This window comes from Cyanistes caeruleus, chromosome 3 (assembly GCF_971803275.1).
Source record: "Cyanistes caeruleus chromosome 3, bCyaCae1.hap1.1, whole genome shotgun sequence".
Lineage (NCBI taxonomy): Eukaryota > Metazoa > Chordata > Aves > Passeriformes > Paridae > Cyanistes > Cyanistes caeruleus.
In genome coordinates, this window is record NC_141703.1 from 64632296 (window position 1) to 64704384 (window position 72089).

The 72089-nt window shown below is 37.2% G+C and overlaps 1 long non-coding RNA gene across 1 annotated transcript; it reads right to left on the reverse strand.

The window, feature by feature from the left end:
* Nucleotides 1-4231: 4231 nt before the first annotated feature.
* LOC147654200 (uncharacterized) lies at nt 4232-52552 on the reverse strand. Its single transcript, XR_015284687.1, has 8 exons — nt 52444-52552; nt 36426-36546; nt 14125-14280; nt 13241-13528; nt 11462-11604; nt 10532-10720; nt 10216-10452; nt 4232-8801 (listed from the first exon to the last, which is right to left on the reverse strand). It is a non-coding gene; the product is annotated as an uncharacterized LOC147654200 (long non-coding RNA).
* Between the last annotated feature and the right edge of the window lie 19537 nt (nt 52553-72089).

The following is a 72089-nucleotide window of genomic DNA, read 5'->3' on the forward strand; positions in this document are numbered from 1 at the left end:
TATCATCACGTATTCAAGTGCCAGTGTAACATTTCCTTCTCTTTGTGTGTGAATGTGAGCTTCAGTGTGCTCTTCCACAGATGCTTTTTCAAAACAACAATGTAATCCTCTTTTAGAAATCCTCCCATTAAAAAGAGAAGGTATTCAAGGTCTGCATCACAGTCCCACAACCAGCCCTGCTCTCATGTAGAAGCTGTAAGCAGCCTTGTGGCACAGAAGCCAGTGTCCCACCTACAGAAATGTACTTCTTTCATCTCAGCACATGTTAAAAATCTAACAGTCTAAATCTTGACCAAATACAAACTAAGTGCTATGACTTCATCTGGACCATCTGTCTATAATGTCTTATAAGAAACACTTAAGCAGCACTGGGTCCCTCTGCAGAACAAAAACTCTCCTGACTTGGAACCACAGGTGTGCCAGCTGAGGACACTTGGACATTATGGGTATCTGAGCATCAGATAATCTCAGCTAAATTAAGATGGACTTTATTAATTTATTTTTGCTAAGTCATCATAAGAATTTTTCTTCCCAACAGACAGGCATGATGAGATTTTTGTTTTCAAATTATAACAAAAATTATAATATGGCTAGTTAGTGTGCTTAGTTCCATGGAGGTGCATGGCGTTTGTGCTATGAAAGCTGATTGGAAAGAGCAATGTTATGAAGATAAACAAAACCTGTTTTAACTCTGAATGAACTTGCCATGCACTCTCATTTTGTTTTTGTTTTTTTTCCCATCATTGAGGCTGCATTCCCCTATATTTTTTCTAACACTTCTGCAGTTTTCTCAAATGAACAGTGATGAAGAATAGTGGAAAAACACACATTTTAGAGAGGCTAGGTTGCTGCATTGTGGCCTGGAGCCACTCCACATCACCTGAGCTGCTCTCCAGGATCGTTCCCTGCATGGAAGATGGTAGCCAAATAGGCATGCTACTCAGTACCAAAGTACAAAGTTTGTAGCTGCCATAAATTTTCTCCATCTCAGTGTCTGCATTCCTCCTACAACCCAAATTCCACTTGGACCACACTAGATAAGCATTCTTGTGCCTTAATCCCTTTAATCCCCTACAGGTTAATCCCTCCCTTAGCACAATTGCTCGGCACCTGGTGGCTGCTTCCCCTCTGCAATCAGCACTGGATACATGCTCTGCAATATATTGGCCTTTGGCAAAAGCCAAGGGGTAATGCAAATGCTACTCCTGCTTTTGCACCAGCTGGGGCAGCAGGGATGGGAGTGAGAGATTTCTGGTATCAGAGTGAGAACAGATGTGAGCACAGCTCTGCAGGTTGGACAGTGGTGTGCCTGCCTGAGACTTGAGAGGCTCTGGCATGTTTAGTGTGGGAGCCATGAAGCAGAACTCCCCTTATACAGATTGCATTTGTGCTCATTTGTGCAGATGTTGCTGGGCTTTACTGCACCACAGCTCTCAGCAGAAGGGACATCTTCAGCTCGCATCACATAAGGCAGCTTCTCATGCAGGGTTGTGGGTCTTCTGTGATTCACACTTTGTGCACAGGGTGGCCTTCTGTTTTACAGAAAGTTGTTCTCTGCCAGAGGACAGCTATATCAAGAGATAAAGTCAAAAAATGGGGCAAAAAGTCTGCTGACGACATCCTCACCACCATAATTTTTGGTCCATGCAGCATGTTTCTGTGTCATCTCATGTTGCAGGTAACCCATCACCCTCTTTTGTCTACTACATCTGGCACAGGCACAAGCATCAATAGTGGCTGACTTTTCTATGATTAAAGGATGATTTAGATATTAAATTCAGGTAAGTACCTGTGGCTGTGAAACAAAACCTCTCATACCCGAGGCTGCAGAAATTCCCTTTGATCACAAGAAAACTTGGATTTCATCTGTACTCCTTCTCTTTGGTGTTTGCTGATGTCAAGTTTAAGTGCTTGAAGTGTCACCTGTCATGACTCTCTTCTGGTGAGATAAGCAAATGTTTTCAGGCAAAATGCTGCCATTGTGTGAAGTGAGAGTAGGGTCATTGCCTGCACAGCTTCTCCTGAGAAATGTATGTTGTTTGGAGCTACCTTTGTTCCAAGCCTGGCATACAAGTATGTTAAAATCACATTACTGTGTGAAGAAACACATGTTCTGTCCTACTGTTTTTACCTCTGCTGAGGTAGCAATATCACAGACTGACTACAGTAATAATTTAGGGTGTTTCGAAATGAATTTCCTCTCCTGTAGCAACAGCTACATTTCTCGTTAAGCAAAAAATGCATCTCTCTGTGCAGTTTTATCACAAGGAGTCAGTATATGCAGCTGAGATAAATGCATGAGGAGTTTGAACAATAGTTTTGAAAGTGCTCAGGCACACAGGCTTACTGTACCTTCGCTTAGTGGAATGCATTGTCCTTGCAGTCCAATCTTCACTCTTTAACTTCAAAGTAAATTATCTCAGTAATGGATAATCCAGTAAAGCCCAGTAATGGATACTTCACTCAGAGGGTGTCTGGCACTGGAACAGGCTCTCCAAGAATGTGATTGCAGCACCAAGCCTGACAGAGTTCAAGAAGCATTTGGTCAATGCTCTCAGGCACACGCTTTTGACTCCTGGAAATGGTGCTGTGACAGGAGATGGACTCCATGATCCATGTGGGTCCCTTCCAATGCAGCATTTTCTGTGATTCTGTGACCCACAAAATGTTATTCTATAAAAAAAAACAAACATCAAATAGCTGAAAGTGGAGAATTTATATCCAGACCTGATCTGTAACTGCAGTGTGGCAGTATGGTATTCACCAAAGCCTGGAGCAGGAGGACAGAAGTCCACAAGGGGATGCAGAATGCCAAGCCCGACACCCTTTCAGTAAGGAAGCTTAGAAACCTCAACTCACTGGTCTCTCATGTTTAGGGGGGATCATCTGCTGCATCTTCATCTTTGAGATGGCTTAGAAATTTGATAGATGTGGTTACACAAGCATGTATGAGATGAACTTGCTAAACGTGTGTGTGGTGGTAGACAGACACCCATCTCCAAGGGGACCTTGGGTAGATGTATTCTTGGCTGCAAGGTCCTTCACCAACCTTGCTCCCAACCAAAACAGGGAAATTCTCTTTCTTTACACCACCCAGGTTGAAAGCAGTGAGCCAAGAGCAACAATGGCAGAGGAACACCTCCATGCAGCCTTCACCTGTCTGCACAAGAACAAGAGACCTGTGTAGGAGTGGTGGGCAGGACTGACCAGCCTTAATATGGAATGGAGTCTCCAAGTTGCCCTTCGTGACTGCTGTCACTGATGCTGAGCTGTCCCAGGCTTCAAGGAGACCACTTCAGATAGACACTTGGGTGGGGACCAGAGCAGGGTGGAAACTTGAGTTATACAGTGGTGGATTACTTCCTGGTATGGTTCTGAGGACGGCTCCATAATCCTAAAGCTGAGCATGGATGTGCTTTTCCCTTCACTCTTTGGTCACCTCTGAACACAGCTGCAGCTGCACAGGAGCAGCACAGCCTGCCTATGGCTGTAGGCCACCAAGAATACTTCATTTGCCTTTCAAGAAATCCAGCCTTGATTAAATCTCCTGGACTATATTAGTGTTAAGACCAGGTACCAGATTTCTTCATATTATAAATGAGTATGACTATGAGGACTTTGGCTAAATTACTCTCTAAGTAGGTTTGACTCACAATTAGCAAAGGCTGTTTCAAAATGTGGGCTGAGGTTACAATAAGGAAAACGACATTGTGCTGTCACAGACTGTGCCAGCACCGCAGGTAGCCATGACAATGCATGACTGAGGAATATGTTACCAGGCGTTGGCCTGAAATCCCTGCTGCCTTTTGAGACCTGAAGAAGAAATCTTCATAGCAATTAATTTTGTTTTCTTTTTCATTATTAAGGCATAAAATTGTTCAAAGACATAGACTTCAGAGCCATTTTAATGATGTACAAAAAGTGTAATCAGCATGTAAAATAATATCTCACTCTAAATTTTCTGTGTTTGCTCTGGGAAAATGTTTTAGTAATTATGCTGTAGATGGCAAATGCCATGAAGAAAACTCATTCCTAAGATATTTGGCATATGTCTCATTATGTCCAATTTAGTTTTCTGCGTGTTGATGAGAAATGCCAGCTTTTACTTTTCTTTTTTTTCAGTGATGGGACCACATTTGTTAGCTTTTCATGCTTTGCTTCCTCCTCTTCAGTGTAATTTCTTTATCAGACAAACAAGATAATAAGACTAATTTGAGACAATAGCCTGATACTTTTAGAACCTGGAGTGAAATTTTTATTAGGAAAATTTTATGCTTTAAGGTACACCAAAATGAAATCATATTACATTTATAATGAGGCTTGAAGTAATTTAGGAAACATTATTTTGAAAGAGAGTTTCATTAAAGAAATAAATTAGAAAAAAATACCTGCACTGTAACTTGGAGCTTAGGTTCTAAGGAAGCTGTGAGGAGGCAGACCAATAATCAGAAATATTTTTATATGATTGCCTAATATGAAGGTATCAAAAAAAATATTTCATTTTGGGAATAAGCTTGACAATTATATTGATGCAGAAACAATCTGCATTTGTTGCAGCAATTGTTTGTTTTTACAGGCTTAATCCTTCAAATATGATGGAGCAGTTTTCTTAGCAATTTCAGTTCCTAAAGATATTAAAGATACCACATCAAAAATACAATTATAAAAAAAAAAAAAAGGATTGTAATCTCAGTGACGACTTGTTATCATTTGTAAGCTTATTATTAGCATATTGCTGCTTCTTTTTATCACTTATTCTTAATAATGGCATCCATTCAGTTTATAGTATTCTGTTTCTGACATCTCTTATCTTTCTAAAAGTAATGCAGCGTGATAAGGTTTAAGACATGTAGTTCAGGCCATTCATTTAAAGCTAGTTATAAAACTCCAGTAACAAGAAAAGGGTTCTCGTCTCTTCTCTGACACTTTCAGCATCCCAATAAAACTAGCAGAGTATATTTGAAAAATAATCTTAAAAATGAAGTATGGTGAGATTCCAATGGATTGCAGTGACAATTATTCTCGATAAATTTTCCTGGTATGCCCAATGAACATGGGAGGACAGATGGGATTGACTGGTAATCAACAGCCCAGAAAGTGTTGTCATTTTATGTCTCTTAACAGCCGCAAATAGCTCTTTAAACACTTCCTTTATTCTAAGACTTGTCTTGATGCCTGTGAAGGATAAAAAGTTATTGAAAGCCAAGCTGTACAGCAGAGAGGCCTTAGCAATTTTATGCTCTGAAGGAACTCGTTCACACTCAATGTGCTGATGTGTGTGGAAATTTCTAGGTCACACTCCATTGTACTTAGTAGTAGCATTAGTACCATCATAGCATAATCCATGATGACATTATATAATTCTGATTTGATTATATTTCATAAACTGGTGATCAAAAAACATACACACCAGCAAATACTCAGCAAGAGGAGACTGTAGTTTCTCATTGTAGATGAGGATAAGGAAAGATAATTCTTATACATTTTTGTAAGCAGTTCATACTGTCTTTGCTTCTGAAGTTCAGTTTGAACCTCTCCCCAAGAGAAAAATTAAATTGGTCAGAATGATGTAGAATGGTGACGCTTACAAATATGTAGACCAACTTCCTCCTTGTAGATTCAAGGTCAGGAACAGAAGCAACTAAAACCTTACTTGTAACTGCTGGGTGATACTACTGTCCCTCTAAGGGAACAGGTGCTTTTTTTCCAGTCAGGGTCATACCATGTTTCTACATTATGGCAACGATGTCACTGACGCTGTGTGTGAATCAGTTTAGTTTAAAAGAATGGCTGTAAAAGTCTCGTTTGCCCAAAGATGCTTGGTTTTAAGACAGAGATTTCAGTAAACATTGCCTTCTCCAACTTATAAGTATAAATTGCATAAATATTCAGTTTACTCTGGACCAGTTTACCAAGTGAGAATGTTCACATACAGAGAAAAGATAATATATATTATATATAATACAGATTTTAGTCTATATTTTCACTCATTTTTTCCATCTTATTTCGAGATAAACCCTGAAAATGAGCAGATTCTAGACATTATCAAGTAAATGCCAAAAGTACATACCTTCTTTCCTACTCTGTGAAAACCCTTGCCTGAGTCTCTGGGGCTCTCAGGTCTTTCTGTACTGAGCTGTGTGTGCAGGCATGCCATTCCACACAGAGCTGTTGTTAGGATGCAGCTCAGCAGCCTCTGGCATACACATTTAAAATCACATACAGCCAGATTCTGACTGGTATGCGATGGGCTGTGATAGGAAGAGACTGTTGTAAAGCAGGGCCTCAGTAGGTTCAAAGTCACTTCTGGATCACACCTGCTAAGATCTGAATCTGGAGCTAAAAGCTTCAGCTTCTTGCATGGTTCAGGTGAGGTGAATTGCCATGACACATCTCTTTGAGAGGCAAGTTTTCCCACCCTCCATTGCATTTCCATTGTCACACTGAATCTCAATGCACTGTGGGAAAACTCTCCAGAAAAAGGCAAGAATTAACATTTAAGAAGAATTCTTTCAAAGCAAAGAAATCAGTCAGAAAATGATCAGTATCCTAGTGCTGTAACACCAAATCTTTCACTAACAAAAAACTGTACTGGGATCAAAATACAGAATGTTCAGATAGCCACAGGGTTCCTAATTATAGCTATTAGGATTAAGGCTTGTGTACTAGTTTCTTGTTTATTTCATTGCTGATAATTTGCCTACAAATATGTTTTACTGTTCTTAGATTCAGCTAAACAGTATTAAGTACAAATTAATGGAATGACTCAACTTGTAAGCTGATGATTCAGATACCTCAAAATTGAGAGTTCAGGAGAGGTTTGCAATAAATAATTTTTTTAAAAACCTTATCTTAAAATACAAAGCGAAAACTCTGGGTTTAAATGCTCATTTTGTTTCACTGCATATTCTATTTGGGCCTTGGTTTGCTCCTTTCTGAAAGTCATAAATGTCCTGAATTAACTAGGGTTTTCTGTACTCTGCACTTGAACGTCACTAAAATCATATACAGCAATTCTGTAGAGAAGCTACAGGCATGAGGAATGCTGCTGCTAGACAATCATACCCTAGACCACTATCAAGCCACATTTCAGCTAAATCCAAAAGAATTAACCTATGTATATTGACTACTGAACAAAGGTATTCCACAGTCTAACAGAACTAACTGGGGAAAACAGTCTAACTGAGGAAAAAATAATTATGAGACTGAGTTTGAATTTTCTCTGGAAAATTCTGGGCATAGAGTATAACAACTCTGTGACTTTAATAGTCAATGTAAAATGCTCAACTTCAACAAGGTTGGTTTCTATCACTATGAATTGTTAGAAATCAAAATAATAATATTAAATCTGGATTAAGACCACAATTTAGGGACTTTGCATGATTTCACTGTGTTTTACGTTTTTCTAGGAGTAGTAGTGTCTTTAGTCATTACAAAAAAAGGACTTTTTGTTCATTTTAAAAGACAAAACTATTCCACAGTTGCAGCAAAGGACCCAATCTAAGCAGGTTATTACTTATGCTCCATTATACTATCACACAGCTGTATTATTGCCACATTCACCTTTCTTTCCCCATTTCTCTCAAGGTATTTATATCATTTCACATGTATTTGGGAGAGCTGATTTTTAATTATCATTCTCTGGAGGAAATTCTTTTTTTCAATATTGGCCACATGGTAACTCTTGTGATCCCTAGGCAGAGGAGAAAGCTATGCTGTACTACCTTCACTGAGTAAAAATATAATGAAGTACAGCCTTTTCCAGAAAACTCACAGTGTAAAAGGAGAAAAGCAGTAAATATGTACAAAACAACTGAGTTTTGTCTCCTCATTTAACAATTCAGAAATCAGGACAAAATCCCTGATAATCTCAGCTGAACCCTTCTTATTGCCCGAGGGAGTTCTGGGCCCCTCCAGAATTGCTCAAAGGCAGAAATCCAAGTGGGAAGAACTGCACTTAGAAGCCACTGTTTTCTTCCCAGGACTTCTAAGGGACACTGGGCTGACTGAATCTGATTAGAGAGCCAGTTTCTAGTGACTAGAATTCAACATCTTATTATTGTAACAATTATCACTAGTTTCACTGTTGCCTTCCTTTGTTCATAAACAGCTTAAACTCCAGCCACCGTCCCTCACTGTGACCTTTTGTCCTAATGCATTTGAAAAAGAAAAGTCTTTCTCTTCCTTATTACTTTATTGGCTAGCTTTAAGCGACAAATTTTTTTATCTCACTGGTGTATTATGAGAAATAATAATGTCTGTGTACTGCTTTGAAAATGAGCATCATTTCATCAAATGCTAGTTTGTGGAGAAAGATGCTTTTTGATGTTCTTATCTGTTTTGTTCAGGCTTTAATTAGCTCTGTATTCATCTTCCTCTCAGTCTTATGGTTGCAACTCTTTATTAACCTTTGATCTTTGAGTGGTTTCTCTGAAAACTCACAATTGTCACTCAATCTGCTCCATTCACGTCTTTCAGATGTGTTAGAGCCCAGGGAGAAGAAGGAGGAGATGAAGACAATTTTTAAGGTCACAGGGATGGCATGATGGTTAAGTGGAGTGAGGGGAAGCTTTTTGAAAGGTTTGTAGGGAAGCAAGATTACCCCTAAAGAAAGGAGAAGTCACCATTGTTTTTCTGTGGTTTTTTTTCCCACTCTGAAGAGTCCTTCCCTGGGATGGGATTCCTGTCTCATGTGAAGAGTAGGAAGTTCTTTTAGTTTTTTGGAATGTTTTTGATTCTGAATTTGCTTCAGCTAGATGAGAGGAAATGCAAGATGAACAACTGATCAATGGATTTATGACCTGAAGGAAAAGAAAATTATCATGACCAGCTCTCATTTGACTTAGATTCACCTTATTTCTCTGTGAAGGAGAATGTTTTCATTTGAAAATTGTGAAAATAAACTGAACAAACCTGCAGAAAAACATATGGTAATGTAGAAATATTACCAAAATAATTGTGATTTACAAAGTGTCCCAGAACTACTTGTATTTTTAGTTCTAGAACCTTGAGATTTTGTGCCTGTATAAATAATTAAATTTTCTTTTACATTTTTCTCAAAAATGCATGGTAATCTAAACCAACAAATATGAACAATCTACATCTGACAGTGATCTAATTACAGGAATTTGAGAACACTGGCTAGTTATTTTTCAAAAGCCTGACATTGTAAAAGCTGAAAAACATGCAAATGTTGTTATTTCTTAGATGACTCACAGTAAAACATAATAACATTCTGGAAACTCACACTTACATACACAAAAATGCGAACAAAGTACGTAGAAGTGAAGAAAGCAAAGAAGAGATACAGTCCTTGTAAGTCTGGAAAGATTTTCTGTGAAATATAAGAAATGCATCCAGATCCGAATACCTTTGCTCTGGACTATGTCTGTTTTTCACACTACATTTTCAAAAATTTAACCACTGCTTTAGAATGGATGGAGACTTTGTTCATATACTTGGTAATGTCAAGTGAATATTTAATCATGTAAGCTTCATTTAGTCATGAAAATAAAATGTCTCTTTTTAATACCAAAAATTCAGTCTGGCTGGAAGCAGCTTTTTATGATTACATTTTTGACCAGAGATTGCAAGCAGTGCCATGAGATTTAGCTGGCCATCTGTACAGCCTGAACACTGAGTAGTGTCTGTCAAACTTAGTACAGTGTTTATGGTAGGCTGCTTGCAAGGTATTGATAAGCCAGAAATTCATTCTCTGTCTTAATGAATTTTCAGTACTAAGTAAACTGGTAAAACTCACAACCTGTATAAGCACAAATAACACAGCAAACTAATGGATTAGATTGTAGATTCAATTTTATGCCTTTTTTATAATCCAGAATAGCTTGTTTTAAAGCAGTTTTCCCTTTTGAAATATTTCTGTATTTGCAGTCTCAAAAAATATATACATATAATTAAAACTTCTTTTAGCAGCATTATTTTCAGGCAGAGCATTTGAATTAGAGAGGAAAGCCCAGCAGATTAGGTTTTAAGTGGAGAAAAGTAGAGACATGATTATTTTTACCTTCTATTAATTACCAAAGGGACAAAATAAATTTTTTAAAGAAATAGAAATTAAAATTGTCTGCCAGTGATTTTGCTGGGTTTGCTTTTCCTAACCAGTGATTTCTTGGACTAAATCACCGGTCATGCCACGTTGACAAAAAAAGTGCCTGGGGAAAATTTCAATTTATTCACACAAAATCTTGTACTTACCTGTCTGACCTTACATAGGTGTCATAATGCTCCCTGCATCACATGCACACTAAAGTTTATCTTGACCTTTGCACAGTCTCTTGTATAATTTAGTCTTTCATTGCTTCAGCTGACTTGGCTCCTGTATTTTGTTACTGCTGTTGTTATCCATATGATCAGACTTCACCTTATAACTATGAAAATGCATCAGAAGAACTTAAAGAGGTTTGCAGGGTTTTTTCCTTTTCTGAAAATGTACTTCAATGTAATAAAGTAATATTAGTATAACAATTTTATCTTATAACTATTATCAGAGAAACAGCACAAAACATCATACCATCTCTTCGTCTCTGCTCCTTCCTGTCCCTCCAATATTTCTCCTGTTTCACTGGTTCAAGTCAATAAATTTTTTTGTTAATTTCCTTTCAAGTTCTGATAGTAACTGTGATCTGGATAAAACCGTTGGAACTATGTCAAGCCATCATAAAGTTTCTGGGATTTATGTGGGAAGTAGAGGTCTTAGATGCTGTGGAGAGAAACTTTATGAGCTCAAGGGAAAAGGGCAAAGAACACAACAGGACTGGCCTGCTAGTGAATAAACTCCACAGTGCTTACACTAGCATGGAGCTGTGTTGTTTGGGGAGCTACACAATGATCTCTAAGTCCACCAATGCTTAAAAAGAAAAAAATTATTCAAATTTAATACATCTATTGCTCATTGAATATAAATTGTATTGTGTATCATATTTATTGGTGGTAATGTTTTGTCCCAGGGTGCATCCCAGAGCAGCAGATATGAGTGAGCTGTTGAGAAACACATCTTGATGTGTCCAGGGATGCAGCAGCATTGTCTGGAGGTTCAGAACTGGTTGTCTCTGCCTTGTGCTCTCTTCTACTCATGTCTGTGGGCCCTGAGATGCAGCTGGAGGTGGGATGACAGTGCCCATGGTGCCTTGGCCATGCAGCATTTACTGCACATGTGCCAAAACAGGTATACTTTGAGAGCTGCCATCAGCAAGGGGTTCCCCAGTCTGCCTGGGTAGGACCAGAGCACAGTTTAGCATGTGCTTTTCTGTTTTCTGAAAAGCACTAGCCTTTACTTAAATGTTACAGCAAAACTAGCAAGTAGCATTGCATCATTTCCTGAGCTGGAAATAAAAGCCAAAACCCTAATCTGGAGGGAGTGCAGCCAAGTATCATCAAGTTGTAATTAGCAAAGGACTACATTTTGAAACCCGCTCTTTATGAAGTTTTAAAAATTACTCACCAAATGGAATACGTTCAAAGAGCACTAGAATGTGTTCCTCCTTTATGTTTTCAGTATGTTCTGTGACTTGCACTCTTGCTTAGAGCTGTGTAGAAGCTTATAACCTGCTTTGTTGTTTCTCCAAAATCAGCCAGACATTCCTTCTGCAGGGAAAGGACTTAAGATATTTATCATATTTAAAGCCCTTAAAAAAGATCATGAAACCACACAGCCTGAGGACACCTTTACAAAAGATACTGAACTACTATTCAAGGACATACATGCATAGTGGATTTATAGTTTAAAATTAGTTTCCTTGTAGTTCCTATCCAGTTTTACTTTTAGGCATGGGCCAAATTCTTCAGTGTCTGTAGAGCAGCTATATCTAACTTAGCAAATAATTTATCACCACGGGAGCATGCTGGTAGAGCAAAGAAAACTTTGAGCATGTTGCTCAAGGCGTTTACATCTGACCAGGTGCAGTTTGATTCCCTGAACCAAACATCCTCTGGCTGCAGGCAGTTTGAAGATACCTCAAGGCACAGTCACTGATTCAGATCCAAATATCCCTTTTGGGGCTGAGGGAATGTGGTGGAGAATTAATGCTTAGTTGCCTGTGAAATAAGTGGCATTCACTTGTGCAGAAATCTCTTCCTACAGAAGAGGCCCATACATGGGAACTGCAGGTTGTTCAGGATTTTGCTGTAAAAAGTTCAGGATCAAAACAGTGTCAAGGGCATTAACTTCAACAGTGGTTCATTGTAAATATATTTTTTTGCCAGTGGTGTTTATCTCCAAACACTGGAAAATCTTGTAGAACAAAACTTACCAGGAGTGCATCACATGAGGTTATAATGCCTAGAACAGTCAAGACTACTTTAGAAATAAATATAAGATTTTGAAAACCTTTTCATAACATCCTGTAACAATGAAAACCTGCCAGTTCATGTCTAAACATTATTAATTTTCTTTGAAGAAAGAATGGATTTCAAGAGAGTGAAAATTCTAATTATATTCTAAAACAAGTTATGAGGATATAAAATTATCATTGGTTTGGCTACTTTGGAGTAAAAATGTGTTCTGGAAGGCTTAATTTTCCTATGGTAAGCCAAAGGACAAAAGGAACAAATGAGAAAACATGATTTTTGAAAGTAGAATTCTTTTATTCCATTGTGAGTTTGTTAGCACTTCTGACAAAGTCCTCTGCTTTGTTGAAAACTTACAGTTCTTCCAAGACTGGTATGAAATTTTCTCTGAACTTCCACTGTATTCAACAATAAAAAAGGTAACCATTGTGACTATGAAAAGTGACACTGTACTGGTTTTCTTATTACTATTAAAAAGCATTAGAGGCTTGAATGAGCAATAAAAAATTGTAAGATACAAGGAGAGGAGAACATCATACAGAATTGTGACAGAAGAGGAAATGGATATAATTAAACTACAAAACAAATTTAGTGTCTGAAAGACAAGAAAAGAACATGTTCTCTTGGGTGAACTCAGGTCCCAAAGATTATTAAGACAGAGCTGGGCTTTTCATTTGAGAGACTTATTTTAATCAGACATTTTTCCTCACTTAATTTGATCAGATTTTTCTGCTAACATTGGTATTTAATTTATTTGGTTGTCATGCTACACCTCTCATTCTGTGAATGTTAACACATAATTGCATAAGTCTTTTTCCTCCTGGTTTTAAAGTCCTTCAATATTTAGAGGGATTTTGAATCTAGGATTTGAATGCAAGCTTATCACATTTAATATAATGTCAGGCTGAGGTACTCGTATCACATGAACTCTTACCCCAAGATTTCCAGTGAGGCAGAGAGAAGGAAGTGGGATATCTTGGTTCTGTGTCCTCCTGAGCGTCCTGAGGGGGTTTGACTTCCCTTAGTACCTGGCCAAACAACAAACCCAAACACGGAGCACATGATTAGGGGCAACTCCCCATCCCCACAGCTGGAGTTGGGAATCTGTGGTCTGTAGAATAAGCCTCTAAATTATACAGCCAAACAGAAAGGCTGAAGCAGAAGCAGCATGGCTGAAGACTTTTGTCTAGTGGTTCCCTAGGGCTACACACAGAAACAGGACCTGCAACAGGACAAGAAACAAGGGTTTAATTTTATGTAGCACTGTTTCTTAATAGCCCTGGCAGGTTTATCAAGAGACAGCTTCTTCAAGCCCTTTTATTAAACATAACATCATAAAAATGAAGACATTTTTAATCTCAACCTAGTGTTACATAAATAAAACATTCTGATGCAAGGGTCACACACTGCTGTAGCAGAGAATTTCCTTGGCAGCAAGAGCATTTTAATCCAGTCTGCTGTGTTTCAACAGGGCATTGTGGAGCCACATTCATCTCATTTGTGATAGCTGAACTTCATTTATTTTGCTGTGCAATGACTATTATAAATGTGTGCCAATTGTTTTGGTATATGGGTTTTTTAAACTTCTAATCACTGTAGTTGTTAACATGGATGAAATATTTATTAAGTCCATCCTCTTTATTGACCTTGAAAAATTCAAATAAAAAAGTAATAATCTAAATTAAATAAAATGTAAAAATTAAATTGATAATTATACAGAAATTGAAACTTAACAATATGATAAAACTATCTGCCATTTATGATTCATGTTAGAAATATCAACAAAAAGGCTACAATAAATTCTATTTCTTCTCTTACCAAAAATGCAAAGACAGCAACCCTGGTGTCACTTAAATATGTTCTGGTTTATTGTTGGGAAGGCCTGACCTCTGTCCTGAGAGGGCCCAGAAGCAGCACCAGCTGGGTGGACAGTTTTCAGGTCATGGATTCTTTCTATGCCAAATCTCTGCTGTTCTGGCAAGATAAAAAAATCAAGAAAATCAATCCAAACTAACTAGGTAAGTAAAGATTTTCATGTACAGTAAGACTGTATGTCCAAGAAAGTTGGCTCATATGGCCACCCCATCACACTCACACTCATCAACCTTTTTCTTTAGGTGGAATAAAAAGGATAATGATTTTTTAATGTAACTTCAAAGAAAGCAATAAAGTACCACAGTTTACTTGAGATGATGCTTAGCTTTTTTTGTGACTGGCACTGTCATTGCAATGAATATTTGAGTTCTCCTTATGAGTTAAAAAAGTATTTCTCCTTCTTCAGGGAAAGGTTCTTTATTTTCTTCAGTTTCTGTCCATGAGAAAACAAAAGGAAATAGTGAGTGATCTTCGTCATTGGAGGGGACAGTTGTATGGATCCCAGTTGGTTTTTCTCAAGAACCTTATTCCCTAAGTAGTGTTACAAGCACTGTTTACTTTATACTTTACTTTGCATATAAAATATATGAAAATATTTTGGCCATTCCTGGTAGCTCGTGCCAGATGGATAGATCAGGTATGCTAAGTGAGTTGAGCAACCCAAAAGACATCAATTTCTCCCATTGCTCTATGTTAATTAGACTATATCAGGATACAAAGCAACTTTTAACATAGCATTCAAAAATTGTAAGGAATTTCCATAACCTTTATAGTTATGACTGTACCCCAAAAACTCAGCATAACATCTGCTTCGGGTTTTAACTGTGTGAGACTTGACTGCAATTAAATCAAAGTTGTATTATTGCAGAAATAAACTTGACTTGTATTGAAAGGAACTACATATTTATTACATAAAACAGACTCTGATGAAATCCTGATATAGTATGTCAATTTTGGAAAAACCACACCAAAGAAAGGTAATCATGATTCCAAATTTTAGGCTAGATGTCAAAACCAGCTCCATGAAAAGACTTATAACCTAACAAATAGTTCATCTAAATGTTTAAAGTAATTTTCAAATTCTGGCAATGTGGAGAAACATTTCAGTTTCTTCACACCTAGCTACTATGTACGTAGATGTGTTTATTGCAGCATATGTCTTCACCAGTATTTAGTCCAGTATCTGAAAATGTATCATTTCCACCATTAAATATTTCAGCTAAGATCCCTAGCCTGTGATCCATTTAATAGCTGCAAACCACTTGTGCTGGTGAGGTAATATTTATTTCATTATTAGGAAGTTGAAAGTTATTAAACCACATAATTTCTAAAAACATTCACCCTTGTATGGAAGAGACTGAAATGAAGAGATTACTTGAGCCTTCAAAAATGGGCAATTATGAAAAACAATTTCTGATGGCTCATTAAGGAAGTTGCTCAGATTGCACAAATGATAGCTTTTATGAGACCTCAGACAAACTGCCAAAAATATTGTCTTCACTTAGAAATATGTGTACTGCATGTGTCTCCTTAGCTTTGTTGTTCTTCTTGCCTGATTGAAGGCAAAACGGTCATTTAAACTGTTCCAATGGTTGAAAAAATATTAAAAAAATATTTTTAATTAGAGATATATTTTCTCTTCTTTTTTTTTTCATTTATAGTTAAAAAAAATAAAGATTTAATAAAAAATAGGGAGGGAAATGGGTTCTTCAAATTTCTAGAAAGTTTTACAGAATGGCTTTCTGCCAAAAGTTTTTCATTATGGCTGGCCTGCAGAACTGGTGTTCCTTGTGTTACAGCAGATAATTTTTGGACTATTTTAAGTAAACATAAAAAAATATTGCCCATGTGTTTGAATATAATCATCAGAACACCCTAAAGTGGAAAATTTTGTTGCAAAAAATTAGACTTCTGAGGCTGCCCAAGTAAACGACAGAGATTTATCTTGAGTCAGAAATATCTCATGATGAAATTTCAAAGGTCTTCTGTTCTTCTGTTGTCTCATTATGGCATCAATGTGACAGAAACAGTTTATGCTGCTCCGGTTTCTCAGGTCCTACTAAGAGCAGGAAACCACATAGAGATTTATGTTTGTATAATAAGCTGCTAAATTTCAGGTGCTTTCATGTGTATATAAAAGATACAGTTATATATATGTAAGTACTTACAGAAATAAAGCAAAAACCTGTTAAAAGCATCCAAGCGTTGGTTTTCATAGAATCAATAGGGAAAAGAGACAAAAGAAAAAGAACCAGTAACTATCTCAGAACTCCTTTTCTTTGGGATAACAGTTTCACTGCTGTTCATACAGTTTTGACATAATCTGATTTCTAACAGAGATCCAATTTTGTGCAGCCATCAAGAACACTGATTTGACTCTGAATATGCAAAAATTCTTACGGTCATTTGTAAGGTACCTGATACTTATAGGAATTTCCAAATTATTTTGTCTCTCCAAAAGCAGCCTGTTAATCTACCAGAGTCATCTTTCCTGTAGTTTCCTTTACCAAGAACTAATGAATTGCTTGATATTTTCTTTGCCTTTATCAACGTAAAAGGCTTAAATGAATACAATTATTTTGAAAGGCTAAATTGTTTTTTGTTATTCACTTGGTTGCTTTGTGATTTGTACTTTTGATATGTTTCTATTAAGAACATTCTTAACTCCAGTGTGTTTTCTGGCTTCTGTCAAGGCCGTAATATTCTATATTTATGTGCCTACTTTTCTAGATTAAGCAAAAACAAATTTCCTCATGCTAATTGAAATCCTGTCTGCTGGGGAAGCATTTCTTAATGTCCAGAAATGTAGGCAGGAGCAAGCCAGCAAGACCTAAACGTTTCAAAAGTCATAGGGACAGTAGGAATGCCCAGTGGAGAAGGTCTGGGAAACTAGATTGGAGTGGAGTTCAGGCTCACACACCATCCTTTGGCCACTCACAAAGTTTAGTTGCTAGCATACCCCTTGCTGCAGTTATACAGTGAATGAGGCCCCTCCCAAGCAAATCCCAGACTGCAGTTCCATGTTTGCCCACAATTCTGGACATGACATGGACCACAGACTGTTCTTGACAGGCAGGATAGATGAGGACATCATATTTTGAGGCAGGCAGTTGAGCCATATGGACATAAGCCATGCCAGACCACTTTTCCTGAGGGTAGGGAATGGGCACCAGTCTGAGAGGGATTTATTTAACATGTGCACACAGCCTAGCTTTCCAGAACACTAAGTCAGTAAGAAGCTGGATCTCAACTTCAGCAGAAATACTTTGGATAAAAACAGCCTTCCAAAATAAAATCCCATATGCTTGCAAGAAGACTGGGTCCAATGCTTCGCCAAGCAAAGCTTTGTGGGTCATGGTTATATATAACTCACACACACAGTCCATAGGAAGAATGCAGCAAGTTTGCTGCAGGGCTAAATTCTTCCTGCACTGAATCATGCAGACATAGAGTAACATTTTGAAAGGCTGTATTGATTTAACTTGTTGTGGAAGACAACAGTAAGGCCCATGACACGGTTATCTTCTTCCTTCTCATGGCTTCTTTTCTGAACCATCAGTATTTTTCTATATGTTCTATTTATCTAATGTTTGATTTGTTTTCTGTTTCTAAACAGTACTCAGATTAACTTGTAGGGATAATTTTGTCTCTAAATGAGTTCACCTTTCTGTCGAGAATTCCTCAAATGACAAAGATGAGGTGTTGCTTCTGAGACAAACTATTATATATGAATATCTATGTGGCCTATGCAATAACAGCAACAATAATACACATTATATATCTGTAATTTTATGTTCTTGCCCTGTCAACTGCATTAATGAAAATTAACTATCTGCATACTTGGTTTCTTTGCTCAATTGCTCATTCTCATGCTGCTGTCAAATAACAGACATACCATGTGTAATTGCTGGAAAACAAAGTTAATTTGAAACATTGTTTGGTATCATTATTTGAATTTCAAACTTCACTTTCTTCTCACTTTTACCAGTTTAAATAAAAGTACCTTTTCACCTGGATTATTTCTGTTTTGCACCAGTGATTGTGCAAGGCAACCCATCCCACAACCTTTCAGTGGCTGACACATGACTCTGTACCAGCAAATTACATGTTCATCCCAAGCACCACAGCCAGCTGGTAGAGCTTTTGTTGAATTTCCTAGTCTCCAAAAACAGAGCAAACACACACAAAAGACCCTCCAGGAAAGGCACCTGCAGGACCCTGTAGTTGGGTATCATGAAGAGTGGTGCCAAAATGACACCAGGGGACATTTCAGTCACTTGTCAGTATAGATGAACATCTACCAGTGTCTGGGAACATTCCTGGGCACAATTTAAGACATTAATACACACAAAGCCATTATGGTCTGTGGTTCTAATGGAGAATAGGAAATTGATTGAATGACTCTACTGAAAACTGTTAAATGGTATTAAAAATTTTTTCTGTATTGTCTCATCTCCCACTTCATAAAAGTTAACTATTCCAGACACTCGACTGTACCAGGCTCACTAACATCTTTCTGTATTTTTTACCTCCTAAGGCAAAACAAAAGTTTTCCTTAAAGACATTCTTACAGCAAGTCTGCAAATCCCTTAATGAAACATCCAAATATCAGTTGCTGTCACTTTCCTGACTTGAAAAAGAGTATGAATATTTTTGTAGTTCACTGGCGGCATTCAAAATAATTTTTGAGACATTTCTTAATATGGTTGCATTCAGATGTCATCAGCCTTTACAGGATGTGTCTTTTTGTTAGGTCAGCAATTGAATTTACTGTTGTTGCTGTGAAACTTGGTTACGTTATGTTCCCTTCCCTTGATGCTGATCTCTGAAAATGCATAATGATCTAAAAAAGATTTCCCAGGTTTCTTCTTGTATTGTGGTTTGCGGTTTTTTATCCAGTCTCCTATGCTTTTTCCAATTCTGTTTAATATTGAAAATCCTCTAGGTGGCATGAAACATAAAATACAGACTTTTTTTATTATATCTTTTGAAAAAGTCCTTGAGAACTTAGGCCGTGATTTCATGGCTCTAACAAACCTTGCTATGTGTGTTGACTAAAAAAATTCCCTCTTGTTCCTTCTTACCCTGAATGGCAGGAATCACACTTCAGTGTTGTGATTCTGGAATTGTGAATCACACTGAATAAATTCTGCTGTGTGATGGCATAAAAGCACCTCAAGGACTTATGTCAGACCAGCCACAACTTCCTTACTAATTTCATTTATTGAATGTATTTTTTTCCCTCTCTGGGGACAACTGATAATCTGCTTTCCTAGTAAAACCATAGCAAATACAGAGTTAAATCACAGAGTGGCCAGAAACACGAACAGGTTCACTAATGCCTCATAACCTGGGACCTCTTGAGAAATCACCACAGAATATACTGTTGTCAAAGACCAAGGGAAAACACAAATTCCCTGGGTTTTCATGGAGGGCACGTATGTAATGCAAATCATCATTCATTGTGTGTCTTACACTGAGAGTTGTCTCTCACTGTCCTATGGGATTCTAGGTTCTTCTTCATTTAACCATGACACACTGACAAACAAATACAAAATCTGGATGGGAAAAGACTCTGGAAATTTAGCTCTCATTTACCATATTAACTTCTTATGGCTTAATTCTGGTGAAACCATTCCTCACTGGAGGAACCATGGGTTAAGAGAGAGAAACAATGACCTGAGATGTCTTATGAATTATTGACACAATAATAACAACAGAATTAACTTGGTTTCTCTTTAACTCTAAATATGACTGATTGCACTTTTAATTTTCAAATATCATCCAGTGAGCTGAAATACTACTTAACATGAAACAATTTCTTAGGAAAAAAACAAGGGATTTATATTCCTTTTTTTGAAGGGATTTAAATTCTTTTTGAAATGAATAATTTGAAATAAATTATTTTAAACTTATTAAAGAATATATATTAAGTACAAATTAATTTATAAATGATAAAATTTAAATAATAAAAATTACTTAAATAATTAAATAATAGTTTTCACATTTTCTTTTGAAGGAATGTGGTTTTTAGGAAAACCACAACAGATGCTAACCTCCACAAATAAGAAGAACATTTTCTCTATATATGTTATAAATAACCTAAAAGATGGTTAATTCCCAGTACTTAGGAAGTGGCATTTAGGAAAAAAATAGGCTACTTCTATATTAAGCCTCCTTGAATATATGCAAAATGGTGGGTACAAATTAAAAGATGAAATTACCCTGGTCAAGGACAAACTGTGTCCTCAACCAGTGTTATTTGGTTCAGGTTATGTGCTTTGAATGTTGTTGCCAATCTATTGAATTCAACAGAAAAACTTGGTTTCAGTTATGTGGACAAAGAGTTTTAAAAATTGTCTTTACTATAGTGTATTTCTACTGGTTCCTCCCGAAAGCTGAAAATATTCCATTTTTAAAAATATATTTCAGGATCAATACTTTGGTTTCTCTGTACCTTGTTTAGATTAAATAATTATGAATTCATCTTTACTACTGGATAATGTCTTTCAGCTCAGAATTTAAAACTGCACCAAGACTTTGTTTTTTTGTGAAGGCTCTGTAGGTCTGGGGCTCTTACTTCTTGTCTCTCCAAGCTTTCACTTCTTCCAAGTGACTTCTGGTTCTTTCTTGAGGCTCATACCTGTGAGGCATTTTCTCACAAAGAAGCCAGAGGAGGCGCATAGTGCACAGCTGACTCCTGTACCTAGAGGGATGTTAACTCTCACAGGGTGAGTATTATCCCAGACAGGAGAAGCTGGAGTGCCTCTCAACAAGGCACTTAAACACGCTCACTTCAATGGCAGCTGAATACGCATTCAATCTTTTTTAGCTGGTGGCAACTCGTGCGCCTTCATCTTTGTCGAGTACCTTTTACAGAACTCTCCTTCTTCAAACAGGAAGTGTGTTTGTGGATTGCTGTTTTAAATCTAATGTGCAACCTGCACTTTGAAATGAAAAAGCAGATGCACTTTACATGAATAGAAGTCACTGTATAAAGTCTAAATCCTGAAGTCATGCATATTATTTTTTAAAAAAAATATTTCTTTACTGAGCTGTGTTATTTTTCTAGTTACCAGAGTGCTGGAAAAGCCAAACATTTGGATGCATCTGTGAGCAAAAAGCAGGACAAAAGTACCTACACCCAAAATTTGGACTTTACATGGTATATAAGTATATAAATACTTATATTCTATGAAATTCCTCAAAACTAAATTCATAGAGTCGCAAATTCACAGGATGGTTTGGATTGGAAGGGACTTTAAAGATTGTCTAATTCAAAACCCCTGCCTTGGTCAGGGACACCTTGTTAGACCATGTTTCTCCAAGCCCCATCTAGGCTGGCCTTAAGAACTCCCAGGGATGGGCCATCTACAACTTCTCTGGGAAACCTGTGCTGGTGCCTCACCACCTCATAATGAAGAATGTTGAATCTAAACTTACTCTCTTTGAGTTCAAACCTGCTCCCCATTGTCCTAACACTTGCATGCCTTGCAAAAAGCTCCTCTCCAGCTCTCTTATAGGCCGCTTTTAGGTACTGGAAGGCCAGCAGAAGGTATCATCAGAGTCTTCTCTTCTCCAGGCTGAACAACCCCAAGTCTTTCAGTCTATAGCAGAGGTGCTCTTCCCCTATGTGCCAACGCAATACTCCAGTTTTAGGAAGCCATCAAATTCTTCAGGCACAATTTTCTCTTAGTGAAGCCATGCTGGTGCCACACATGACCTCCTTATTTTCAATATAGCAATTCTACTCCTGTGCATGGCAATGTCTGCAGCCCAGTCAGTTTTGTGCCTTTCCTGGTTGTGAAGTTTGTGCAATGTTTCTGAACAGCCTCAGCTACTGCATAAACATAACACAGGTCCTGTTATCTCAAACACAAAATCAGATGTTTGAAGAGCATCTGTGTGCTGGTGGGTGTGGTGGCTAGTTTGCTCTACCATCAGTTCATTATTGTGATGTTTGCATCGCTGACTTGAGGTGGCATTCACTTTTACCCTTCCTGAGGTTATTCAGATCCACCCTTCCCAGGCAGAGAGCTCAGCTGCCAGCCCTGCCCTAAGCAAGCTGGAGTCATGGAGTATGAAAAACATCTTTTTTTTAATGTTTTTCATAACTCAGCATTACGTCTTACAAACATGGTAACTGGTTACAGTAGATGACGCCTCCTAAAAATGCTAACATTAAATAAAGGAAATCTCTGTGAGTAATTTTTGTTCTAACATTCATAATTCATGGAATAAGAAGACATAATATTAAACAGGTGGCTTTATGTGCTTATTAAACCGTTATGGTCATCTAATCAGGCTGGTTCCCTTCTGCATTTTAAAGAAAAAAACAATAGCAATAAGACCACTTAATAGTTTCTGCATGAATAAGGTTTTTGTAACACAAGTCTAACTTCAGAGGCACAACTCAGGTGTTTGTAAAGCTCTGGCTCTGCTTAGTATGAAGAAGCCTTAGGTTCAATATTTTTTCCATAAGTGACATATTAAAAAAAAAAAAAAAAAGCCTGAAATATTAAAAGATATATTAAGAAGTTTTCTCAGTATAGAATGTTACAGCACATCTCAGACACCTAATCTATATGGAGGCTCTACAAAACCTGAGATAGCTCAGTTGGTCAGAGCATGGTGCTAATAAAGCCTGGGTTGGGGGTTCAACCCCCTTATGAGCCTTTCACTGAAGAGGTGGACTCAGTGACCCTTGTGGGTCCCTTCCAACTCAGAATATTCCGTGATCATTAGAACTTCTGTTCTTTCTTTTTATTTAAAATCTTGCTTTGGCAGAGAAACTGGGTTGAATAGAAATGGAAATGCATAGTATATAATGATGTGTGTAAAAGATAATGTAGAGTGGTACAAAGGTACCAAGGTGGAAAGTTTTGTTTGTCACTTATGTTTGAACTAGTTCTACCTTTTGTCTCACAGCTGTTGGGAGCAATTTTTATTTTTGTCAATGTTTCACATAAAATCTAGCTCTTCATTCAGAATGTTAAATGAAGAATCTACCTTTTCAAAAACCTCTCTACATGTAATAAAAATTTTCACTACTCCATAATTATGCCCTATTCCTCCAAAGTGTGCTATTGCACCACCTTTAATCAGTATTTTCTGCATTTTCCTCAGAGGAGGAAAAATTGAAGATTTCTGTGCCCCATAGGGTGTCTACTCACAAGGGGAATGTACCTACTTGCAGTCTTGAAATGTAAAGGCCATATTGATTTTAAAAGATTTATCTTGCATATTCAGTATTTGGAATAAACTCTGAAACATAGATATTTTTCAGAAATTAGGGCAATTGATTAAAGCAAATATGAATATGTTTTTCTCTAAATATTCAAAATATTATAAGGGAAATATTTTGGAAAATTGATAGCCTCTTTTATGCATGGGGAGAAATATCTTCACATTCATTTATAGCAATGTTTCAGAAATTCATCAGACTATCTTTCAGTGACAGTGCTGAAGGTGAGTAAAGAAAAGGAAATGTCTTTTGCTGGCATCTGCACTGCTATGAGTTTGCCAAAACCACAGATATAAACCCTTGAATTTGTTTCCTTTTGAACAAAGAGCACAAAAGAGATTAAATTCAAAGGAAAGAAGAAGTCATTAATCACATTTTGACTTATTGCTGTGGCAACCACCAATGTTTCAGCAGACAAAAAGCTGCAATCAGTTTTCTAGAGTGGATTTTTCCCTATGACTAGGTGAATTAATCATGTAACTTGAAGAGATTTGCTTTGAAAAATAGAAAGTTTTTCTCGTTTTTTTCATACAAGTTTCAGCTAAGATTTTACATTCAAATTTTATTACTTGAGAATGTCCTCATAGGATAGTTTTCATTAGCATTTGATTAGAATTTGGAATATTTTGATTGCTTTCCTACACTGTCACTAAAATTGCTCTTGCCATGAGATTCAGTCATCAATGTCATGATGATTTCAATCAATCTTTACCTTTTGTCCAGCAATGTATGGGAGCTGTTGCTGCTTTCAGATCTGTGCTGTAATTCTGTAGCTGTTGCTGAACAGTTCTCATTTGTGCAAACACTCATATTGACTGCATCATCAGTGGTCATTTATAGACTCTATAAAGTAAATATTTGCAAGTCAGGGCTGCACAAACAGTCCTTCCAGTTACAGGTGTCTACTGAAGCATCAGAAGAGCAAGCTGGGGTGGCTGCGGCCTTAACCCTGAGACCATTTCTGTACAGTGACAGCAAATGAGGCTCAGGCATTGTTCAGTGCCTCTGAAGCCAGACAGGATGGATTTGCTCCCTCAGAAATGAGGACAGGTAGTCTCACCCAAAGCCTTTGGAGATAGGTTGGAGATGCTGTGTAAGATGGAGGGAGTGAAAACAAGTGCAGCCTCAGGGAAACTGCTTATTAGTCTTCTAAACTTAGGAGCGAGTGAACCATCCTCTGAACCAAAGCAAGATCCACAGGAGCAAGCTAAGAGATAGAGTCATCAGACAGCTGGGGTTTGAGTCTTTCCTTTCCTCTTTTTTGTTTGAAGAGGTGCTGTATCTTGAGAAGCAGCAAAGCTCTCTGCCTGAGATTACTGTGCTATTGATCCTTTTCTAAGAAAGCAGAAACATTGCGAAGGATGCAGAAGCAATCCAAATTAAAAAGAAAAAAAATAAAATGAAGAAAAATTTCATGTCAGTCTTCACCATGATCTGGGAAACTGACTCAAGTAATTTAGGAAAAGAAAGAAAGGCATTGCTGCACAGTCCTGTGCAAAGAAAATGTGTTCACTGAACCCTAAAACTGAGTGAAATTACATTAGAATGAGAGAGCATCCTGAAAATAAAGATGTAAAAGCAAACAAAGAAACAAAGCTTAGCATATCAACAGTTTTAATTGTGAAGTGATTAGATCTGTAAGAGGTGAAGACATTTGGCTTTATTTCTGACAGCAGTTTTATATTTCCAATGGCATATTGATAAAATTTGATCATTATCAAAATAATTGATGTCTGTCTTTCATTTAGTCCACCACACAAAATATCTTCATCTACCAAAGTACCAGCTCATTTAAGGAATTCTTTTTGTATTTATTTCTAACTTTAATGATGAAAACAAGCTCTTCTGCTAATTTGACAACATTTTGCTAGAAAGAGATTGTTTCATCAGTGTTTATCATGTCTCCTTAAACAAAAAGATGTCTCAATGCCCAACGTTTATTTTTTATATTTATACAAAATAATAGTGAAATCCGTTTCAATGTTCTAAGTAAATAATCATTTCAAGCAAGCATTAAATATTAAGTACTAAAATTGCTGGAGCAGTTGTTTGTCTACATACAACAGACTCAGATATTATGCCACTGCACAAGAGTACTGAGCAGTACTGGTCATAGAAAGCCTGCTCTTGACCTTTTCAGAGAAGTGAACAGTGTATTGGTTTATGAACTTTCTGGAGTGATTGTGGTCTGACTTAATAGGCTGCAATGGGAAAAACAAGCCTGAAAGCAATGTAGATAAGAAACCACACAACAAACTTCAGGGAGGCAATTGCAGGCCAGTGGCACATGTCCAAGCCACAGGGCTCAGCTGTTCCGCTGGCCGGGAACAAGATGATAGAGAAGATACCCTGCAGCTTCTCCTAGGAGAGGAATCAGCCAACAAATGGCCCATGTAGAAGGGAGGGGAACCTGAGAAATGACAGCAGCCCCAAAAGAGAAAGCTCCTCCAGTGGACCTTCTTGAATATTTTAAATTGCCCTCTTTTGCTGAAGTAATTTGTTACTTCGTAAGAAGTGTTTTGTCTAGATAGACGACTCACTTGTGACAGGGGACCATTACCACAGGAGAGGAGAGAGACAGAAAGAGATGTTGTTCAGCAGTCCTGGGAATTCTCACCTCCCCTGTAAGAGAAAGCTGGAGTTGTGGCCACTTAAGGGGGTGGTGCATCTGTGAAAAAAAGTGTAGGTGGTTCCAGGTTATGTGTGAAGTGTGAAAGGGGTGGCACAGAACAGAAAGTGCCAGGAAATTCCACTTTGACCAGAGGTACTACCTCTTTTTAATAAATATAAAGTAATAAATGGGAATTTACGTATCTAAGCAAATTATAACTTAGCATTAATTACTAATAGCAAAAAATGCTATTTGAAATAGAAACTCCGAAATTAAATACTGGAAACTTCTTGAAGGCCTCAAGAACTGTAAAGATGAAAAGCACAAAATCAATAGATAGAATGAATTCTTCGTGCCTTACTTGTTTTAAGTAGGATGAGAACCAACCTAAATCAAAACAGGAGCATATGATGCAGAAATCCAAGACACTACCATCTGAAACTGGATGTGTTTGATGTTTTTCCCTTCAAATATTCTTTAGAATAATTAATAAAGGTACAATTTCAACTGAAATTGTACCCTAAAACAATTTCTAAAGTAATTTTTATGCTATTGAATTGGAAGAGTGAGCCCCAAACATGATATAGAAATATTTCTTTTATCTGATGAACACTTTTCGTTTCCTTTCCTGGTCAAAAACATACATTAGGATGAAGAGTAGACATAACAAAATACAAATGTTCAGGAATAAGGACATAGTTCTTAAAAATTCAAGGAATCATGCTGCTGCTCTGGGTGCCTTTCACTGGCAGCAGAATATACTGTCCTTTCTGCTGAGACAGGAAACCCATTTCCAACTTTTTCTGTTGTTGTGAAGGAAGTTTTTAAAGTATTTTATTATGTCAGCTCTCTGAGAGCCCAATTCTTTATTGAAAATGTCTAAAGAGATTAAAGCACAGATTACGTGCAAAATTTTATTTGATCTTAAGTGTTTTATTTATTTGTTTGCTTTGTTGCCACAGAATCGCAGAATATTCTGATTTGGAAGGTTTGAGGCTGACTTGAATTTTTTTTCATTCCTCCAACAACGGAAATAAAGATATATAGAGATACATATAGATGAATTCCTGCTGAGAAAAATGTTCAGAAATTTTCTGTTTGTTGAAGTCTTTCCATTGTCACTAACTGCTGTTGGTTTGACAGCAGCTTCTCTTTTTAAAGGATTAAAGGTTAAAGGATTTTTTAAAGGTTAAAGGATTTAAGGGCTTGAAAAGGATACATAAATCTAATAGATTTTTTTTTATTATTCCTAATATTTCACTGGCAAATGCAGAGGCTGGTAAGAACAATTTCACAAGGGAATTGCATTGATACCTCAACAAATTATGTGGAAAATATGTGGTCTGATCATTTTATAGGAACTTATTAATCACGTTGGAATGTGCATGTACCATCTGGCACAACTTATCATGTCTGGGAGAACAGGGTGTGGGATCCTGCCACCACTAAAACTCCATGCATATAGAGACAAAGCTCATATTCACATAAATTAATGCATTTCCTGACCAAACTATATGGCTCAATGATTTTTCTCTGTAGAGGTGTCCCCAGTGAATATTGCATGTTTTGGAGAGATATCACTGACTGATTGCTTGCTGGTTCATTTGCAGTGTTAATTACATGAACAGCGTTGCTCTTTCCACAATGGATAGGAAGCGGTTGACAGCGAGCCCTTTTCCAGAGATGGAACAACAGTTCCCCACAGAACTGATTTTTTCCCTTCTGTAGTGCATTCATAAAACCAAACCCATCTAATGTTTTTTTTTGATAATTGCACTAAAAAGGTTTCAAAGCAAAATGAATGAAAAAACAAACAAACAAAAAACCAAAAATCTGACAGGACTTTGTCTGCTCTTTGTTATTGTTTCTCTTGTTTTTATGGTTTGCCTTGGAATCATAAAAATAACTCTGACACAAAAGCTTAATACAGACAACAACAGCAACTACAACAAAAGAAACAAAATGCTCTCAGGCTAACAAAACTGATTTTGCTTGACCAGGACCAAGTTTAAGCTAGTGACAATACAAAACTAAGAATTTATCAGCACAATCAACCACCTTTGAAAAGATGTCCAAAATGTTTTAATTGCAATTAACTGTGTTGTAATAAAGAGCTGTTCTAGGCAATGCCTCCAAGGTCCCAGTCCATCCTTATTTTCTATGACCTCTTGAAACGGAAAACAGGAAAATATTTAAAAAAGTTCTGCACATTGTGTGTCAAAATAGTTTTGTTTTAGTATGTTTTCTAGATGTTCAGATTTGGTGTGGTGAAGAAAAAGACCACTGTGACATCTGCACCATCCCACATTGTTCTCTTGAAAAGAACAGTCTGAGAAGTGGAGCCCAAAATCTATTTCTCATCCACTGGAGGCTCATTTCAGTTTCTCTTTCCTGTCCACTGTTTACCCAGATATTTCTGGCACTGATAGGGGATCACAAGCACTTCCATTTTCAGTGCCCATCAGCTGAGTGATGACAGAGCAGGGCTCACCTTGCGTAAGTACAGACTCTGTGCATCAGAAATTTTAGCAAAGGGAACAGTCACTATAACCTACAATTATTTGATTCTGGGGGTGGATTGCTAGACACAGGCTTCACAAAAAGCTAGATACATAGCATGCTTTATTCTAGTCATGACCTTGGCATCATTGCTCACTCAAATTAAGAAAGGATCAATCCTTGCCTTCAATGTTTCACACAAGCAATGATGAAAGGCTGCAATTTGTGCAGCAAACAAAGCCAGTAAAATCACATTGTTAAAGTTGGAGTTCAATAAGTGATAAGCAGTAGAGATCAGAGCACACTGATAATTTTGTAGGCAACTTGGAAGAAAGGATTTTTATAAAAATAGTAATAGAACAGCTTTGTTCCTTCCAAGTTTCACCAGGTAGTAAGCCAAAACTTCAGATTTTAGATTAAAAAGGACAATGCTTCACTTCAGCCAAGCTATTTCAGTGAGCTCTCTCCACATAATCAGTTCTAGAGCTGTGATGTCAGAGGGCCCCTTGCAAGTGTAAATTTGCAAGAGAAAGATTTTCCTGTGCTCAAACAGAGTCAAACTTTGGTGAAACTGAAGGCAGCAAAGTTTTCTTGGGGTGTCACCTGGCAGTCCTTAACTAGCATAGGCTGGATGCCTGATAGAGCATAATCCTTGTCTTTTCATAGAATGCTGTAGGATTCTCTTTGATGACTTTTCAAAAATCAGTGGCTAGAAATATGGTTTTATCACACATTATTAATACAGATATACCTGGCCTGTTAGCTCCTGTATAAAATAGGTTTAAAAGGTAAATGGATGGAGTAAACAGCATGATATTTATCAAAATACCCTGTATGAAAGGTTAATTCTACAATAAAGACAAGCTGAGCCTGGGCCTCCAATATTGTCAAAGACTGTTATAGTTGTAAGTAAACTACAAATGTAAAAGTACAAATGGTAGTTTCCCCATGTTGCAATAGTGTGCTTTGATTCAATTAAGCCTAATAATATACTTTCCCCACAAACACACACTTTATCTGGGACATCTGGCAGCCTTTGCAGCACCAAAGGGTGTCACCCTCACCTTTGCCTGTGCACGTACTCTTGCATGCAGTCACATATATCCACATCACATGTACATCTATTTGTTCTCAAGGGCTGGTGAAAGGCAGAAGTTCCAATCCCATGTATTTTTTCACCTCTCAGTATTTTTTTCTAGTGCACATTTTCCCAGAGATTCAGTGTTAGTTTGCTTCAAATACAGGAGCTTTATTTCTCCTGTGGGTACTTAGGATCTCTTTGAGAACATTTCTGTCTAGTGGTATTATGACATTACCAGTAAACTCATTGATACAGCTGATTTATTACCTTTGTGCACTCTCTTTCTGCTTAAAATTGCTCCAGTTTCCAATCTACTCACAATCAAAAAAGGATGTTTATCATAGTTTTTTGAATGAACATCAGGGAAATGTTGTTAGTCCTCAAAAAGAGAATAAATTAGTAAAAAACACCCAAATGAATAAATATTTCCACTATATAATATAGATCCAAAGCTGCAAACTGAAACAGGAGCCATATTCTTACAGGAAATTATAGAAGGCAAAAAACTTTTTTGTTGTTTCAGATTATCTGATATGGAAAAATTTCAGCAGAAACTGGTTTTATCAGTTTTATCAGACCACTCTGTTACCACAGACATGACTGGTTTAAAAAATGGAATTTACAGACAATGGTTTTAACAATAAAATTATGGATTGTGGCTAATTAACTGTGATTTTTAGATGTCCCACATCTGAATGAATTTTTGATTATCTCTTTTGTCTCTGAAATCATTACAAATGCCTTAGCAGTAGGTAATATATTACTTTATTTATTTCTTTATTCATCTCAGCAGCAGCTCCTCTGTGTTTCCTAAAATAACGCCTCATGACTCCTTGGTGAGCTGCAACTGATACTTTTCCAGGCCTATAAGAAAATTAGAGGGATCATGAGATCTTTCTTTCCCTTGAGTAAATAACAGTGCAAGACCACTAACAGAACAGTTGATCATGTTTAAATAATAGTATCGTTTGATTACAGTGCTCAAAATTCAGAGATAGTAGATATGTCCCTTGGACCTATAAAGTGGATGTGTATTGCCATGCTTTTCTCAAGCCTGTAATATCTTTTTTAAAGATACTCTGAAATGCCTAAATTCTACTTTCAGCAAAGCAGTTATCCAACACTTATTGAACTTGTAGCAATTTTGATTTCTACATAGATTTCCATTTGTTTCCTTCCAGGCACTGAATCTATATGGTTTCTTAGAGAAAGAAATACATGAAAAACATTTATAAAACAAAATGTTTTCAGCCTGCCTTAAGTTGAATCTTGTTCCGGCTTTGCCAATAATTTTACAAATCTCTTTGCTTTTCTGAAAGAATATAATATCCTTCCTGAAAAGTCTAAGACTAAAATGTATGGTAATAAAGTGATAATTTTTTTCAGTTTTTGAGGAACTAAGATATTTCCAGCCTTTGTTGGTCTGTCTTTGTACAGTCTTCTTCATTCTCCTTGGCTCAGAGAGGAATGGAGACCACAGCTTTGATGCTTACGAAACCTAGGGCACAAAAGGGAAGGTCTTGTGGTCCACAAAAAGGAGCCCCAAGAATTAAGCAATGTATATCTGGTTACTCCAGAGCAGCAATTTATGTTTAGAGTATTAATAATCCCCTTTCTCTAGGTTTGATTGTTTTGTTGTTTTGTGGGGTTTTTTTGGTTGTTTTTTGTTTTGGTTTTTTTAATTATTATTTTTTGGCAGTAGTAAAAGTGAGTATGCTCATGCTTTGCAGTAAGTGTAACAGCAATCTGTCCACAGAAGTTCTGTCAGTCCATGCTGGACTGAGAAAAAGTGAGGTATGGTGTGCACTTAATTAGGGTGAAAATAAGTTAACAGCTTGCTCAGAATCCCAAGTGCTGAGAATTTTTCATTCGGAGAACAGAATACACTGTGCCACTTGTAAAAGCAAGTAATTTGTGTACTAACGTTGTCCTTTATAATTTGGATGTGCACCAGAGATTCTAGACACCTTTAAAACAAGTTTTCATCTGAGTTACTCCTTTAATGTTCACCCAGTCACATGCATAGCACATTCAACCACAGACTTCCCAGGTGCTCAGCCTTCCTTTTTTTGCTACTCTATTTCTGGTTGAGAGGAAACAGGGTTTTGAATGAGATTGGATTGCCACTCTCGCTCTAAATGATGTTATTTCTCTGAATACCCAGCTTTGCTGTGAACATCCCTGTACTGAAGGGTTTTAAGTCATAGATAGTGGTCTGAATGCAACTGAAATTCACCTGTGGCTGAGGATTTTCCCACAAACTGACTTGTCCAATATTGATTTAATTAGAAATAGGTATGGTGGCATTTTAGGCATAGACTTATTTGTGCTATGTAGGCCAGCTCTAGTGTTGTGAGCAAAGAACTGGAAAATACTGGATTGTCCTTTGGCAGAAAAAGTGGATTTCAGAAAGAAATATTTGAAAGCATACATCTTAATAATCCACCCATCATTGGGACCCCAATATAAGAAAGACCCAAACTCAAGGGAGCCCAACAAGGGACCACCAAGATTGTTGAGGGCTGGAGCATTTTTTCTCCAAGAAGAGAATGAAGGAGCTGGGCTCATTCACCCTCAAGGAAAGTGATTTGTGGGGCTTAGGAGCCCTCCAGCACTGAGAGGATGAAGCCAGGCACTCTGCAGTGGAGCAAGGGACAGCAAGAGGCAGCGGGCACAAGCTCACTGAATTGATGTTCAGAATACACTAAGCTAAACTGAGAAGTTTTTTCTGCCTCATGGAGAAGATCAGTCAGAGAGACTGTGAGGTTTCCAGAGATGCCCCAAACTCAGTTACATAAAAACATTGAGCAACTTGGTCTGATCACAGCCGAAGTAGTATTAGAGATCTCCTGAGGTCCCTTCCAGGCTGAATTATTCCAGGATTCTATAACCCTACAGTCAATGAATAGGCACCTAATTACTCTCACCAGTTGTCTTTATTAAGTGAACAGATTTCATGTGCACTGAAAAACATACTCAGGTATGTAAATATAGTTTTCAGAAAGGTCACTAATGGTAGGTCCTTCTGAAAACTTCCTGTGTGCATTTCTAGATACCTTACTTTCCTAAAAACAACTCTCAGAGATTAGACCTCAGAGTCTGGAAGTCACATGTTGCTTAGGAAGTTAACTTATGTGTGATTTGATATTTCTATTTTCCACTGACATCTGGAGTGCCAGTTAATAAAACAGAATGGTCTGAACATGACAACGGACCGGTGTCATTGCTATAAAAGAGTTCTATGGAAATGTTTGGAGACGTGTAGCTTTTTTCTTCACCTCAACTCTTTACCAGGACAATGCAGTGACACTCCAGAAGCAATTTGCTATGAAGTCTCCCAGTGATGGCATTTCCTTCCCAGGTGACACCACTGGCACATTTCTACACTGTAAGTGCCTAATAAAACAATTCTTCTGGGGCAAGCACACACATTCCTGTACTGACAGTGAAGGCAGAGAGGAAACTGATCACTTCCTAAGGGATGTCCTGTGCATTTAAACTTAAGTGAATATGCTCTTGTGAAGACCTCTTAAAGCACTAGTCCTTCACTGTCTGCACTAAACTGCCTTCACAAATATTGTTTTACTAAGGGACTAATATTTAGGCATTGACTGCATGCCTACATAAGGCAGAGTATATATGAGCTACAGCTCTCATTAAATTCAGATGCCAGCTAACAAAAACTGATATTCACAATAGTAGAGACCTTTTCTGCTATTTTTGTTGGTAGAGGCAATAAGTGATTTAACCAGGAGTTTTCTCCTCTGTATGCTCATCATATCTGACCTGCTCTTTAAAGAAATTCTGGCAGGCAATTTTTAAGGCTGTGATCATCAACTTTTACACAGGGGACACTGAGAAAGGAGTCTGTACTGATCAGCCCTTAGTGGGGAGAAGTCAGAAGCCAATAAAGTTATTTCTCTGCACAGGAAGGGTGGCATAATCCAGCTGTCAAATTTGGGATTTGATTCTTAGAGAAAATATGTTATGTCACTTTAGGTAGACTTTTATTCTTTTTTGCTTAAAGATTTCTGTAAAAGGACACCTCACCTTTGAATTATTTACTTTAAAGTCTTCTTGACTCACATTTAATGGAAACACATAGCTCTTAAAAAATAAATGAACTTTTTAGCATGGATTATAATGAGGCCATCTCCATGGTAATTAATTTCAGAGAACGGCATTCACCTGGCATATACTATAATTACACTTTAATATTGAGGCTGATCTGAGCAACTAACTGAAATGAATTTATAAAATATTCTTTATTAAAGCTAAGCAGACTATTATTATTATTATTATTATTATTATTATTATTATTATTATTATTATTATTATTATTATTATTATTACTACATGTATCTCAAATTCATTTAAACAGCATCTTTTTCTGGGAGCAAATACTCAGGTCATTTTCACATTCTATGTTCTTAAACTCATACTGATGTCATAGTTGTTTGCCAGTGTTTTTCAGATTAGAAATTCAACCAAAGAAGATAATCTCTAGTTGACTACTATGTTTATTTTTATAACCTGCTGATATATTAATACATAGCAGCAATATATAAAGCAGTAACCATAATTATGCTAGGTTTTCAGATAGAAGATTTACGATCTCTCATCTCCACACTGATAACATAGGCCTAAAAAGCTTTTCTTTGCTGTTTCATTTTCTAAAATCAAAACTGAGAATCCCTTTAGATACAAATTCCCTTTGTTTCACTGATTTTATTTTTTTCCAAAGCAGGTGTAATGGACTTTATCTGTTCATCAGGATTTTATCCTACACTGATTACATGCAGTTTGTGTAAATGTTTGAATTCACAAAGCTGGTCATAGGCCTAATTTCTTTCTCCAAATTCTTTACCCTTTCAGCAATTCTGCATACTACTCCATATTCTTACTCACTGAAAATCAAACTGGCCAGCCTTGCAGTTCTCTCCTTGCTCTCAGTCTAACTAAGTCATTATTTCCCAACACACACACATACACACACACACACACACACACACACACACACACTCACTGTTAATTATGTAATTGTACGTTCTATATGCACAAATATAAAACCATCTAAATCACACACTGGTGTATATAATTGCATTTGGACAATTACTTAGAAGAATGTGTGCATGCACACAGAATAAACAGAGGATGACATGGGTAATATTTGACAATGCTAGGACATTAATTTATAAAATACAAACTAAGGATATAAATTTTTAAAAAGAAATGTACTTTGTAATTAAAATGAAAATCAAGTAAGATAGTGATTTAGAAAATTTGGCAAACTAGAACAGTGTTTTGAGCATGTTTGCTCAGGCTTTTCTTCAGATACCTCTTTCCTAAAACATGATGGGACACACTGACAGGAAAAGTTGATGTCAATGGAGAAGTGATGTGAATGTGCAAGTGACATTTTGTTAAATCATATTTCAGAACTTATAACGTGTGTTTTGCTCACTACTCTTCCAGAGAAACCGAAAAATGAAATTACTACTGGTATGGTTCTTCATTTCCAAACAAGAGATACACAAAGATGTGTTTAAACATACCAAGGCTTGGGTTATGACTTCATTATGACCGTTAAGATTTCTCCAAATCAATTATAAAATCCATTGCAGTAATTTTGTGTATAATACATCTTTGTACCTTTTCAGAATAAAGCTTAAACTAACCATATTTTTTTGTGTTTAGGCAAACAGAGTCTATCAACTGCTTCAATGTTAAATTTATTTTATACTGATTTTGCACAGGAATAGTTTCAGCCAGAAAGAAACAGTATTAGCTGTAATGTCATTTCCATTCTCTCTGGTGATATGTATATGCTTTGGAAAAACTAGTTTTCTAAATTCTTGGTACTATGACAGACCATAAAGCAAAAATGAACAAGACTGGAACTGATTATATTCCAAAGATTTGATAAAAAAAAAAAAAAAAGGAAATTTTAGATAATTCGTGTGCAGCTACAATATGGGTAATTTTGATAACCTTTTCATTTTTCTGCAGCAGTGCTGTTTTTCTCTTAATATAGTAGTAACTGCAAAACAGGCTTACTCCTTCTATAATTGCTTTCATACATTTTCATTGCTTTTATTACAGAAACTACACTTCAGAAATAAAGTAAAACCAACTGTGAGCTGTTACATATTGTAAATATTCTAGTCTTATCTTGCTACGCTATTTGTGGTACCTTATTCCTTTCTGTTTGTTATCTAGAGCTGCATGATGAAATCTCTATTAAAGTAAAATGGGTGATTGCCTTAGAAGCACATAAGAAACAGGACATTCTGCACCATACTTAAAGACTGTTTACCAGCTGTTCACTGTCAGAGAAAAAGGATGTTTCCAGTACCAGGGAGGTCTGTCTTGGTGTGGTATTATTGAATAGTTTTGTTAATGACTTTGACCTCTCATTAGACTGATTTGTAAAATTTATGGATGGCTTCCTGCCTCACAAATACTGAATGACACAATGAAAATTCAAAATGTCTGTGCTAAATTAGACAGATGGTTTGATGTCAGCAAGAATAAAGTAGTGCAGGTGATGGCAAAGTGCTTCATGTTAGAACAGAGAAATGGAATGCAAAAAAGGCAAAACTGGGAGTCGTTGTCTCGGCAGGATCACTCCAGTAAAGGAGTGGGAATAATTGCCACAAACTGCATAAGAGTTCAGAAATATAATGCTACTGTAAAAAGAAAAAAAAAAAACAAACAACAAAACAACCTCCAAAAAAGTCATATTTCAGACCAGGATATATTAACATCAACATAAATTGAATGAAGGAGTAGTTTCCATTCACGTGTACCTGGAAGCAGAGGGTAGAGTACTGCATCCACACCGGACACTCTACTTTGCAGACATGTTCACATGCTGGACAAGGAAAACAAGGTGGAAATCAGGTTGGACAGCCATCCAAAGAATGGAACCTAAGAAAAAAAAAAAAAAAAAAGGTAGTTCAGTTTGGAAAAGATAAATCTAATGGAAGATTAAAAGAAGAAGTTGCATTGTCCTCAATGTACAGCAAATGTGAAACAAGAAATAGTAGTTGTAATTCACCTCAGTGAATGTGCAGATTAGATATGGCGAAAATCTTAACTGGGAGATGAGTTTGACATTAAAGCAAGCAAGAAAGAGATGTAGGAATGAGGAATATTTTTTAAAGTGTGTATTTATGTTATATGATATAGGCTCAAGCAATCCCTTTGTCCTCAAAGTAAGTGATTTCATGATGTCACCTCTGAATGTGCTTTCTTTGCCTCTGTGAAGTAAATTCAGTACTGCTGGAGGAAAAAAGTAATTTTAACCTCACTGTGCTGCTGAGGGGGAAAAAAAACCACCTAAACAAGCAAATTTGCCTTTGGGTCTCGAATGTTTAGATAAGGAGATTGCAAGTAGCACTACAGTATGAAGAATAGAGTCACCTCTTTGTACAAATGTCGCGATCCTTATTTAAATGAAATAATGAGATGACCCAATAAGATGGGTATATCTTTCTTGTACCAAGTAAATTAAAAATTCTAATGAAAATCCAAATAAATGGTTCCTGGATTAGTGAGAGGGAAGTTGTGCTTAAGTACTTCAACTGTTTTTCTCATTTGAAAGGGAACTTAATGACAGCCTGATTACACAGTAAACATACCTCCATGGAAAAATACATGGGTGTGAAATATGCAGAAGTTGCTTCTCAGCCCCGGATCTTGCCTCTAAAAGCTTTTTTCTCCCATCTGTATAGTATGTTCATGGGGACAATCAGAGCAGAAGGCAAACTTCTGGTGCTCTGAATTACCCCCATGAGGGTCCTTTCCCTGGAGACAGAGCCCAGAGACTGCTTCGCTGGGGTACATGGACTACCATCCTGATGCCTCCATTATTTAGCAGCTGACAGCTGAAAGTAAGACAGAATTTCAAACAATGACAGTGATTAAGCTTGGAGAGCATTTCTGTAAGGGAAATGGCATATCTTCTGCTATTTTTAAATCAAAGCTAGATGTCTCTCTGAAAGGTTTGCATTAGTCAAATACAAGGCATGATTCAATAAAAGGAAAGTTACTGGCCTCACTAAAGGAATGAGTGTCTGAAATGGGAGGGGTTATGATTCAAGAGGGTGATCTAATAGCTTAAATAGGAGAAAGGCATTGTTTTATATGAGCAGTAAGAAATATGTTATAGTGTGTCTAACACTCAAAAATAAGGTAATTTCAGACTGCTCTTAGATTTGCCTTTTTGTTTCTTTCTGTGTCTGAAGGAGAAAAATATATCTTTGTTGACAAGGTAAGTTGCTTGTAGTTTTAAATGGAACTACACTGCTGTCAAAAGCACTGATGGGACCTGACGAGAACAGTCCATGCCATTTTGCCTCCTTGGCCTCTCTTTGTCTTCCTTTATTGAATTGTCTTGATTTGCATTTTCCTTATTTCTATTATTATACCTACTAAAGAATTAAAACTTTTCAAGAGATTCAGTATTGTAACAGTATGTTCCTGACAGTCCAAAATTAGGCTTTTTAAACTCTTGGGGAAAAAAAAAAAGAGAGAGCACAATAATCTATAAGTTATACCCTACCTCCCTTTTCTCCTTTTCTATTAAAATATTTCTGCCCTGCTTGGGGGTTAGAAGGATAATACTGCAGAAAGGGCTCTTCAACATGGACATTTTTTAGAAGCTGTTGTTTATCTGCCTTTCCTCATGAAGAAAACTTTCACACAAAATCACATGGACATGGGGCGCACATGCAGATACCTTGGATCATCGTATCAAGGTGTATTAAGATTGTAGTCGTGCACTTAAATGCTTGCTCTGTGCTACAAGAGAAAACAGCTGCAGTAAGAGGCTGGGTTTAGATTAGATATTAGGAGGAACTTTTTTACTGTGAAGGTGGTGAGGTGATGGAACAGAGAAGCTGTGGATGTCCCATCCCTGGAAATGTTCAGCACCAGTCTGGATGGGGCTTTGAGCAACCTGGCCTAGTGGAAGGTGTCCTGCCCATGGCAGAGGCCTGGAACCAGGTGATCTGTAAGGTTTTTTCCAAGCCAAACCATTCTGTAAGTTTATGAATCTCACAGTGTGTATTTTGTGGTGTAAAAGAGCTTGCTATAATTCTGGGCAATGGAGCTGAACAGAGTCTTCTTTTCTTAAATCAGACTGACAGTACTTATGAGGAATGTGTTGAAGACAGTGCTGGAAATATTCATGATGTGAAAAGATAAGGAAATGGGAGGAAACTGAATAATCAGTTGTCAGCAAAATTTATGTTCTCTAAAAGAATTTTTTTCCTTCATGTAAGGGGAAAAGGAATATAAATACACATAAAAGTAATGGAAATACAGCAAAAATTTAATTGCACAGGATTTTTTGTGAAAATATTCAGAACATGATTTAGTTTTGAAAGATAAGAGATATGCTTTCCTTAGTGGTACTATATTGTTCTATATTGTAATTAAAACAAAGGAAATGCTCCAGCTATGTCAGACTTCTTTCAATCTGCATAAATATATACATAGAAAGCCAAGATTTGGCTGGAAAGGGTGGGTAGACTGATAAAGAGTTACACTGTGTCAAGGAAACAAGGCCCACCTATGATATGGCAGGACTGCGAAAGTTTGAACCCTATGGAACAGAATGGGCAGTGACAGTCTCTGAGAGAAAGAAAGGTAAAATTATAACAGTATAATTTAGATTAAGCTCACAGAGTCATAGATTATGCTGAGTTGGAAGGGATGCACCAGGATCAGGACAAGAAGTGTCTGCACAGACACCTTGAGAGTCACACCATGGGCCTGAGAGCATTGTCCAAACACTTCCTGGGCTCTGTCACACAGATGCTTCAACCACTGTCCTTGGGAGCCTGTCCTAGTGCCCAAACACCCTCTGGATAAAGAGCAATCCTTAAATGGAAAGAAAAAATGAAAAGGCAGAAAAAGGGAGGGATGAGAACGTCAAGTTCTGCTCCAATGACAGAGAATTAAAAGGGAGGAATTTTTCAGGGTTCAGAATAAATTGTGTATTCTGAAAGGATATCATGGCATTTGCACTTTTCTAAGTTTTTACCGTCATTCATTCAAGTTAGAAGAAGTTTGGGTTTAGCTCATGCCACCATATATTGACAACAAGGCCATCAAAGTTAATGAAAATGCACATCTATAAAATATCTTGTGTTTCAGATATTTTGGTTAAAATCCAAATATCAAATCATCTTTATTTCAACAGAGATAAGATTAGAGAAGAAAAGTATCAAATTATAACATCAGTGCTGTCTTCTACTGCAGCCAAAACCTGTGATTAAACAAACACCAGATGAAAAGAAATTTTATACACTGGAATTATTACTTTTCCCTGCCAAAGGTATTTTATTAATAGATTTTGTATTATTTGTTGTCAAATATAATCATTCTCATAAATGATCATCCTGAGGATTATGAATTCATTGCAGTCTTATTTTCTAATATTAAGCTTAAAGTAGACTTTATATCTTACTGAAGAATATTCCATCCAGAATGTGTATTGACTTGTTGTTTTCTCCATCTGAGAAACCAGAATATCTTTTTATTTTCTCAGGTGAAAGGTCAGGGTATTTGTGCCTAGTGTGGAGGTGGAAGAATAACTCCCAGTATCCTCTATTGGTTCATCTGTTCTTTGTGGGAGCTGAATGAATTGGAGGATAATGACAAAAGGAGAGAGAGTGACCAGCTGTAGCTTGGCTCTCTGTGTGGCTAATACATCTCCAGAAGAAAGTCTGCTGGAGAGTGGCTGTTACATATTGGGCCACATGTTTATGCTTCTGATACAGTTCTGAGAGCCTAAAATAGCTGAAAGAAAATTAGTGTACCAATGAGAATTTTTAGTGCCCTTTCAATTCAGCACAACTGGTGTAATTTATGCAGGTGAGAGCCATTCCTTTTGACTGCCCATCTGCCTTCAGTATTCCTAGGCAAGAGGTTTATGGGGTTTTTTCATTTAGTAACTTTGATGTTTTTATCTCATTCTAATGAGTTGTAGAGATTATAGAACTAGTTTTTCTAGCAGATTGTTAAATAAGTAAATGTAATCCTGAGAGTTTAATTCCTAAGGTAATGAGAATTATGTTCAGGTCATACACAAAAATCTATGTTGAAGGTAGGAACACAAATTGAGTTTTCCAGAGGAAGTATGAGTATGTAATGGATGAAATCCCAATGCAATTTCAATGGTTGCTATTGGAAAATAGGAAAAAAGCTTTGGTTGAGGAACTGTGTCCTTCATATGCATGTAATTCTAATTAATTGTGTACATCTATTAAGCTTTCATCATGTACCAAAATCAGCCACTTGAATTTTTAGCTGCCATTTTATACCAAAGCTGAAGCCAATTTAAAGGCTAATGCTATCAAGACTTCAGACAGGATAATGAGTACTTCAAAATGTCACCACAAACTAGTTTAATGTAAAGATTATCAAGAAATGTCATGTCTTCAAAATGAACAGAACCGAAGCTTTGACGCAGTGCATACAGGATAAAATAATTTTTCTTTTAAAGAAGTAAATATTTCTGCTGAATGAATAAAGGGCTACTGATTTTTTTTAAGTGGCTATGCAAGATAAATAAAAAGGACTGAATGAGAAAAACAATAGGCTGGTTATAAAGAAAGAAAAAGTCCCCATAAAAAACATAGGATAATACAAAGAAAAACTGAGCTGACAAAAAGTTTTAATCCCCCTTTTCTTGTTTTCAATTCATCAGGAGAACATGTTAAATGGTATTTGGGATAATTTTGAAAAAGTCTGATACGAAAAATGAGGATGGCTCTAAAATGTAAAAATTGTATAAGCATTATAATTGGCATAATGGCAAAACAAAGAAGGCAGCAGACAATTTTAGGTTAAATTATTCTCAGGATGGCAATAATATTGTGTTTCAGATCTGTATTTCTAGGACTTTCTGTATTTACATATTTAACTAGTTAGAATGGGAAAATAGTAAACTGCATTTTAGGATTTGCATTGCCTAATAAAGCAGCTGGTTCCTTAGATAAGTGTTAGCAGAAGATTACATTTTACATTAGCTCCACTACAGCAAGATTTAAAAATGCATCCAATGCCAGAGCTCTATATTGAAGTATATAAACTCTTTCAAAACAAACCAATGTTGAAGAAGAAGAAAGACAAAAGAAATAATAAGAATTGTGCATTGGTGTATAAAAAGTCTGAAAAATTAGATTAATATGATAACATTGGCAGGAGAATTCTATCAGACAATAACTCACATTTATGTTTTCAATAAATTAAAGGAAGATGTTTTTGGTTATGTTTGCAGAAAAGTTTTTAACTGCAAAAGTTTTAGGAAAAATGTACTGAAAGCTCAAACTTGATCTTGAATATCACAACAAAATCTATGCCAAATGGCTGGAGATAAAACTGTGGTAGGTTCAAACTGGAAATAACATCTGCATGAGTAATTAGACACTGGAAACATTTATTGAGAGTTGCAGTACATTAGAGCAAGAAATCATTAGATTAGCATGGTCTAGGCTTTTAAAAATATTAGTTTTCATTCAGTCAAAGCTCCCTGTATTCACTGGGAGAAAAGTTTGTATTTTATAATAGAAAATCAGTTTAAACTGATAGATATTGGGTCTTCTAGCTTTAAAATCTGTGATCCAGATAAAAAACACTTGCAAAAAGACATTTCATATGAAATCAGGGATTTTAAAATTATTCATAATTTGGACCAGATATCTTAAGGCAGAAATTTTCATGCATTTTTATCCACAGAGAATATTTATGCATTGAATTTAATACATTTTACCTTTTTGTAATAAGAAGTTGGAAACAACAAGGAAATCACCAGCATTTGATCAGCTCACCCCATACTGCTGACTTTTGAATATCACCCTGTCAGATTACAGAATAAATAAATTTTCTTGAAAGCAAGTACACCACGAATTTCTCATATTGCAAGAAATCCTATGTGACAAGTGTTATCCATAAACAAACAATGAATTAAGAAATTTTTGTGTTCTTGGTAATTGTTTCTGAAGTATTCTCTGCCAAAATTAACAAGAGGATTTTTGAAAACTTAAGTCAGGTCTTCTGAGAAATTGACTTTCATAAGTGAGTGTTCATGAAGGTTTTCACAACTGTTGTTGTCTCTAAGAATTAATGGGCATAGAAATTTTATATCAATTTTGTTCAGGTAGTTATTTTGTAAAGAGGTACATTTAAAACAGCACAGTCCTGGACACTGAGCATGCCCCATGTATACAAATAGAATTTAGAGCTGCATTGCTGGTTTACTTCATTGGTGCTTGTCTTAGCAAGATCAGGGGATCCCTTCACTGATGTCTGTTCCAAGTTTTGAGGATGGGATCTGCAAAAACCCTATTCAACATACTGGGGATCACCATCCTCAGCAACAGAGTGTTTTCAAGGATATGAATCTCTAACTGTGAGCTGCAGGGAGTCACTTTATTGGAGTGAAAAATCCATGTTTTTTTCTGCTGAAAATACAGACTCATATAATGGTTTGGGTTTATAGGGACCTTAAAGATCATTTAGTTCCAAACCCCTTGCCGTGGACAGGGACACCTTACACTAGGTCAGGTTGCTCAGAGCCCCATCCAGCCTGGCCTTCAACACTTTCATGGATGAAGCATCCACAACTTCACCAGGAAACTTGTGGTTGGTCTCCCTGGAGCCTTTTCTTTTCCAGGATGAACAATCACACTTCTCTCAGTCTGTTTCATTAGGAGAGATGTTCCAGCCCTCTAATCATATCTGTGACCCTCCTCTGAACCTACTCCAACAGGTCCATGTCCTTCTTACATTGTGTCCAGAGCTGGACACAGTACTTTAAACTGGAGTGGAGGTGAAGAATCACCTCCTTTCACCTGCTGGTCCTGCTTTTTTTCGATGCAGCCAAGGCTCTTTATTTCAAATTACAGTTGGAAAAGGAGAAACGGGTATCCAGTGTCTTCTCACTAGAGTGATGATATTCTCCTAAAAGATGGGTTCAAACCTTTTCCAAGAGAGGATCAGTCTGATTCTTGGCCCACCACATCCCGGCCACTACTCTGTTGGATATCACTCTGCTGAGCTGAAAAAAACCCATCATTATTTGGATTATTTGGACAGCAATCCTATGAGAAATTATGTCAAAATATATAGTGCAGGGAAAGTTGAGCACATTTCATTATGGGTTTGTGGCATTTCTGACTGTCATTATTTGTCCTTATATGGAGATGTGAACTGAGTTTATCAACAACTGACTTGGAAAAAAAAGATTGAAAATATTTCACACTTTTACATCCCGTGAGGTGTAAAGATGTTTCACTTTCCTTTTTGCTATATTTCACTACAACTCTCATCTAAAAAACTTGCCAGTACCTTAGTGATCTAACCTGCATTCTGGTTATTTTTTACCCAGAAATAAGTTGGTAATATGTGGCTACACTGTATTTGTATATATTATACAAATATATATAAATATATTATATATTATATTTATACTGTCACTTGTGCTTTTGGACTTCTTTAGTGGAGTCCTGCAATTCATTGAATTATATAATTTTCAGCTGTGGCTATTGAAAAACAAAATCATTTATTTTCTTGTGGAGAAGAACTGGAAATGTTGTGAGAAATATGTTCTTTAATATAAATATTAAATTATATTTTTGTTTCTGAGGTAGAATAACATGCAAGTAATTAATCAAACCCCAATAATGAGAATATGATTTGCATGTGAAACAGAATAAACTCTCTAAAGTCTCCAAATTATATATTTTGATAATGGGTTTCAGTGGAGATTTATTTCACAGTTAAAAGTGAATTATGGACAATGTTTTCCTTAGAAAGTGTAAATTTCTTTAATTATTTCTGTGTTCATATGTCTTTTGCAGAGTCTGCACTTGATTTTAATTGAATTTAATTACAGTACACTGGATTTTCATTGTGCATTATTGAATTTCCTTGATTTGATAGGCGAGGTGACAAATCATGCCTGCTTACTTCAGCACACCATTTTTGGTCCTGTTTTGGGGTATTATGACATGAAATATCTCCACGTCTACAATACTTGTGGTATTGCAAGTAACATAAAATTTTGTGGCCTGTTATTCAGAAGGCTATACTATACTATACTATACTATACTATACTATACTATACTATACTATACTATAAATCTGTATTTAATATAAGGTAGGAGACACAAGATAAATAGGATGAAATACTCAAGTCAGGGTGGAAACCCTTTACAAGAAGAACAATCTGGATATAACCTCAGAAATTATAATTTCACCAAATGTTTCTCATGAAATGATGCTCCCAAACCATCTGATATCAGCAAAGTTACTGTCTTTGTCAGACCTGAGTATGTTCAAAAGGTAGTCCAGAACTTCACTGAGCATGGATGTTCATAGTGAAGGCAGTCAATGGGAATACGCTTATTGTGGGAAAAATGATATGATATTACTATGATATTAGTAGCTCACTGGTATGATTAACTTAGGAAATCTGAGGAATGAGCCATTTGGAGTTGTAGATATATATCACAATTCAGAGATTTCACTGAAATTTCAAAAATTCAGTGAAATGGGAAGATTTAAGAACAAATTGACAGTATACAAATGAAGGGTACACTCTTAACTGGTTTGAATCTGGACAATCAATTTGGTGGCTGATTTCATCCCAGAGGCTGGATTTTTTTTATTTTTTTTTTTTCAAGGACTGAAGTGACAGTGCTGAGCTTAAAAACTTTAAAAATATTCATGAATAATACAGAAGATGGCTGTGCAAAAAGTGCAGGGCTCAGCACTGTCCCTCACTATTTATGAAGATAAATAATTTGTTTATATTTTTTTACCCTGAGGACCATGATTCTGATGAACAGAGAAACACGCTTTCTATCATTCAAGACCTGTTCTTTTGCGTCAAATGTACTGTGCTTATATAAACAGAGTAACCTACTAGAGATATTACCTATAGGAACTGGGCATCTGTGAAGAAGGGAAAAGTGCAAGTCTTTCCAACAATTTCTGTCTTTTGCAGGTTGGAAAGAAAGTGGTGTTTCCAAAACTGGCTCTTGTAAATGCACAGTACTGTATGTCTCTGTCTCTCACACATCATTCTGTATCCCTAACAGGACACAGCTTTTTGAGAAAATTAACATTTTTTTAGGCATGTGCAGTCAGTCCTGATTTTCTTCCGCTGTACACAGAGCATGCCTGCATTTGTACCTAGTAAAAGAGCCCTACAGCTCTGCTGGCAGCTCTTCCCTGGAAGCATGATAATCACCTCTCCATGCCAGTGGCTTGAGGAAAGCTGCTGGTCGGATCATAGGAGCTCCTAAAACTGCATGTCAGCATGGTCTGAGTAGGAATTGCATACCAAGAAGAAAGCAGGGAGAGGAAAAGAAAGAAACGACATATATTCATCAGTCCTAGGTCTCAGCAGCGTTTGGCAGGAGAGGGAGGAAGGAGGATTGTTAGCTAATGCAGCAATTAGTAAGACACACCCCACAGTAAGCAGTCGATCTCTAAGCTGGCTGAAGGTGCAGCCCTCTGCCCAAACTCGCCATTTCTGGCAAAGGACAGACTTTTCATCAGGGAGAGACTGTGTTTAGCTGACCTCTGCAGTTGTAAAATGCCTATAAAAGGGAAAACATTTTATATTTCTCTGAGTCCTTTTATGCAGGAAAGCTTTCTGTCTATGGTAAAGGAAAGAGGCACAGAATTCTGGAAGGTGGAAAGGGGAGGGGAAGTGGGTTGTTTTCTTACTGCTGTCATCTGAAGCAAGATATTTCACTCATAGGAACTCATGCTCAATATAAGAATTACGATGATTCATTTCATTTTTCAGGCCCTCCTCCGTCCAGGCTGCCAGAGACCACAGCAGCATGCAGAGAAACTGCTTGTTTCAGAAATGACTGGTTTTTTTTATTATTATTCATCTGTGATGCATACTTTTAACTATATCTGCATTCTAAACAGAATGGAGAAATCTTTTAGGAGCTATGTCATGAAATGCCTAAGCATACATGCAGGGTGCACTCATTAAGATCACTCATCTTTGCACTTGTTTTTCTTAATGGTTAGTGAGGGATGCTGACAGAAACAAAAATGATTGCCCCCAAAGGGTCAGTTGGGGGCCAAATAACAGCCCCACTGGGGTTCAAATAACAGGCAGTCCCATTCTACAGAGCACAAAGGGAATCTATTTCAATGTAAAAAAAGCAAAAATGGAAGAGAATCATATTGCAGGTATGTTCCCAAAAGAGGTGTTTTTCTATGCAGCTTCTGTCATGTCCTGTCTGGGTGTTAGCTTCACTTACTGCTTTGAGATATGCAGGTTGAAGGGAAATAGCATACTAGAAGTGCTTTTCCAGTGGTGATTCCAGAGTAAAAGATTTCTTTTTTCTATCTTGCTGGTGGCAGCTTGGCTCCTCAGAGTGGGAGCAGCTTGATGTGACTGCCTGCTGGCTGCCAGAGGAGACACTTCCCTTCTGAGGGAATGGGAGTGGCTGTGGAATGTTTAAAAAGAGCATCAGTCACTCTGGAAAGAAACCTATATAGCTGCACTAAGCAGAGAAGGAACCTTCAAAACCACACTTCCACAAAGAAAAATGGCCTGCAGAAGGACTGTCTCCAGTGTATAGCATTTGTTCCCAAATCTTTCCTTACTAAGGACAATGATGTTTATTTGTGAAGATTTCTCTACTGTTGCCCAGAAATAGCCCACATATGTAGAACTCCAGGACTTGCTATGAGAAAACAACCCACTTTTGGTAAGGCTTATAAGGAAAATTGAGGGCATGTGTTTTTTCTCAGTTGAAAAGTCATTGCTGTGCATTCCTGCTTCTGCAGAATTTGGTTTAATAAAACCACACATTTTGTGTAATGCTCTGGGATTATGAAGTTATTAATCTCTTTGCTGGCAGGGTTGTCAAGGTCTGGTGTATACATTTTAAAAAATAAAATCCAACTAAATGACAAGTGATTGCTGGAGTCACTTTTTTGTAGCTGCAGTTATAATGCACATTATGAATCACAAAGTGTTGGGTGAATAGTGAAAGGATAAGTAACTTGCTCAAAGTCACACAAGATGAAAAGTCAGGCAACCCGGTCACTGTGACCTATCCTAACCCAGTCTCATTTCTATTAAGAGGATCTGATTGCAAATTAAAGCTTTGATTGCAGCAGGAAATAGACTCACTGCCTTTCCCGTCACCACCCTGATGACCCTGACTGTCTTAATGTTAAAAAGAAGAAACCTTTACAACTTCTAAGAGTGACAGGAACCAATTATCTATAAAACTATGTTCCTTTCTTCTCATCCTGTGTATTATCCAATGAGAAAGGAGGAGAATTTTGTGATTGCTATACTCCTATGCAACTCTTCACAAAGGAGAAAAACATGAGACCAAAACTTCCACAAAATGTTCAACTGTTTCCGCAGCCTAGTAGAGAAGGAATATGCTCAGTTTTTTTGACCTCCCCGAACAGATCATTCCAGTATTTTACCACTCTTTCTATACTTTCTACTTCTCTCCCTCTCCCTCTCCCTCTCCCCTCCCCTCCCCTTCTCTCCCCTCCCCTTCCCTCCTTTCTCCTGTAACCAGAAGGAAAATTATGATGTACATGATGAAATTCCAGTCTTAGGGTGGCAGGACTTCTGTTTATTTTAACAGACAACTTTTAAACACTGCCAGGCTTTTAAGTAATTTATTTTTAATTTTAAAAATCATTCCAAACCCTTTTCAGCAAAAGGATATGTAGCTGAGGATGTCCTGCAAATTTGTCATGTTTCCCCCTAATCAAGAGTGAAAGCAGATGCTATGGTTTTTATCCAAATTTATATACATATTCCCTCTCAAAATATGGAAGAGTTAAGGACAAGTGTGGAAGTAAAAAGCTACATTTTTTTTATAGTGTTGTGATGATCTTTGTCTTCACCTCCCACCATCTCTCCCCAGTGAGAGCAGCAAGAACACATATTGGTGTTATAGACAGATGTTTGCCCGGTTAGCTAGCCAAAAAGAAAAAGGATTTATGTCCTCAAGCAGTCATTGTCAGGTCACAGAGTGCATCCTTCTTCTAGAAGTATCTCTGGCAGCATTAGAGAGTTGACTGGAATTGAGTACAGGGTCACCTCCTCCCAGACATGAACCATTGTGGGGCAGGTGTGATGCTCCTCTCCCTGGGGGGCTGTTTTAAGCTGAAGGGATGCAGCATGAGCAGGGACCAGCTGTGCAGCAGCTGTGCCTGCATCCAGCTGTGCCTGCATCCTTGATGCTGGCCCTGACCTGCTGCCTTGGCTCCCCAGGGCCTCCCTCAACACTGCAGGCTTTGTGGGACAGCACCGGTCAGCACGTAACCTCAATTGCTGTCTCTGGGCCTGATATTGGCCCAGACTGCCTGTTTCCCATCCAGTTCTTTGTTTTTGACATTGCCCGAGTGCCAGAAGGACTGTCTCAGCTGTGCTACATGGTTGCAGTCCCCCAAATAAGCCTAAGAAAATAAGAGCCAGGATTCTAAGAAAGAATCGCTGCTGTCTGTACAGGGAGAGATGCCATCAAGTGCCAGCTCAAGAGCTGGGATTTTGCTGCCGCTGATGTTTGTCAGGAAGGCACCATCAGGTACAAAATCAAAACCAAACCCAGTCCTTCCTGTCTCTCCTGCAATGTCAGGGTCCATCTGAGTGGCACAGATCCCACTAAACATCCAGCAATAATGCAGCATCTTCTTTAAGGTCCAAAAGCTTTGGTTGATCTCCAGGAGCATTCAGTGGCATTTGAAATGCTGGCTTGCTACAAGGAGCAAGAAAGAAACAGCAAAGTCCCTAGAAGAAAGGATTTCAGGTGTTATTGTAAAAAAGCATCTCTCATGGGACTGTTTTCCTTCTGTCTTCCTTCCTCCTACCTGTGTCCTCTCAGCATGTCTAACATTTACAAGTTAGAGCTGAGCTGCTGGCTAATGGCTTGCAGAGCCTCACTCAGAGGTGGAACATAAAGAGATGGAAAAATGAGGATGACAGAACTGTGTAGGTGGCCATAGCAGGATAATGCTACAGAGACACGTACCAGAGGCAGAAATACCTCTGGGATTCAATAAAACAAAAGTTTGACATTTATTTCTTGTTTCTTGATTTTAAAAAAAATATTTTTTCTCTTAGTTCCAAACAACTCTGTTCATCTGTTTATTTCTCTTGTAAGGTATGCCAGGATTTCTTCACAGTGGTTGTGATTGTTGCTGAATACAGATGCTGGAAGGACATTATTCTTGCCAGTTGTATACAGACCCTAAGGAATGTGAATTATTTAAATCTTTCAAGTGGTGAGATCACAAGAGCTGCTCTTTCTGGGTTCACAGGTGAGGGTGACTGGCACAGCTTTGTGTTCAGCTGTCTTACCACTTTTCTTGCAGGGTTGAATAAACCAGTTCTGAAGCAAGAGCTTACCTACCACAGCTTCCAATGTGTATTAAATGGTCACCAATTGCAGATTTCTTTGATGGCAATTCTGTAAGTGAGACGCTGATGAACTGAACATCAGCAGATGGCTAAGGGTACAATCCATTACAGCTGCTTGTAGACAAACTATCCTTGTCCATGGCTCAGAAACTGTGTCAGGGGGGCGTCTGTCTTCAGAGCCCCATATATGGCTTCAAAACTGCTCATGTCAAAATTATCCCATTTTGGGGGGAAAGGCTAGAGGGGGAAGGAATTTTAATGCCGCATGACATGGTAGATGGATATTTTTTTTTTATAACCTGTGCTATTTGCTTACATTTTAGAGTTTCCTGTTAAAAAAGGATCTTGTTTTTTTTACTTTTTGTGTGTTTTTGTTTTTGTTTTTATTTTTGTTTTCCTGTTCACAGTTGGCAGCTATTGGATCAAGTATGGTAAAATTAGCCAGTACTAGACAGAATGATGGCTGTTGCCTCAGTCCACACAAAATAATCTTCTCCCCTTTATTTTGATTTCCAGGCATAATAGGATCTATCCTTTTAATTCTCATTCCACTATCAAATATTCAGTTTAAGAACTTACAGTTTCGAACGAGTTAGGTCAGCTGTACATTTTTCACAGCTAGTTGCCTTTTCTTATAAGCAAATATTTTTTTTCCCCCTTTCCTGTGAATCATTATTTTTGTTATTTCTGCTTTTTGCCTTTAAAATGCTCATCTTCATCATATTCCCAAACTCTTACACATGATTTAGAAAAACAACCTGATTGTTTAGACTGTAGTTTTCATGACTTATGTCCTAACATCTGCAATGGGAAACAATGATCAAAATACTGCTATCAGAAAAGCTTAGGCCTGTTTGTAGTGTTCAAACAAGTTGTTGCTTTTTTGAATAGAAGTGCGTGAGTTGTCATCTGACACTTTCTCAGAATTCAAATTGAATTCACAGGAAACAGGATATTAAAAAAAAACCAAAACACTGACATTAGCTTTGTGGTGGTCTTAAAGCACCAGCTAAAAATCACGAGAAAACTTACTTATCTCTTGCTGTGAGATATGTATTAGGAGGGCAAAACAGGCTTAAAACTTAAAAGGAATAAAGAAAGTTTATTAATAATAAATAAGAAACCATAATAAATAAGAATAAGAAACCATAATAAAACTTCCAGAAACGTTTTCTCCCCATCCCACTTTTTTTCCTTTTCCCAACTGACAACATAGAGACAAAACCAGGTGGTTAAAGCAGACCCAACTATACAATAGTCTTTTTGTCAGTCTTTGTACAGAAGTTCTCTCTTGTCATTCCATGGACAGTTCTCTACAAGAAAACAGTTTTCTCATGGCTTTTTCATTCCCATGATGGCAGCCGCCCGGAAAGAAAACTCTCTGCCATCAGGTCCTCCTCCAATTTTCATACCACTCTGAGGTGTGTTCATGGGCCATGAACTCAAGGGGTATTATTTTAAGGGTGAGTTATTCAAAGGCAAAGGTTCTCTGTCTCTGTGATCATCTCTGGGAACAGAGGTTTTCTTCTCTCCCTGGGGCCAAAGGGTCTTCATCAACTCTCACTGTTCTCTCTCTGTTCCAGCATCTCACAGGATCACAACTACTCCACCATCTGCTCAGCTTCATCAATGGGTACCTTTGCTTAGATTTACAGTTTGAATAGTTCATTCCCCCTAATACTCTTTCATGAATTAAAGGAATTATTGTCCATCTCCATGGTCTTACCGAAATAATGTTTCAGCTTATTAAAGCATCTCCTCATTCTCTTCCCATCTGAGGCTTGATTCCTTCCCTTACTGACTTTGATGTCTTATGTTGTCTCTTTGCAAGTTGATTGCTCCCACTTTCCTCTTCTAGAGAAGAGATTTAAGTCTGCAGGTCTCATCTAGGTAGTGAAAGGCTTAAAATCTTGCCCACACCACGGCAGATATTCAGGATGACGGATTTCAGGTGTCTCCCTCAGCCCAGCAGCCTCAGGGAAGGAGCAGACAGTTCTCAGCTTAGAGCCCTCTGTGCTGGCCATGGGGGAATGTGAACAGCCATGGCCCGGACCAGCCAAGAGCCAGGGTCCCCCAGGGAAAGGCTTCAGCCACCCTGCTGGAATAGGACCTGGAAGCCTTCCTGGGAGAGGCACAGCAGAGCCCGGTCCTGGCCAGGGGCTGGGGAAATCCTCACAGGCTCCATCCCCCGCCCAGGAATCATGGGAGGCCGAGCCCAGCCCCCACCAGGCCTCACAGGCCGCGGGAGAACGGGGCCCAGCTGCACCAGAGCTCCAATACCTTTCAAGGCCAGAAACAAAGAGAGCCAGAAGCTCCCAGGCTTAGCTTTAAAAGGTGGTATTCACAGAGGTATACACAATATTTGGTATTCAGAAATATTCACTCACTTTTCAGTGGTAAAAAATACTGTCAATTCTCAGAACTGGCCAGCTATTGGCCAGGTTTCAGGCAAAGAAACTCCCAGCAGCCACTCTCAGAGCCCTCACTTCCGTGGGTGTTCCTCACTTTTTTTCCTAAGTGCCAACCCACCACAAGCTTTTTGCTTTATTAAAATACCTTGTCAAAGAAATTAATAGTGAATTAATAACGCTTGAAAAAAAAAAGACCGCACATACAATAGCACTATTGATCTAGTGGCAATCAGGTGCTCCGAGTTATGAAGGATCTGTGCATTAGCCAAAGGGTTTTATATAGCAAGTAATATTTGGTGCATAGCAAAGGTATTAAAACAAAGATAACTGTATTGTTGAAACCACACCTCAGAAGAACAGTCAAGTAGGACTACACTTAAATCTTGTAGAACAACATTCCAAGAGCACAGTGTGAGATATAAGCCTTGTGATGGTCACACAGGCTCATTTTCTAAAAACTTTTTGCAGTTTAAGGCTAACTTATGTTACATGGCAATAGAGATATTTCAACATCCTTGACAGCTGGCTTTTCACTTATCAGGATGGTAGATGTGGTTTTCATGGAAGAGCTTCTCATTAAAATTCACTTACCTGTCCTTCTGCTCTAATTAGGAGGCAAAAATACAGATAGTGTAATCCATGTCCCCTCCTGCCTAATTTACATCCACTAACAAATAGACATCTGAATTGATGAGCAGTATACTTGGCCCTATATCTGTTCCTTTTCCTCTCTATACTTAATTCCTTTCCCTAACAGAAATTTTGCTGCTTGTGTACAGTCAATCACAATAACTTATCCCCATCACAGTTCTGACCTGAAAAACTCCCTCATCTCTTTCACATGTTCTTCCTTTAAACTAATTTATTTCCAGAATTAGCCTCAGCAATAGCTTATACACAGCATATCCTAGCTGGGTGTTCCATTTTTGTGCTGGGTTGTAAACATGCATCTGTGATGGGTCATAGTACTTTGGAAAGGACTGTGTGGTCATATAATACTGCATGAATGTTAGTGCTAATATGAAATCCCATATTGCTATGTAAGAAGTACTGGTTGTGTGATTAATTTTTGCTCTTGCTCACACAGGCTGCCTACAGCCTCACCACCACCACAGGATTCTTAATTCTTCCAGTACATTCATGCAGAAAAGACAGACCAGAGGAAGATCCCTGGCATAAACACTTGTTACTTTAGTCTGTGCAGAACTTAATTCTCTTTGTTCTGTCTTCATTACTTCTAAATAAAGCACAACCATGCTGTCTCTGACCTTATGTCCTAATCAACTACTGCATGACAGTGTAGGCGCCTTCAGCCACTGCTGCCTTGACTTTTTCTGCCTCCCCATGACAGAACTCCATTTGATATTCTGTGAAATGGCAGCTCTTGTTCATGTTCTGCACACACCTCCAGCATTTCATATTTCCTCAGATGTTTTCAAAGGGCACCAGGGAACCCTCTGTTGTAAACTTTGTTCTATTCTGTCATTGTCACCCTTGTCCTACCAAGTGTTTGAATCTCCTCTTGCAATTCTCTAAACACAAATACAGATACAATGAAAGTTTTATCATTCCAAGGGATCTTTTCAATTTTGTTGCCACCAAAAGCACAGTTTTTAATTTGGTTTAAAGAGAGGGTTTAATTCAGATTGAGGCACTTATGTGTGAGTGTCTATAGAGGATATGACCACGTGTGATGTAAATGCCTCAGGTCCAATAGTAAATGGTGGGTATTTGGTAACTGGTCCACAGACCTGAGAAAATTTTTCATCTGGTCATGTGTATGATTTCCTAGGCTAGGTTGACTTTATTCATGGAGCAGAAATAGGAATGAATAGTCTTGCAATCTCAATAGGCAACTAAATGGCTTTCAACAAGAGTGGAAAAAAAAATTACTGTATGCAGATTTGAATAGTCCGCTGGCAAGCTGGATGCTTATTTTATTTCACCTACTGATGTTCTAGGCTAATTGTGGATTGGGCGGAAGCACATGCAGCTGCTGTTGTGATATCTTGAACTAGGCCAACTGCTCTGAGCTCCAACATTTAGTGTAGCAACACTGATTTGATTTGTGGGGCCTTAAGTACTGGTACATGCATCAAAGGGGCTGATTTGGGCTTTGCTAAGGAGCTGAATTGTTTATAGTTCTCTGACAGCTTGGGGGACTCTGATGATTTTCACCATGAGAGACTTGCATTACACTTCTCAAAAAGACTCTTTCCAAAACAGACAGCCCTGACAGACATTGTTGATGTAGGGTTACAATTGTCTGTCTGACTCATAGTTAAAAGATCTGCCAAACAGCATATTTTTGGTGCAAAATACTTATATCTGCTAATGTAGAAATAGATTGTATTGTCATCCAAGTTATTAATATCCGCAAAGAAGCCCAAACACTGCAAGAAATCTACCTCTTTCTACTTGCTTCAGTTTGGCTGAAAATGACAAATTTTAAAACTGTTATTAAACTGAATGCATTGTACTACCTCCTCTATAGGATAGACTATATTTAGATATTTTCTGGACTAGAAAGAGAAAAGATACTTCAAAAGTATTAGCTAATGTTTGTTCTTTCCTTAAATACTGTCAGAGGCAATGGTAGCAAAGGACAATATTAATAATATTAGGGTAGAATTCAATTTCCTCAGTTTGGACAGGGCCTTAGAAAAAGTAGAATATTTAAAAGCCTTTACATGAGCAATGGAATATCTGAAGTTTGTTTGTTACGTATTTATGCATAGCAGTTGGCTTTGTGTTGGTTTCATACTATCACCACTCAAAAATTACCTGTTTGGACGGTTTGGGATTTTTGTGATCAATGTAAGGTAAGGAAAGACCTCCTACAGCTGGACCTTTCCCTCTGCCAAGAAACACATAGTACTTTTCTGTGCAGTTGTCCGTATTCATGAAACTTTAAGGAGCTGTGGGACCTTTCTCACAGTGTCAGAATTGGCTGAAGGTGAGAGAAGTAGTCAGTGTAGGCACACAGGCACACACAAATATTAAATAAAGGATGATGGCCTAAACATTGTTTCTTCTGTAAAGCAGCCTAAAATGAATCATAGAATCATTTAGGCTGAAAAATATCTTTAAGGTCACAGAATCCAACTGTAAACCCAGCCCTGCCAAGTCCAACACTAAACCATGTCCCTCAGTGCCATATATTACCTGGAAACAACCTCTCCCATAAACAGTAGGCACCCCCAGTACTTCTTTTGTAATGAATGGTTCAGCACACACACACAAACTACTGCTCAGAAGTGTCTGACAGGATATGCTCCTTATACTCTGTGTTTTATGTTCTTCAGTTGTGTATTGTTATAAGCCATAGTGGGAATCAGAAAGGGGATTTAATACATAGAACCATCCTCTGGTGATTGCCAGTCATATTTCAGCCCATGAAGCAGGGAGCATAAAGAAGAAAAATGAGCCCTTCCACATGTCTAGAAGGAAGGGCAAGAAATCAGACAGCAGCAGAGAGAGCAGATAAATTGGATGGTCCAAATATTTGCTGTATTTGTTGAAGATATGCATCTTTATGTGCTTTTTAGATGAGCTGTTCCAGGTTATGTTCAGATTTCCATCTGCTTTGCCCCCAAGGGACAAAATGAATTCTCAAGTCAAACAAAGTAACAAGTGTTTGGCATAACTGTCCCTTTCCAAAATGAGCATAAATGTCTGTCAAGAAACAACTCTGCTCTGCTTGTATACAATATGAGTGGAACTGCAGGATATGAAATCCTTTGAATCCCATGAGAAGAAATGCTGTTCATTTTACAATTGCATGAAAGCATTAGTCTTGCTTGTCACTAGGAAAAGATCTATAAATCTTATTCTGGTTTAATAAAAATGAAAATTAGAAGAAATGAAATGAGAAGAAATAATCAACAAGGAGATGATGGGGATGACACTGAAATTGCCCATCTCTGGTGCAGTACTGTCCTGATCACCTTGCTTGAAATCCAGAAGTCCCTCACTCAACAAATCTTTACTTCTGCTGCTCACAGGGTAGGATGTTCAGTAGAAAAGGGAAAGAAGCCTCCACATTAGAACACAGTCACCTTTTGGGTACTTTCCATTTCCATGAGGTGGGAAAGCACAGCAATGAAGTCCAAAGAAGGACGATTAAGCTGGTGAAAGGTCTGCAGCACAAATCCTGTGAGGGGCAGCTGAGGGAGCTGTGGCTGTTTAGCCTGGAAAGGAGAAGACTCGGGAGATCTTATCACTCTCTACAACTGTCTGATAGCAGGGTGTAGTGAAAGGGTTCAGTCTTTTCTCCCAAGCCAGAAGCAATGGGACAAGAGGAAATGGCCTCAAGTTGTACCAGGAGAGGTTTAAACTGGATATTAGGAGCAATTGTTTCACCAAAAGGGTAGTTAGGCAGAATTGGTATCTGAGGGAAGTGATAGAGTCACCATCCCTGAAGGTATTTAAATGATGTGCAGAAGCCACACAGAGATGCATGGTTTTGTGGTGTACTTGGTAGTGTTGGGTTCATGGCTGGACTTGATGAACTAAGTGTTTTTTTCTCAATCTAAATAATTGTATGATTCCATGAACTGTAACAGATGCTCCCACAAGCAGAGAAGGTTATTAAATCTGGGCCTTCTCTGTCTGGAGAGTTATTCTAAAGACTGGGGAACTGTGCAGGAGCAGCACCAGACTGTTGCTATACTTAAACAATGCGGTTTTACAGACTAGGAGTTTGTAATAAGGTGGGGGTAAATTCTAATTTTGCTTAGTAGTTTGAACTTTTCAGAGGTCAGAAATTGAAGAGGTGTAGTACAGGGACGGCTTGAGCCTGAGCAGATGCTGAACTGCCTGGGAAAGGTTTTAGGGAAGAACTTTAGCGAATTTTACTGGGTTAAAAATAGCATCTGTGGTGTTAGAGAACACTTCTTAATTTCAGTTCAGCCTTAGTTAAGTCAGCATTCTGAGTAAAAAAATACTTTTTTTTTTTTTTTTTTTTTTAAATTCAAAATAGTCCTACCTGCAGCTACCTCTCCTAAGCTTGGGAATTTAAACCATGTTGCTAACAAGCAGAAAACGTTATTTGTAATAACTTATATATTTTGTCATCAACACAATGACACTCTAAAGAGATAACAGAAATCAGTTACTTTATGAAGAAAACACTTTTCTTTGCAGAATCCTCACCTTCTTGTAGCCAACTAAAGTCTAGCAAAAATTGTAAAATAATAATAATAAAAATAACAAATAAAAAATAATAAATATTGCACCTTACCTTCAGTTCTGGCTGAATACTTTAGGCTGGGGTTCAAAGCAGCCACTGTACAGTTTTTCAAAAATTGCTTTATAAACTTGTTAATTCATAATTCAGTACCCATAAAATTCTATGATTCTCTTTTGAAATCAGAAGCACTATTTCATTTTGATGTTTCATGTTTGTTTTTTTCCAGAGATGAAGGGGTTTGCTTAACTTTATTGAATTCAGTTAGGTTCATAACCCAGACAGAACCAGCTCTGGAAAAACTTCCTCTGCCTTATGTTCCTTATTTAGTAAATAGAACCTGCAGAGTGCATTGCGATCTTCTCTGAAATCTTTGGCTGTACTAAGCTGGAAATGAGATATATAGATCAGATAGGAAGGAACTCGGAAGGAAAAATAAAAGAGCAAGAGGGTTGCTGCTTTTGGAAAGAAGCAAAAAGGGTTTTTCAAGCCAAGAAACTCTGCCTGCTAATAGCAGCATTAAATATCTATTGGAGCATTGTGGAAAGCTTTGCAAGCTACTTTTTTTTTAAAAGAAAAAGATCCTAAGCTTACATTATTTGTCTTCCTAGAAAAAATAAGACTGAACAAATAAATATACTGCTGCATACGTGTAGGAAATCTTGCAGTTAACTTTACTTTTACGTCAGGCAGGTGGTACATATTTGAGTTTTGACTATAGTGCATAACACAGTGCAACATGGTTCATGAGTAAGAACTCTTGCAGCCTTAATTCTGGCTAAATAGAATAGGCTAAATTCCCTGACAGATAAGTATTTCTTCCTGTGCAGATGCACATGGCTTAGATACAAAGTCCTTGCATCTACCCTTTTCTCGATCCAACCACTGGTCCTTGGTGGCCTCCTCAGTTACCACCCACCCATTTACAGATCATTAAAACTAAAAATATGTATCTCTGTACATATTCACAGCCTGTAGAATTAGAATTTTTGATTGGATTTTAGCTGCTTGAAAATGATAGACCCCACTTTCCTTCTTCATTCTCTTTAGGTAAATATACTGACACTGAGCTTGCCTCTAAGTGACATTTTAGAAATAGTCTGCAACATTCAGGGATCCCTGAATGCTGCTTGACAGAATAAAGCATAGAGAAAATAAGCCCTATTTCCATACTAATAACCCTCAGAGTAAAATGCACTACAACAATGTCAAGTGTCCTGCTGCTTGATGGAATGTCAGAAAGACTTTTTCTAAATTCAAAAGGACAAAAAACAATTGTAGGAGAAGCCATAAGTGTAGGATAGGATCTTAGATCATACATCTACATATCCAATCCACAGAACATCTGCAAGTGCCCAGTACAAACCTAGAAGGAATATTGCATTTAGCTGACATGTGTATATTGCTGTGCACAGCTATTCTAAAAATACATGTCTGCAGGCAATTCCATCCTGCATGGGAAGTTTCACTGAAAACTAAAGAAAAATGTATTTGAGAAGATCATGCAGCTTTACACATAATCATAGTGGGAGCAAGCACATGATAAAAGAATAGCTCAATGCTACAGACAATGGCAATAAATTCAGAAAAGTCCTGTAACATGAAATGCAGAATTAGTCCCTTAGTGATGTTCCATTTTTGTTTCTACATGTATGTCTATGCTAATCCGTTCTTAAAAAGTGGTTTTCAAATCATACAAAACAGAATCAAGCAGGTTGTGATTCAAAAGTGTTTTGAGTAATTTATAGATTAGATTTTCCAGCAGTTACTTCTGCAAGGCAAAACTGTTTCTAGTCATTTAACAAGGCTTTCATGCATGAAGTCATAGAATCATATAATAGATTTAGTTGGAAGAGATCATAAAGATCATCTAGTTCCAACCTTTCCACTAGACCAGATTGCTAAAGGACCCATTCACCTGGCCTGGAACATTTCCAGGGATGGGGCATCCACAACTTCTCTGGGCAAAGGTGCCAGCACCTCACCAATCTCACAGTAAATGATTTCTTCCTAATATTTAAGCTAAATCTACCATCTTTCAGCTTAAAACCATTGTCCCTTGTGCTATCACTTTTTTGCCCTTGCAAAAATTGTCTCTCCAGCCTTCCTGTAGGCCCTTTTTCATACTTAAACCAGCCTTTTAAAGCTAGAAGCCAAAAAAGACATATAGATAAACTTTAAGAAACTTAAGTCCTGAGTCCCTGCTTATGAATCAGCCAAGTGCCAAAGAATTTTTAATGGGGAATGACTCATGAGAAATCTCTAAGGATTGACTTCATTGACTTAGAAATATAGGTATAAGTGAGAGCCAGGAAGCCCACGGACTGTCTGCATGCTTTAAAAATTGAGTCAGCAGTCTCTGATAAAATGACTGTGTGTCATGAAATTTCAGGCTTTGATCTGTAGCCTCGTGAATGGATTTTCTTTTTTTCACCCCGAATATTAACTCTTAGATGCAAGCTAAATATCTGTATCATGAGCCAGTAGCAAGCTGAGTGAGGGGAGAAGGAAAGGAAGACTCAGATGCCTTAAATTTTAGGATTTCTAATGCAGGTCTTGGTTTGACTAATCTTAGTGCATCTCATTCTTCCTATTAAACAATCAGATTCCCAGAGGTGTTATCTTCCTTCCTCAGCTAAATTTTCTCCTGTTGGTAGAAATCCTGCCTTTGAATTAAACTCTTTCTAAATATTGTCAAATTCTGGCAGCAGCATCTTGGACTTAAAAGCCACTTTGGAAGAGTAAATATTTTTCTTTTATGAAGTACAGGATTGCACTGGTCTTAGAGGTATGAAAGCTTTTAGGAAGCTGGTCCTTACTGGAGCAGAATTAGCAGGATTTTCAGTCTTGCTTCCCTTTCAGGCAGGTTAACCTTTATGGCACATGTATTTTATTTTAAATATTGCAAATGTAGTGAAACATATGAGAACGAGAGGCCAACAGCATGTTTATGGTCCTGAATCCTTTGAGATTTTCCATAGGGATGTATTTTAGGCACTGAAAGTCATGGTAGCAATGCTAAGAGTAAAATGCTCTGTTAAATCTATGACTAAATGTATTTTACGCTGAATGAAAAGAAGTATTCAATTTATATGAAGAAACACACTTAGAGTTACTCCAGTCTTTCACTTTCCTGAAACTGAAACTCCTAAACATGAATACCTCTGCTTGACTGATTGGAGTAAGCTTCAGTTTAGGCTTTCTGCAAAAGAAATTCTGCTAGGAAAATACCTCTTAAAGAAACAGTGGTAGAATGTTGACTAGCTATGTCTTCGGCTGCTCTGTGCTTCTGTAGTGATTTAAGCTCATTTGAAATTGCTGTGCTGGGGAACTTAGGGTAACAACTTCCAATATTGGTAAGGCAGGATGAGACATGCCTTGCTCTAACACTGCCATAAAAACTAGGAATCTATTAGAAGCCTTGAAGCTCCTATAAAAATATCTGCCTTGGTCATTGAAGTCACTAGATTTCTACTTGTGTTTCTTATAAAACAATAAGCATGGTGTGTATCACATCTGCCTTGAGCCTGTATGTCTGTCCTAGTTCTTATAACACACATGCTTTTCTACTTTTAAGAATTTTGTTTATCTTTGAAGTTCAATTAAATGGATCTGTAGGTAAGAGATGTCAAACTTTATGTGATCCTGTGGGTGAGATTCCTCTTGTTTGACTCTACATACACAGCTGAGAATTTAAATATCTGCACTTGGCCATTTTGCTTAGACTGCCTTTACTCTCTATGGAAAGCAGAAGTATATTATTCTGCCTACATTCACTGTACATTTTAGGAAGAAATGATTCACTCCTTTTAAGGGCATCTTTCTCTCTGTTGTAGATAACTACACTGACAGCTTAATTTTATCATCTATCCTATGTAGTATATGCATGTTTGTTCATCCCTGCCTTTGGATACATACCCTTTTTTCTTTTAATGATGGATTTTTTCCCTCTTGTCTCTGGCAACTGTTTTTCTTTTTTTTTCTTTTTTTTTCTTTTTTTTCTTTACAGAGCTTGCCAAACATATTTCAGTGTAATCTGTCTTGTAAATGGGTTCTTGTCAATATAAAAGCATTTCTCCTGGGACAGACTGTTGTAAACTGAACAAAATGTGAGGTTCTCTCCAGTTGACACTTCAAATTTCAGGTTCAGATGCAACATTTTTTGTCAAGAAGGGTAAGAAAGAGTAACCCAGAAACTGCAGGCAGGTCCATCTCACTTTGGTGCCTGGTAAAACCATAGAAAAGTTTCTTTTGGGTAGTATTGAAAAATACCTGTGGGAAAAGGCAGTCATCCTTCACAGCCAGCATGGCTTCATGAGGGGAGAGCACTGCTTCTTGGACCTGATTTCCTTATACGACAGGGTAACCCACCTAATTCATATTGCTAATCCAGTTGATATAATCACTTTGGACTTCAGCAAAGCTTTTGATAGTGTCTCTCACAGGATCCTTCTGGACAAAATGTCCAGCACAGCAGGCTAAACACATCCTGGGATGGGTGAGCAACTGGCTCACGAGCTGGCACAAAGGGTTATTATAGTGAAAGGGGTGGCATCAGGCTCATGGCCTGTCCCTAGTGAGCTTCCACAGGGCTCCATCCTTAGCCCAGTTGTCTTCAACATCTTCATTAACAATTGTTAATAACTGCTGTTCTATCTGATGATTTCTTTGTTATATGCAGAGATTGTATTCTGAGATTTTGTTAATGATTAAAATACATTAAATGATCTGACCCTGGACTCTAGGACTTGTTAAATATATATTCTACCTGTTGGAAATGACTTTGTTGAAAATCATCTCCAAGACATCTCCAAGTATTCTTGATCATAATTTCAAGGTATCTTCTTTCACAGTTCTGCACCCCTTGTGGGAAATCGAGGAGTTCTGCACCTTGACCTGCCTGAAGTCTGATTCCAAGAACAATTCTTCTTAGACAGTAGGCAGCTGGATTAGCAAGTCATGACTTAATAATGCCCTTATGCTTCCTGAGTGTTCCTTTTGAACCAAATAATGGGCTAATAGGTTATAATAAGTTTATAACCTATTTATATTTATAGGTTATAAATCAAAGCAATATGGATAGAAATAGAGACGCTCTGTGTTTATTATTTAATGTATTGTGGAGGGCAGCAGGATAAAACAAGGGGAAAAATGAGAGGAATACTGTAGAACATTTCTTTGTGCTGCTTTAGACCTATCCAGTAAATTATTTGATTAACTTTTCTATAGAAAAAAGATAATTAGTATAATTGGCAGTAGTTGAAAGCATAGAAAAGTGTGATGGCAGGAAAATTGCTGTGATCGTGAGGGAATTGTCATTTTCTAGAATATATATGTTTGTTTGTGAGCTGACTTGGCTTGTCATTTCAGCCTCATTGCAGCTATAATAATTAATTTATAGCCATGGTGTGTATTTGATGATAAGACTAAGTGGACTGTGGAGCAACTGACACTCAGTGCCATGAAGCAGGTCCTTGGGTGGATTTTGTTTTATCCAGGACCCTTTCCATTCCTCACTTATATCATCACATGTAAGAGTGCTAGGAAGCCAGTTACAAAGGGTTCCTAATTATCAGTTTTATTTCCTAAGGTTCCAAAAAAACTTTTGGTCTTTGCTTGAGGCTGCTTCCATTTTCTGTACTCTCCTGATTCGTCTCCTAGATCTAGAAAACTACTTTCAGAAATTGCTCTCTCCACTGAGTGTGTTTTGAGAAACACATATTTGATTAGAATAATATAAAAAATATCATAAAAGATAATAATGAAAATCATACTGACAGCACATTCCAGACCATCCATTAGGTCAAAAGCTTAAACAACTCTCAACCAATGAATCCTCAATTCAAATAGTGAATATTCAAGTGAATATTCAAATTTTCACTTGAATACATAAAAATCAGGAAATAAAGATGCAATTAAATTCTTTTCAACAGAATATTTCCATGCACATTCACATGGAATATATATAAAACATCAGAATTGCAGCATATAAGATCCCTAATAACCTTAAATTATAGAATTTTTATGCATGGTATTTTTCCAATATGACAATGAATTTAAATTAATGTTATAATTATTTAGACAAAAGAATTATTTAATATGTTCTTTCATCTGTATTTTCATGGATAAGCATTTTATGTGGCCTAAACCTTTGCAAATTAGAAGTAGAAGCTAATTTACTTACTTAAAAGCTGTGACTAATTAATTTTCAGCACTGGAAATGGATATTACAAACTCAGGCACAACATTCAAGGAATATATCAAAAGATATATATGTGTGTGTTATTTTAATTTTGTTACATTTGAGAATAGAGGGCCTCTGGACTCTTCACACAAAATATACCCCTGTATATAAACATAATCTGCATAAAAAACTTTACAAGTCCCATCTTTATGTTGGTGATACATCTTTCATATATAGACATACGTGTAGGCTTCTTAATTAAAACATTCTATGGACACATGAATTAGGTCCTAAAATCTGTATTCTTTCCAAATTAGGTTTGCAAAAGACTGTTGACTTACTTGTTGGTGCAATGCATGAGATTCTTAATTTTGCCTTGAAGAAGTTAGTTTGATGTTTTAGTATTAAAATTTAGCGAGCAGCAAAGCATCCTCCAATCTTGCAATAGAGGTGAGCTGATGCTTGTCAGAGCAGGGTGAGAAGGCACCAGAAGGCACCAGAACTATTTCTCTCTTTCCAGAATCAGGATTATTTTAAATCCCATCAGCAAACACAAGCAGCACAGAGGATGCAGAAAAGACTCCCCAGAAAACCATAGTCAAACACCTGTGGAGATGAATTTCAGAAAAGGCTTTTGAAACAAAGCAATTATTTTAGGAAAGAGATACTGCACTTACTGAATGTTAAAAAGATTGAAGGATGTTTAGGTAAGAAATTTTCTGAACATTTTCAAAAGAACTTACTCATTCTTTAGTAAAATATTTACTCTGGCTTAGGAGCTAGGTGTTTTAAATTTAAATTACATCTCTGTGGTATATTTAGGAACTATAACAAAATGATTTCTTGGCACTAGTTTGGCCTTCAGTCTGATGGCTTGGCTAAGTGTATGGTAATAAAAATATTTATTCTTTGGTACAAATGAGCTTTTAGAAAGATAATTTTAGACTAGGTAATGATATTCTAACTACACAATTACACATGCAGCTGTTTGCCATCTTAAATGTCAGTAAATCTTTAAACTTCTCACTTTTTTCCCCTGTCTCAGTCTGCAGACAATTTTTTAAGGAGAGATTGTCATGTTGATCTGTAGTGGAATCTGAAACACAGCGAATCAATGCTGTTACACACAAAAGACCTAAATACAAGTGAGACATACAGAGAAAGCAATACCTGGCAATCAGAGACATGATTATTACTTTTCCGGTTAAATTTGAGAGAAGAACGAGATGAAGGGTGACCACAAGCTGAAACCAAACAGAGCTGAACACGAACACATGAGACTTAAATATTTTACTTAATCTCTTAAGAGTCTAAAAGAAGAAACAGACTTTAACAGCAGCCAGCTGCAATGTTATCACCCCACTCAGTGAAAGAGGATTGTCTCAGATGTTGCACAACAAACACTACTGAGAGGTTTCTGTGTGTTTGAGTTTGCATGAAGTATTCTCGAGAAGGGCTGCAACCCTACTAAGTGTTTCAGAGACAGAATTTTGTTGCTTGAGTTGGGGAGGATGGTCATCAAAGACCCTTGATGGGTTGCTCAGGTGTGCTACAGTCTATGCCTGTTGGGCCAGCACTTCATTAGCTGGCTCCTGGCTCTCTGTTAGCAATGGAAAGTTCCTCACCTCTTCCTCTCCTGAGGGAAAACCAGCATGTGTAGGGATGGTGATGTTTAGACTTTTCCTATCAAACCTTAGTGGTTAGAAATATTAATGGAGATTTTAATAAATACTATAAATTCTATGGAATTTATTTGATTTGGCTTCCACTTCTTCTAAGAAGTATGACATTTTAAGCATTTTTTTTTTCCCCCCACGCATGCTTTTCCAGTCAGCACAGGTATGAAACACGGAAAGAACAAAACAAAACCAAAATTTGCAACATTATGAACAAGTAAGAAAGAAATATATGCTGTGTGTCAATCATGCTTTCGATGTCAAATCAAACTCTCTCTAGACTCTCTCTAGACTATTCTTTCACATCAAACCAGAGGATGACTGGAGTAAAAGATGGATGAGACCAAGATGCAAAAGAAATGCAGTTGTCTTTGGCAGCCCTGGGGAGAAGTCACAGCTTTGTTCATGTGTCTTGGCTAATACTTTTGAGCTTCTTCTGCTGATGTAACCAAATTTCAAAGAACAAAATGCTAAGCAAAGTTAGTACATCAGAGTAGAAGAATGTGTGCTCACTTCATATGTCCCAGCAAAGCAAATACTCTGTGGTAAGACCAGTAAGAGTGGTAATGACATTTTTACACACCATCTAGTCTTTAATCTGCAAAGAAGTCCGTGAAAGTAACACAATTTCAAACATTGAAAAAGAATAAAGACTTTTCCTCCTCTCCCTCCTACTAAGTTAGCAAGAGACTAGCAGCTAACAAGCAAACAGTCTTTGCAGTGCTAGGCAGCACAGAAATCTCCAGGCTACAGACTGTGATTTTCTTCTTTGAAGTGAACATAAGTGCTGCAATTCATGCTGGCTGAAAGCCTGTGTTTCACTCAGGTCAAGTAGCTCAGGAATCTATGTTACAGCAAACCCAAGTGGAATTGTGCTTCTTCCAGAGTTAAATGTGAGATGAAACCATCTGATATACGTGGTTTGGGGAATCTTAAGTAGAAGTGGAATGGAAAGAAAAAGCAGAGCTTCAGAAAGTAAAATCAGGCTTCTAGTGAGCTGCTTGAGAAATTAAAGGATAATTAAATTAAGCTTAGCTCTGTTTCATACTATATACAGACAATTTGGATAATGCAAATATGTACAAATGACTGTCCCATTGCATGATGCATTGAGATATTGCTTCTCAAACATTTCCTTCATTGCATTTTCCTTAGTGTGCTGTCACTTGCATTAACAATAATATTGCATCAGGAGATTTTTTTACCCCATAATGAGCATTTGCATAAAAATATTTATAAAAGATATCTGAAGGGTTCAAAATGACCAAATGTCTCTGGAAATAGCATGACATGATTTTGAATGAAAACTGTTTAAAGTAGAGTTGAAATAGAACTCATTGTATCATACTATGCCATACTAAAAATATTTGCACTGTGAATGCTTTTTTTGCTGTTCTATCTTTACTAAATGAAACATCTACATAATCACAGAATGGTTTGCAAGATGGGATGTTCAGATCATCCAGTTTCAATCCTTCCACTAGACCAGGTTGCTCAAGGACACATCCCACCTGGACTGGAATATTTGCAGGGATGGGACATCCAGAGCTTCTCTTGGCAACCTGTGCCAGTGCCTCACCATCCTCACATTAAAGAATTTCTTCCTAATATCTAATATAAACCTACCCTCTTCCAGTTCAATGTCATTATTCCTTGTCTTATCATTGTACACCCTTTTAAAAAGACCCTGTGCAGCTCTCTTGCAGGCTCCCTTTAGGTACTGGAAAATGCTATCAGGTCTTCCCAGAAACTTCTGTTCTCCTGGTGTAAAAGCCCCAACTTTCCCAGCTATCTACATCACAGAATGCTCCAGCCCTCTGATCATCTTACCAGCGCTCATCTGGACTCCCTCCAACAAGTCCATTCAAAATTGTTTTCATGCTTAAATGAATTACCTCAAAATAAGGATTATATTACACAACAACCAAATTAATATATCTTTTTCCTGAGGTTCCATTTATGTTTTAAAAGTATGCCTGTGTGCACACACAGAAACACATGTTTTCCTATTAACAGCTCTAAGTTAAGTTTGCCTCTATTTAATGTACTGTTGAATGAGATTTAATGAATCGTGACTGAAAGATAGACTGCCGGGGATATGTCACTGTCAACGCATTCTGTCTCTCTGACATGTTGTCATCAGTGATCATGCTTATCCTGGATGAATGGTCTTGTGTTCTTTTCTAACACGTAATTACTGATCTGACATGCAAAGTTAACAGAATAAATAAACACATAACAAGTAAAAAATGATGGGACTTGTGCTAGTTCCTGCCATGCCATGCCGTGCACTCCAGTTCCTTTTTCTGACTACTCATTTGTCAGTGCTGCTGATTTCTTCTAAATTAAATTATGAGGTATTTGACATGTGAAACATGAGCCTACTGTCTGGAATTCACTGAAGTCCTTTATAAATTATAGATCTGATCTGAAGTAGGAAGACATCAAATAGTTGAGGATAGTAATGCATTTCTGTGGTTTATTAGATTGCTGGGTGTATATCCACATGGGAATTGTTAGAGTTAGACAGCATCTGCTGGTATCAAAGGCAAATATCCTTTTTTTTCCCCAAGTGAAATCAACTTTAGCTCGACTACGGAAATGGTTTCACATTCTAAGATACATTGTGCTATCCTTTCACTAGGGAACAAAGCCACTGACCACATCAGCTGGAATATAGTCAGATGGAAGTCTGAAAGGAAAAAAAAACAAAAAACCTGCACAGTTTCAGTGAGAATATTTGACCACAAAAATTTCAGATTTCCAAGGTTTTCTTCTCTCATTTATTCAATAGTGAATCTTTAGGTGTTAGTTTTTGTTTTAGTGTTTTAGTTTTCTACAATGATGTCCTCAACTCCAACAGGCATAGATTCTGTAAGAATGACACCCACAATTGCTTAAAAATTAGGAAATACTTACAGTTCTTACTGTAGAACTCTGTTTCTCAAAACATAAAAATTATTTAAGAAAAAAAATCACAGCTGGGTAAATATTACAGTGTAATCATTCTGACTCTCACAATTAGTCTTTCCTTAATACAATCATATCTTTGGCAAAAAGTAAAATAAAATTATGTAATTATTTCTAATTATCAAAACCATTTAGCTCTGAAGAAAGAGAATCTATAAAACTTACTTTTCCAGTCTTGTCAAAATCAGTGGTTCAACTCCCAGGTTTTGATCAACAATTATTCCATTATTTACAATCCTTCAAAGAAAAATTTGCATTTTTAAGTCAATATTTAAGTTCTTAGTGGATGATGAATTCTAGTAATAGGAAGTGAACTTTCACAAATCATGCCAGATTAGTTAGATTTTCAGTATTTGTGAAATTAATTGATTTATCTAAAACAAATATTTGCAAAGAAATTATGGTGGGTTTTTTTTCAATACTTCTTTACATGTGTTTTACAAACCAAGATGATTTGATAGAGAACAAAGTGAGCTCATGCAGATTCCAGTGAGACTACAGTGAAATGTCCCTGATATGTGCCAAAGCAAGACATGAACCAGGCTGAATTTTCAAAGTCCATCACTGCTCATCATTGGCCTCTCAGTGCTTCTGTTCCTTCTATTCAAGCATCTGCTTGAATTACAAGCAGAAGCTCAAATGTCTTAATGAATCATTCATTTTTTTCATTATATCCAAGATTTTCACCTACAAGGTCTTGACTTGATCGTCCCTGGAAGCCTGTTTTTGTTTCACCTTATTGTTTAACATACTCTTGGTGCTTTTGTCTGACAAAGGCTATGAGACATTCAGTCAAAATGATAAAGAAAATTAGAAAGAAGAAATCCTTGCACGTAAAGATAATGGAACTATGAAAAGTCAGAACAGCTATACTACAGAAAAAATAAAGAAAAAAGAAAAATGGGAGGAAAGAGGAAAAAACACAATATCCCCAAAAAAGTACAAAATACTCTAGATTTTGCTTTATTATAACCCTGAGTCTGACCCCACAGTCTGGTCATTCAATGTATGTCTATGCACCCAGAAGCAGAAACAATGTAGCCTAAATGTAAATTAATACTAATACCTTTTCTGTTTGATTTCTGGTGTGATGTTCTTGAAATCAAATGACAGTGGTGGGCAGCTTTCATTCTGTGTGACCTTGTTTGCACACATAGCTGTCTGGGCATGGCCTGGGGATATAAGATCTAATGTGTACTCAGGTCCTTTCATTTCTGTGAGAAATGTCAAACATTTTTTGAGAAAAACTAAAAAATAAAATAATGTCAGAATCTCTTGCTCAAACTTTTTGCAATACTTGATTAAACTTTCCATTATTTTCTTTGAAATAACATTTTTTTTAGGATTGATCCTTTATGTTTTGCTGTATATTTTAAGGTGCAGGAGTTTAAAATATTTAGTATTTCATGTAAACATTAGGCACAGCTCCTATATAACCCCATATGTCTTGATTTCTAAGTTTTTTTTCAGTTTGGTTATGAATATAAAAAAGCTCTGTGATTTAGATAGTGGTAAATTCTGTTTCAGAAAGAGCGTGAGAGCAAGAGCTCTGCATGACTATACAAAAAATAGGAATCACAGGACAAAATTTTGTGTCTTTAATTATGTGGAAGGCATCCTGGAATTTCTTTTTCATCAGCTGACCATCAACAAGGTCAGAACAAGATAAGTAAAGTGATTTTTCAAATTGTAATACACACCCTTATTGCACTTTAGCTCACCAAGAGAAGAATGGTTTCTTTTTTCTTTTTTTTTTTGACATACCTAAATAATAACATATCAGTAGTTATTGTGACCAAAATCTGATTATATTATTAAATATATATTGAATGTATGTGAAAATGTGCCAATTGGCAATATGTAGTTGGAATCACAATCCTGTGTTTAGACACCCCAGAAATCATGGAAATTAATTGCCATGAATAAGTTAAGTGTGGTCTTTTGATTCTTGAACGTATGTCCCTTATAAATAACAAAGCGCTTGAGATTCCTTAATCTAACTGAAACAGAAATGAGTGTAACATGCAGTAATACATGTACTATATAGTAACATCTGAATATTTCTTTGACACAAACTTTGATTTAAAATATCATAGTAAGAAATATATGTTTAAAAAACCCACCCCAGTGTGACAAAAAGAATCTGTAAATAGCCTGTTGAAATAAAATCAGCGTATATAAACAGAAGTACTATATAATAGTTTAAACAAATATTTCTTTGAAAAATAATTGTACTGACTAGATCATGAACGTTTGTAGTTTGTGATGTACTGATTAGCTGTTTTTAAACTCTGTGCTTTTGGTTTCAGTGGACTTTTCATCCCCTCTATCTTGTATCTTGAAGGTATAATCCATTGTTTATTCTGCATAGACTATATGATAAAACATTTTTGACATGTAGCCCAAACATCCCATGAAAGATAATCTTTTTAGATTATGGGAGGTCCTTTTGCTTCTGCATGTTGTGATTCAGACTTAAAAATGCTGGATGTGTAACAGCATGTGGGGATGCACTGAGACTACAAAGAAGTATCTTTGTAATAACATACCACATGGAAGGTTCTATGGAGCTTCAGAAGTTATCTGGACATGGCTGTCTTCATGGTTTTGGGGCTAGAGGGGTGAGGTCTGAAGGACTGGGTAGGAGAAATACATTTTCAGAAATAAAATTTATCTACTTTCTGTAATATCTGTATTTATAGTGTTTTAAAAAAAACCAAGCAACCCTGAGGTTAAAATTTTCACAAGTTGCTTTTTTGGTCCAATATTTTTCCCTCTGTATCCTAAAACACTTTAGCACTGATCTCAAAGAGTGCTTAATCAAATAGTATATAAATATATATGCTTTTTAATATTGTTTTTTAGATAATTCAAGAAACGAACATTACTCAATTGTTATGTGCTGCAGAAGTAACTTAGAGGTGACTTAGAACTAACTTAGAGGAAACTTAGAACTAACTTAGAGGACAGAAAACTATAAAATCGTGTGGTCCCTCTAGGAAAAGCACAGTGGAATCGAGAGAAATTGATGATCTTGGGGTGTTGGTAGATGAGAAACTTGATGTGACCTGATCAAGGGGGACCAAGGACCAAGGCCAAGGGGGAGTGGATTTAAACTGACAGAGGGCAGTTTTAGATATATGGAAGGAATTGTTTACTGTGAGGGTGGTGAGATAATGTTGCAGGTTACCCAGAGAAGCTGTGGATGCTCCATCCCTGGAAATGTTCATGGTCAGGTAAGATAGTGCTTTGAGAAACCTCGTGTAGTGGAAAATGTGACTGCCCATGTTAGAGGGATTGGAATTAGATGATCTTTAAGGTCCCTTCTAACCCAAACCATTCTGTGATTCTATCATGATCTAAGCATGGGTATTTTGTTTCTTAAGTGTAAAAGTAAAGATTCTGATAACTACGGCAGTGAAATTTTCAGATGAATATATGAGAAGTCATAGGAAGTTGAAGCTGTATTGCAATTACAAGATCTATATTTCATCTGTGAAAAGAGCTGCTGAGAGTGGGCTGCTGTGCAGTTAGTTACCAGGGAAGGGTGGGTGGAAAACCAGCACAGAACAAAATGTCTGAGGTTGAAAAAACCTATTGTGCC